This window comes from Somniosus microcephalus, chromosome 4 (genome assembly GCF_052327205.1).
Source record: "Somniosus microcephalus isolate GS21.2 chromosome 4, FLI_Smic_1.0, whole genome shotgun sequence".
In the NCBI taxonomy this organism is placed as follows: domain Eukaryota; kingdom Metazoa; phylum Chordata; class Chondrichthyes; order Squaliformes; family Somniosidae; genus Somniosus; species Somniosus microcephalus.
The window spans coordinates 305,749,257-305,821,345 of record NC_140990.1 but is presented as its reverse complement, the minus strand read 5'-3'; positions in this window follow the sequence as shown (position 1 = coordinate 305,821,345).

Genomic DNA, 72,089 nt, shown 5'->3' with positions numbered 1-72,089 from the left:
CCAGCCTACCGAAGAAGGCTGATGGGCATATACCAGGAAATGCTAGATGCACCGGTGATCGATACCTCTCCTCCTCTTCTTCATGCTGCCCGTGCTGCAATTCTCATTGCCCAGGTGGTGGTAAGGGCTGGTTCCTTCTTAATGGCAAAGTGGGGAGCATGCAGCAGACGACCACAAATCTGGATGCACACTAAGGGATGTACTGCAAAGTTCCTCTAGAACGGTCTGGGCAGCGGAAATGTTGCTTGAGCAAGCCGATTACTTGCTTGATGATTTTTCTGATGGTGGTAAGGAGCTTGTTGTCAGCCAGCTCTGCAGCTGTGCCCAGGTTCCTGACAGGAGTCATGAGCTATGTCCGAATGGCATATCCCTTGTTGCCAAGTAGCCAGCCTGCAACTTGACGGCCTGGTTGGAATTAAGGTGGCACAGAGGACTGGAGCAGAATGAAAGAGTCATGACTGCTGTCAGGATAGCGGGCATAGATCAGCATGATGTGCTGCCTGTGGTCGCAAACCAGCTGTACGTTGATAGAGTGGAATCCCTTATGATTGATAAAGGTGCCTGGCTGGTGATTGGGGGCACGCAAGGCAATGTGGATGCCGTCTATGGTTCTTTGCACCCTGGAGAAGCCTGCCATGCAGGCAAAGCCTAGTGCTCTCTCATGACATGCAACAGGGCTAAGGATTGCTACAATGAGGCACGTGCCAAAATCAGGATGCTTATTGTGCAGTAATTTGGAGTCTTGAAGACATGATTCCATTGCCTGGATCACTCAAAGGATACCTTATGCACCAGAGAAGGTGTGCAAGATGCTGTATGTCTGATTAAATAGCAATTGAGAGAAACATCAGCAAGCATGACTGTGATCAGATACAGCCTCCAGGGAATGACCAGAATGGAGAGAAACCCACGGTTGTGGTTGCTGTGGATGAGGCTTCACTATCAGTCACCCAGCAACATCAGGACATAATTGCCACATTCTTCAGCTGAGTCCTGACACACATTATTGAAATGTCTGGGAGGCAATGTTGAATATCTATTCTGCTCCTTTGTAGTGCTGATGCTGTCCTGCAGCTTACACTAAAGGGATGATCCTTCACGTCAGCTGAAGACTGCTGGATGTTTTCAAATATTCAAAGGCAATATTTACTATGGTGTTGCACTAATTTCATGGTCTCCTGCTTGTTTCTAGGATGCCAACCATCTTAACTCTTACTGTGTGCAGTGGTCAAAATGTGTCAAACTCACTCTCCCTGAAACCAAGACTCCGAATATTACACATGGTGACTATATAGCAAGTGTAGGTACTTGTGTGCTAAGGGGAACGCCAAAAGGAGAATTCTTTGTAACGTTCACGGAGGAGATGGAGTTGGAGCATAGCAGGAATTGCACCCTCTGGAATTACCCTTTCCCATTCCCTCAATGTCCATTGAGCTAATGATCTCCAAGGTGACTTCTTTGAATGCTCTCAATTGTTTCATACTACTGGCCTTACTCCAGTCCACTTATGTTGCAGCAGATGCATGCCAAAGTGCATATACCAAGGCACCTGCTTCAGCAGAGCACTGGTGACATTGTGGATGCATTGCTGCAGCTAACTCTTGTCAAATCCACCATGGCAACTTGTAAGGAGCCAAAAGCATAAAAAAGTAGGTCCGTGATCACTTCAAGAGCCACAGGCAGAGCTGTTCTTACTGTGGATTGTCCCTGGGAGCCATGTGCCAAAAGATGACAGGATACAATGAAAACTTTGCTTGTTACGCACAGGCATGGCATGCTGCGCTTGGCAGTCATATGGAAATAGCTGGTCCTGAGATGGTAGGTGCACTTCTGTGGGTGACTAATGCCAGGCGCTGTGAGAGTTCTATGTTTTCAGCCCATGACTTTTGGATCTAAAAAGCAAAAAATTGCAATGCTGGTCATGCTGAAAACTGCCTGGTGTTTGCACAAATTCCTGCTCAAAACAGGTGGAAATAATGAGTGGAGTATTTAAGTAAAACTTAGTTGAGGGCAGTCCTGGTGCAAATAATGCTGCACGCAGGCCTTAATAAGCTTATTAGTGTGAAAAAACCCCAAAATTCTTGTCAAAGATTTTAGCTTGACTTTGAAACTGCTTGAGGTCTACAGTGCTATTTGCCACCACTTCATTTTCCGTGTTTGCTGCTAGCCTTAGAATCTATGGCAGTGAGCCCTGGTCAAAAAATCCAGTGAAAAACGTAGCCTCTGAGAGCATGTCTGTGATCAGCTACTACTAGACCAGTTGAAAAATGTTTCTTTAATAAATCTTATATAGTTGCCATTGATACTTTGTGCCCCTTAAGGACATTGTACTAATCAGGGCACCTTTAACAACATACCATTGCACACTATAAGATGTGGTGTGGTAAACAATACACTGGCTCAGTAAAGTTCTGCTGGAAGTGATCTAAATAAAGATTTTATCTGAGCATTTTGTCCAAAGGCCGCCTCAATTTTACTAAATTCAATTGGATTATCTCTCTAAAGCCTTTGACAATATTCCCCAGAATACAATCTGTGTAAATCTCTTTCAAAAGGATTACATTATGAGATTAGCAATCCATATAAAAATTGGCAAACTCCATTAGTATCAATCAGTTCCATCTACTGTCCTTCTTTACAATTTTTGCATTTGGATACCCTTATCTAAGTTGTTGTTGTTTGCACCTTTCATAAAAGATGCCCCATATAAATGAGGCAGCCATTTTGTGACTCACATTGACATTCTTGTCCTACATCTATCCTGTGCTCCTTCTTGTTTTCCAAAGCAGCTGAAAACACTACACTAGACTTTATTTTGGGTGGCAACTGCCAAACAAGTTTATTAAAAGTGATGGAACACATGAAGAATAGGAACATATATTTTTCGAAAGAAGAAAGAACTTGCATTTATATAGTGCCTTTCACACCCTCATCCCAAAGTGCTTCAAAGCCAATTAAGTACTTTTGAGGAGTAGTCACTGTTGTTATGTAGACAAATGCAGCAGCCAATTTTCACACAGCAAGGTTCCACAAACATCAATGAGATAGATGAACATTTCATTTGTTTTGGTGGTGTTGATTGAAAGATAAATGTTGGTCAGGACACTGGGTGAACTTCAGCTGTGTGGGATCTTTTATGTCTACATGAACAGGCAGTGGTTTAACATCTCAACTGAAAGACAACCCCTCTGACAATGCAGCACTCCCTCAGTAGCACAATGAAGTATCAGCCTAGGTTATGTGCTCAAGTCCTGGAGTGGGCCTTGAACCCACGACTGTCTGGCTCAGAGGTGAGTGTGCTACCACTGAACCAAGCTGACAAGTTTACAGTAGTTGCTAAACTTTTCTAGCTGCTGATATAATAGAAAAAAATAAAGTCTGCAACCCTGCGCTAAAACTATGTTGTAATTAATTTTCTTACATAGTGGTTTTTATTTTCTTTTTCATCAATTATGGGAGTTGCTATCTCAATTAAACCTCTTCAGGAGTTGCACACAATTTTGTGTCTAGACTGGGTATTCTCTTAGGTTTAGTGGCACTGGTCACTCATGCAAGTGGGCCCGTCTCCCTTATGAGCAGGCGTTTACCTTCATGAATCACAGAATCACAGAAACCTCACAGTGCAGATAGAGGCCATTTCGGCCCATCGAGCCTGCACCGACACATATCCCACCCGATCCCCGTAACCCCTACACCAACACATATCCCACCCTATCCCCGTAACCCCACGTATTTAATCCCCCTAACACTAAGGGTCAATTTTATCACTCTAGACATATGATATTATCAATTGGGAATAATGGAAAAGCCTTTATGTGAGCTGGATACTTTAATCTCGCACATGCTGCTATGTTCACCTCCTATTTTCTGAAAGACAGATTGATGACTACGTTAGTGAGCTAAGGCCATTTGTAAACCAACGGGCTGATTTATTTTATAAACAGTATGTGAATGTACAGAAAAATGTTTATAATGAATATAAAAAAAATAAAGCACATTACATTGCCCCTGTTAGTGAGCTAAATGCTTTTTTTTGGTCAAGTAATTTCTCCAAAACTGGTCGGGACTAAGCTTAAGGGGAGAACTTTCTGTAGCCTTGACTAACTACCAGCTCCTACAGACTGTCATGTTTTCAGTGTGTGCTTTGTTAGCTGGACATGTCGCTAAAAGCTTGACCTCTGACCCTCTCAGATTTCATGCACAGGTTTGGCTGGTTGAGTTGTTAATCAAACTGGCTACTGCCCTTCTAGGTGTGAGCTTCCCTGGAAGCAATCGCTGCTGGGGTCACAAAGAAAACCATATCAGCCTATCACCCAATCTCATTGTCTCAAACTGATGTGGTATGTGAGAAATATTATCCCAGATAAATATTTTGATTGCCTCTAATTCCTTAATATGCTGAATCCTAATCCGAATCCCCAGATGCTCTACTGAACTAAATTGAACTTAAATGCAATATCTAACTGTGACAGAGAAAGTAACCACAGCTTTTTTATTCTGTAATGCAAGTGAGTGCCAGACACCCAGAAAGCTGACTGGATGGGTTAATTATGCTGCTGCCTTGGTTACTCACTCACTTTCATCAACCTAGAGTGCGCTCTGAGAGAAGATATACAAACACCCATGCCTCTAGAAGGACCATCATAGAGAACATAATTAGCATTCTAAAACAGTACTTCCAGTGTTTGGATAGGTCAGAGGACATGCTGCAGTACAGCATGCAAAGTCTTCAGCACCATCATTGCTTGTTGTATCCTTTCCATCGAAAGAGAAATCTATCTTGAGGACCAACAACAGGATGACAAAGCTCAGAAAAAAGCAAAATATTGCTGTTGCTGGAAATCTGAAATAAAAGCAGAAAATGCTGGAAGGACTCAGCAGCTCAGGCTGCATGTGTGGAGAGAGAGAGAGAGAGACAGAGGCCGGAATTTTTCAGGGTCCGTGCGCGTGTGATCGGAGGTGGGTTGGGTGGGAAAGTTGACATTTCTTGGAGCGGGTTGGGAACCTGCCGTCATCCCACCTCCACATGCCTTTCCCTTGGGTGCATCTGTCAGCATGGCAGCGACCTGACTGGCAGAGGTGGCCAATCCAATTTAAAGGATTATTAGATTGTTGTCAGACCCTTAGGAGTCTTTTTAACCTTATCTTTCCAATTTCACTGGATGCCCACGGGACTCATGCAGCTCAGGAACCACGTCTGTCAACCTGAGGTGGGAGTTCAGTGGCCATTGATCCAGCTGATCAGTTGACAGCATCAAATGTAGTATTAACGCTCCCATCACACAGCTGATCACTTTCCTCAGGCAGAAGCTGTTGCTGACTGCATTCCCAGCACAGCTTTCTGCAGGCTGCAAGTCTTTCCAGCAAAGTCCCCATCCAGTGTCACCCCATTGGAAGAATTCTCTCACCATTGACAGATTGCTTCTGTCATCTCTACTTGACCTGCCATCTATTCCATCAGCATGGGTGCCGTTTATACTGTCTCACCTTGGTCCTCAGAATCGGACCACGATGAGCCCCAACATCAGCAACACCAGACACACCAGCAGCACCAACAACAACTCCACCAACCTTCTCTGATTCAACAGGACAGAGGGCATCAGTGCAGGGCTGCACCACGCTGGAGGCGATACCTGCAACACGGGATACAGGCATAGGATGAGCTTCCTCAACATGACTGAGCAGCAGTGCCAAAGGAGCTCGGGCTATCATGTCAGGTCATCGCAGACATTTGCACATTGCTGGAGCAAAACCTGCAGCCCAGTGGAGCAGGTGGAGACAACTTATCAGTGGCTGTCAAAATCACCAGCGCTCTCAACTTCTTTGCCTCAGGCTCTTTCCAGGAAGCTGTAGCAGACATTTGCAGTGTCTCGCAGTGGGCTACCCACAGATGCATCACACAGGTCACCGATGCCATGTTTGACATGTCAGCCAATTATATCAACTTTGCCACTGATGAAGCCAGTGTTACTGAGTGAGTGCTCGGCTTTATCACTCCGGCTGATTTCCCATGGGTGCAGGGTGTCATCGACTGCACACATGTGGTCATCAGGGCACCCCATCATTACCCATGAGTGTTTGTGAACTGCAAGGGCTTCCACTCCCTCAATGTGCAGCTGGTGTGCAACCATAGGAAGATTATCATGCATGGGTGTGCCAAATTCCCTGGCAGCTGCCACGACTCTTTTGTCCTTCACTAATCCACCCTCCCTCAGCTCTTCGCTCCTCCAAACAGACTTTCCGCTGGCTGCTTGGAGACAAGGGCTATCCACTGACGACGTGGCTCATGACACCCTTGAAGAAGCCAAGTACTGAGGCTGAGGAGAGATATAATGAAAGCCACTTCTCCACCAGATGTGTCATAGTGCAGACAATAGGCATGCTCAAAATGCACTTCAGGTGCCTTGACATAACTGGAGGAGTCTTTCAGTATGACCAGCCAGGGTCTCCAGAATCGTTGTGGTCTGCTGCGCCCTGCACAAGATTGCGCAGCAGCGAGGATTAGTGCTGAATGAGGAGCAAGACTCTGAGCGCACAGCCTCTTCAGCGGAGGAGGAGCAGGAGGAGGAGGAAGAGCATCAGCTGGAAGATGAGGGGGAGCAGGAGCTGGTGCAGATGGCACCAGCACTTGAGCACATTGCTGCCCGGGAGGCCAGGGATGGCCTCACCATGGCCAGATTTACTTAACTTTACACAGTGCACCAATATGGCTGCCACATGCTTCTCCAGGTTGGCAACACCCCACAGCCACACCATGACCAATCCATTCCTTTCACAGTCACCATCATTGCTGGAGGTAATGTTATGTCTGACCCTTCACTCTAACTAACTATGCTACTTCCAAAGGTGCACACAAATCTGTCCAAGACTGGAAAGCTTTGAAAATAAAGAAATGTATGCTTCACATGACAGTAACTGAAAGTTCACATTAACATTGCATAAAACACCCAAGTGGCTACCCTTGTGAATCTACTTGTGTGTCATCTTTCTCTTCTGCATGCTTCTACATGGTGCTACCCTTGTGGCTTCACCAGAGGTAGAGGCAGCCTGCTGCGACTGCTTAGACACTTTTGGCAGATGTCCTCTGGGGTTTGGAGCCTCTGATGGCCCCGCCAAAGTCAGCTCCTCCTGTGACTGTGCAGGGGCAGACTTGGCCATCGCTGTCCAGGAAGGCATCTGGGGCTCTGACTGAGGGGGTGGCAATGGGGGAGAAGTTTTGAGAGGAGCCCCAACTTCCATGTCCCCTCTCACCATCATCCCTCTCATGGGCCACCCGCACTTAGCAAGGAGTTGGAGAGCACCTTGCTGCACATCAGTGGGGCCATGAGGACCCACTTCTACACTGACATCCCTCCTAGAGGGGAGGTCTATGAGCCTCTGCCATCTATTCTCCATAGATAGCCATCAACCCTCCATAGATAGCCACCTATGCTCCATAGAGACCACATGCTCCTGTGAGTGGCGCATTAGCTGCTCCATGTAGGTGGCCATCCTATCCATGGAGGAACCTACAGTCAACATCGCCTACGACACAGTGGTGCTCATGTTGGAGGTGGACTCCTCCATTCTCTGAACAGTGGCAGCCATCGCGCTCGCAAAACCTGTCAGAGCCTCCTGCACTTCTTCCTGCAGCTCCAGGATTGCCCTCTTTCTGCATGGCCCCCGAGGCTCAGCATCTGCATGCAGCTGAGCAGAGCTGGGAGAGTCCTACGCCCTCTGACGAGGACTCTCCACTGCTGTCCCTGTCTCCACCATCTGCTCTTGCTCGGTTGTGATTTGTGAGAAACCAGTCGACAACACTATATCTTGCGTGGGACCCACCGAGGTGTGCGTCACTGCGCTGGTGCTGGGTGCGTTTATGTCTGGTGACGGTGCGCCCTCAGAGGCTGGAGGCTCATTTGAGGAGTCATCTTCCTCTTGCTCCTGGAGGGATGCCTCTTGATGGACCTGTGGGAGAGTAAAGAGATGAATTAGATATGTCATATGTAGATTGGGTACACATACCATTATGCACATGATGACCATTCAATGGCTGCTGACATCAGTCCCCATATGAGTGACTGATGTATGCCATGTAGCTGTATAATATGTAATTCTGTCACCAGGTTGCTGAGATGTTCCCCTGTCTCTGTCTCCCACCTCCAGGTGCTTGGCGACTACCGACAGCTCTAATGCGGCCTCCTCTGCTGGTGTTGTTGAGTCTGTGTTTCCAAATGTAGTTATGCTGAATAACTGGACACAGACTACAGAAATAATTAAACAGGTCTTTAGTAATTGAGGGTCAGGGCTGAACTGGAATACACTTTGCTCCACAGGGTTTATATACCGGTGTGGTCACCACCGGTACTACAATGTACAGGAGCCATCAAAAAGTAGTCCATCACCTTAAGGTATCCTCTTAAGGTGGTACAGGTTACACACACTACAATTCCTCCCCTTTTAGCTTAACAGTGTACACCCCAATTTAAACATTACATGGATAACATATATACAACTTTCACACAAAACTGTTCAAAGATTCAGTCTCTGAGGAGGCCTCCTGATCCGGGCCGGATAACGCCTTTCAGGGGTCTCTGGTTCTCGTTGCTGGGGTGACTCATCCATTTGATCTCCTATGGATTGAACATCATCATGTACGTTCGAGTCTGAGGTAGATGCTACAGGCTCAGTAACTTCTTCAACTGGTGTCTCTGCCGTAGACATGGGGTCGACCCTTGTTCTCGATTCCACAAGTTGGTCAGCATGACGTCGTATTACGTTCTCTCCAACGTCTACCGTGTACATCAAGGGTCCTTGTCGGGCACGAATTGTTCCGGATTGCCATTTATCATTCCTATAGTCCCTGGCCAACACTGGTTGTCCTATTTCGAAACTCCGAGTGGCCTTGTTATTTACGTGCTGGAATTGCTTGTTTTCGACTTCCCTACGCACATTGGGTTTTAACAAATCCAACCGGGACCGCAACCTCCTGTTATAGAACATTATGGCAGGGCTTTGATTTGTCACTGCATGCGTGGCGTTTCGATATGCCATCAGGAAATTGTCCACCTTGTGTTGTAGTGGAATATGGTCTTCGCTCATGGCCTTTATCGCCTTTTTGAACATTTGTACAAATCTCTCGGCCAACCCATTTGTAGCCGGATGATATGGGGCAGATGTATAGTGTTTCACCCCATTCTTTTTCATGAATTTCTGGAATTCTTCTGACACGAACTGTGGTCCGTTGTCTGAACATATTTGTTCCGGCAACCCATTCCTTGCAAATATGGTTCTTAGAACTGCGATCGTCTTTTCAGAGGTAGTGGTCGACATCTTAATCACTTCTGGCCATTTAGAATGTGCGTCTACTGCTATCAAAAACATGGAATCCATGAATGGACCTGCAAAGTCGATATGCACACGTTGCCATGGGGTTGAAGGCCATTCCCACGGATGCAGCGGTGCAATTGGAGGTGCGTTTTGAACTTTTTGGCACCCTGAGCAGCTTTTAGTCAGATCCTCTATTTGTTTGTCGATGCCTGGCCACCACACATAAGCCCTAGCAAGGCTTTTCATCTTGACTCCCCCCAGATGACCTTCATGCAATTCCTTCAGAACTCTCTCCCTTAATTTAGGAGGAATAATCACCCTTGTTCCATACATCAATGTTCCTTGACAGACGGACAGCTGTTCTCGTATGGCTGAGAATGCTGGTAACAGTGGGTCGCCATGTGCTGGCCATCCCTTCACTGTCAAATCGTAGACCCGAGACAGTGTCGGGTCGTTTCGGGTCTCTCTCTCAATACCCGCATTGGTGACTGGTAACCATTCGATGATGGTCGAGTGAAATATCTCGACAGGGTCAACTGCCGGTGCCTCTTCTGCTGTAGGTAGTGGCAGGCGCGACAGCCCATCAGCATTACCATGTTGCTTTGTACCTTTGAGTTCGATATCATATTGATGTGCCCCTAGGAAAAGGGACCATCTCTGAAGCCTCTGCGCCGTCATAACCGGAACACCCTTCTTAGGGTTAAAAATGGAAACCAACGGCTGGTGATCTGTCAGCAGCGTAAACTTTTGGCCTTGCAGGTAATGGTTAAATTTCTTAACTCCCCACACGAAGCTGAGAGCCTCCCTATCTATCTGAGCATAGTTGCGCTCTGCGGAGGTCAATGATCTGGATGCGAACGCGACTGGCCTTTCCAAGCCATTTGGAAACTTATGTGAGAGCACTGCCCCGATACCATATGGAGAAGCATCACAAGCTAAGCGAATAGGCAGCGTTGGGTTAAAGTGAGCCAACACTTCCTTAGAGGTGATCAGTGCCTTGCTTTTTTGAAAAGCCCGCTTACAATCATCACTCCACTTCCATGGTATTCCCATTTGCAAAAGAGTGTTCAGCGGGTGTAACACCGTGGATAAATTTGGAAGAAACTTGTGGTAATAGTTAACCAACCCAAGGAACGACCTCAACTGGGATACATTTTCCGGAGCGGGAGCTTTCACAACAGCTTCGATCTTGTCAGGTGACTTATGGAGCCCCTCCTGGTCAATGACGTGGCCACAGTACGAGATTCGCTTTTGAAAGAACTCACATTTCTGGTGATTAACTCTGAGCCCATATTCTTTCAATCTGGTGAGCACCTGCTCCAAATTCGCGAGGTGATCCTTATCATCAGCTCCTGTAATCAGAATGTCGTCCAGGTAGCATTGTGTGCCTGGAATTCCCTGCAATACCTGCTCCATGGCCCTTTGCCAAATCGCTGGAGCCGATGCCACTCCCAAAACCAGTCTATTATACCGAAATAAGCCCTTATGTGTGTTGATCGTGAGATACTGGCGTGACGCTTCATCAACTTCCATCTGTAGGTACACCTGCGCCAGGTCTATCTTGGTGAAGTGTTTCCCGCCAGACAGCGAAGCGAAGATATCTTCAATCCGCGGAAGCGGATATTGCACCGTGTGAAGAACCGGATTAACAGTGATCTTGAAATCACCACAGATGCGAACCTTCCCAGGTTCCCCCGGCTTGTTGCTCAACGAACGCTTCATGACAGGAACAATGGGTGTGGCCCATTCGCTCCAGTCCACCTTTGACAGTACTCCTGAACGTTCTAGCCCTTCCAGCTCTGCTTCCACAGCAGGTCGTATCGCATAAGGTACCGGTCTGGCTTTGAAAAATTTTGGGTTTGCATGTTCTTCAACCTTGATGTTTGCCGTAATTCCTTTCAGTGTTCCCAGTCCCTGTTGGAACACCTCCTTAGCATCGTCCAATATTTTGGACAGTCGTTTAGGTTTGACGTCGTCCTCTTTACAGGAATCTACAGTCAGTGCTTGTATGGAATGCCAGTCCACATTTATTCTCCGGATCCATTCCCATCCCAGTAGTGGCGGACCTCCATCAGGTAACACATACAAGTCCATTTCCTGACTTTCTTTACCATTGTAGACCACATTTACTTTTATCTTTCCGATGGGGTATACTATTTGCCCCGTGTATGTTTTCAATACAATCTCCGTATCCCTCAGGGGAATGTGCGAGAATAACCTTTTGTAATCTTGCTTATTCATGACCGTCAATGCCGATCCAGTGTCCAATTCCATCTTCACTTGGACTCCTGCTATCCGAAGCATGACCCAGATAGTTTGGTGGTCTGCTGTGTTACCCACATTATGTATTTTTAGACAACCCAGTTCCTTACTGCTGGAGTCTGAATCCATCTTCTGTTCATCCGAACTGTTCTCCGTCACCTTGTGTACTTTTTTGTACTTCTCCTGCGGCGACTTTTTGCTGCTGGTCTTCTTTCCTGACCGGCATACTCTCGCTATGTGACCAAGTTTGCCACATTGCCTGCATTCTTTATCTTTGAACCAGCACTGGTTCTGGTCATGCGTTGTCCTTCCGCAACGATAGCACTTTACTGCGCCTAATGCCATTTCATTGGTGCTGAATTCCAATGGCCTTTGCTGTATCTCTGCAGCGCCTCGTGCTGCTGCCTCGTGCGATGCTGCAATGCTGAAAGCTTTGTTCAGCGTAAGATCCTTTTCCTCTAGCAGTCGCTTCTGGGTTCCTTCCCTTAGGAGCCCACACACAAACTTATCTCTCAGTGCGTCTGCTAGTCCTGTACCGAACTGACAGTACTTTGATAACTTGCGCAGTTCGATTAAGAATTCAGCGTTGCTTTCCTCTTTAAGTTGAATTCTTTTGTAGAATTTAAATCGTTCCGCTATCAGCAGCGGCGTGGGGTTTAAATGCTCTTGCAGGATAGTAACAATATCCGCGAAACTCTTTCCTACCAGTTTATCTGGTGTTACAAGGTTCCTTAATAACCCGTACGTCTTCACACCCATCGAGTTTAATAGGGTTCGTGCTTTCTTATCCTCCGGTACCTCATTCGTTGTACAGTAAACTTCGACGTGTTCCACATAAGTGGCCCAATCTTCCACATCGCTATCAAAAGCAGTGATGTTACCCGTTTTTGGCATCCTTGTTGAGTTTCCTTTCCTTCGGATATGATTATTGTTTTATTTTATTTTTTTCAAAATGGCGGCTTCCCGCGCTTGGCGGCTTTTCCCGCGCTTGTCTTCTTCCCCCGCCAACTCAAAATGGCGATTACCATGCTGTTGCCGTTCTCGCCTCCCAGCGGTCCTTTGTTTTCCCCTACGCTGCTGCTCTTGTTCCCCGCCGCTCCCGCGGTCCTTGTGGACATAAACGCTTTTCTGGCTGCTGCGCGTCTCTGCCCCGATTGCAGTCCGGCCCCTGACACCGGCTGCAGTCATGTTCTCCGCCCTTTTCGTCGTTTCCCTCCCCTTCTCTTACTGACAACTCGGCCGACTTCCCCCCCCCCGTGCCGCTCGATCGGGCTTACCCGCCGCTGTCGTCGAAGGGATGTTCACTGATGTTTGACTTCGTGGCCAGAAACCAACCCGGGTTCCCGATTGCCTCCCGTGCTATGCAGTGCCCAGCAGGATGTTGAGGGTGGATGTCCTTGATCGACGCCCGTTTCAGAGGTGAAGCTTCCTTTGACGCAACTGCCGCTAGGTAAGATCAGACTCATCGCCACTGCTGAGTCTGTGTTTCCAAATGTAGTTATGCTGAATAACTGGACACAGACTACAGAAATAATTAAACAGGTCTTTAGTAATTGAGGGTCAGGGCTGAACTGGAATACACTTTGCTCCACAGGGTTTATATACCGGTGTGGTCACCACCGGTACTACAATGTACAGGAGCCATCAAATAGTAGTCCATCACCTTAAGGTATCCTCTTAAGGTGGTACAGGTTACATACACTACAGGTGTGAGGGTAGCCATTGATGGGGTTCCACCACCAGTTCTATCCCCCACCCTCTTATTGTGCATTCTCTTTTCCTGCAAGGAGGGAAAGAAGAGAAGGTTGAGTTAGAATGATGGAATGAGTGTAAGGAATGGACGGGTTACATCTGTAGAGGGTGACTATGATGGAGTGGGGTGGCAATTCCAAGTGGCATCCTTGTGTGTTGTTAGTTGGTATGATTGCATTAGGATGAGGGTGAGTGTGAGGGGTGGCTAGTCAGATGGGCATGTGATAATGTAGATAGAGAGAGAGAGGGATGGGCGGAAGTGCAGAGTATGTTGGTGTGAGTTAGGAAGTGCAGGAGTAGCGTTGGAAAGGCAGAGTGATGGGGATGTGATGAGAGACACAGCAGGATGAAGGTGAGTGTAGCTTTGGACACACCTTTCCTGATCTAACACGATCATTGAAACATTTGTGGCACTGCACCCAGGTCCTCCTGATGACATCCCTGCTACTGAGCTCCTCTGCAATTTAGAGCCATGCTGTCTTGGTTTGCTGAGGAGGTCTAATCTGGCATTCAGCAAGGAAGAGGACCTCCTGCGTGCTCTGACTCTCTCCACAAGCATATGGAGGGAGTCATCGGAGAACCTGGGTGCAGCCCTCTGCCTCTGTGCAGTCATGTTTGCTGGTCTGGGCAGCAGTGGAATTGTGCAGTGCACTGACTGCACTTTCCTAGATCAACCTTCAACTGCAATGTGGCCATGGCTCCTTTAAATATCCCGGCTGAAAACGCATCGTTGATGGCGTCACCAGACCTGTACCATTTAATTGGTCCAGGTAACGCACAAAGGGTGGGCTTCAGAGGCCCTATAGACGTAAAGTTATTTTGTGGAGCGGGATGGAACCAGCAATGGGCTCGCGATCCGCCATGGTGAATGCCCGCACCGGACCCGTCCAATTAGGGAAAATTCCAGCCAGAGTTAACATTTTTGGTCTATGACCCTTTGTCAGAACCAGTTAAATGTACACCTGAAACGCTAACCCTACCTTCCCATCTCCGCAGGTGATGCCTGACCTGCTGAGTGTTTCCAGCGTCTTCTGACCGTGAGATATAGCCTACACTACAGCTGTCATTTTCACGAGTTCCTAGGCCGGCACTCAATGCTGCATGCTACGTGCACATGGTCAGTAGCCAATGCAAATCACGTGGGCCAGCAAGGTGTTGTGATCCTGCAGTGCTTCCCAATTAAATGTACATCTGATGTGCAATGCTGTTGTTGCACTTCGTTGCACCCTCCCCAGAAAATCAGCCCTATGATGTAATCCCCATATCTTAATGATTATTAGTTAGATCTGCTTATTTCTCTTTGAAGCTGTGATGTTTTATTGTCCTTTAGTAATAACCTATTAACTTTGTTTTTGTATGCTGTAGTCTTTATAAAGAAATAACTGTAGAGGAAAAATGGTATGTGCTTTTTTGGTAGTAAAGGCCCACTAATGCATTTGTCTCGGCTGGTCAAATGTCTCGCCCAGAACTGATTTATTGTAGCGGTTCGTGTAGATCGCCACTAAATAAGAGAGTTTGACTTCGACGAACTATTAACAAGTTGTTTATTTACAGGAACAGGCTAATTACATCAGGTAAGATAGCAGGTAAGATGGCTGACTGTAGGAGCACCGTGGTGTAGGTCTTGTCCCAGCGGGGACTCCACGAGGACTGAGTTCGCAGTCCTGTGGGGAGCGTGATGACGTCATCACGTTTGTGTTGTGAAGTCATCACGTTGCTCGCGTTTCCCGCACTTAGGGCATCACGTGATTTGCGTCGCTGGCCGTTGAGGCCGAAGTCAGGAGGCCGGGCTGTGCCGGTGCTTGCCGCGGGAGCGGAAGATTGCATCGCTCCTGTCGGCTGGCCGTTGAGGCCGAAGACGCTAGGCCGGGCTGTGCCGGCGCACGCACATCACGTCGTACGTGACGTGACGTCAGCGCGCTAGGGCGCGCCTTAAAGGGGCAATGGCCCCAACAGGTAAGTTAAAAGGGCAACGGCCCCAAAAGGTAAGTTAAAGGGAATTATGTGTCTCAATGTAAGGGACAACCAGTGGTACCGCCACATAGGCCCCCCCAGAATTCGCTTTAACGAAAGTCCAAGGATGAGATGGTCTGACGAGCTGGTGGTCTCGGCGGTCGTGCTGTCTCAGCTTGGTAGGCGAGGTATGAAGATGCTGCTCGTGAGCGGATCCTTACGCGCGTCGTGGTGAATAAAACGTATCCGCCAGGCGAAGGACCGTGGAGACGTGCGAAACAGCAGGCCTTGTCAGAGTGACAGGCAGGTTGGGCGGACGCGGGCGATGTCTCCGTTGGCTGGTGAGCGAAATCTTCGGGAGGCTGGAACGCACGGAACGGTGCGTGCCATAGTGCTACGACGTGAACACAACGGAGGGTGAAGAGTTGCTGCGTTGATCAGTGATCGGTGAGGCTAGCAACTTTCACGTGGCTGATCACGGCCGCAGGATGCCCGTTGGACCCGTCCTTGATGTGTGCAGCTTCAGTCGACGTTTGCGCTCTGCCTGGAGGGCGGCAACACTTGTAACAGTTGTAGATTTAGGAGAAAACAGCAGGGAGGGCGGCACGCCTTTTGTTCACGCCGAATCGTGCAGTAGGTAACACAACCAGCAGGCTGAAGGGCTGGTGCGTCGTCGGCAGGGAAAGAGTCATCGGTGTTCACGAGGGATGGGTTCTCGTGGTTCGCGAGGGATGGATCCTCGTGCGCGAGGAGTGCGTCCTCGTGTTTTGCGGGGGTGAGTCCTCGTGGTATCCCCGCGGGGCGCGCTCTGATCTTGTGGGCTCGAACATGCTGTACCCCGCGCTTGGAGAGATGTATACTTGCTGTTGCTTTGGATGTAGAGGCGGACGATCCGTGTGGCAGTAGAAGAGTCGAATACGGAGACCGTGAGCACGTGCGTGGTCTGTGCCGCATCGATGTTCTCGGCGAACAGGGCTTCTACCTGCATAAAGCACGAGGGAGACCGTGGCTCCCTGGATTGCGGTAGCGACAGCAGAACGGCTGATGCTTCCATAGCGTGCTTTGTTTGTGAAAGACGTTCACAAACCCACCAACTGTAGCGCTGGTGGATGACGGTTGCCGTTGGTCGTGCTCTACCTCTGTGACATCGTTCGTGAAAAACGGGCTCACCTCCAAGCTGCGCTTCCATTGCGAAGACGTTCGCAAAGACGGGGTCGCTTGTGGTGGAATCGGCGTTAGGCGGTTGCTGTTCCATGGTTGTTCGTCGGTTGTGCGTTGGTCGTCTTGTGGGAAGACGAGGGTCAGGCTGCGTTGCTACCGTGAAAATCGTTCACGGATACGGGTTCACCAATTGTAGCGTTGGAATTGATGAGCTCCCGTACTCACGTCGTGGGGTCACCAATGTAGCGGTTCGTGTAGATCGGCACTAAATAAGAGAGTTTGACTTCGACGAACTATTAACAAGTTGTTTATTTACAGGAACAGGCTAATTACATCAGGTAAGATAGCAGGTAAGGTGGCTGACTGTAGGAGCACCGTGGTGTAGGTCTTGTCCCAGCGGGGACTCCACGAGGACTGAGTTCGCAGTCCTGTGGGGAGCGTGATGACGTCATCGCGTTTGTGTTGTGACGTCATCACGTTGCTCGCGTTTCCCGCGCTTAGGGCATCACGTGATTTGCGTCGCTGGCCGTTGAGGCCGAAGTCGGGAGGCCGGGCTGTGCCGGTGCTTGCCGCGGGAGCGGAAGATTGCGTCGCTCCTGTCGGCTGGCCGTTGAGGCCGAAGACGCTAGGCCGGGCTGTGCCGGCGCACGCACATCACGTCGTACGTGACGTGACGTCAGCGCGCTAGGGCGCGCCTTAAAGGGGCAATGGCCCCAACAGGCAAGTTAAAAGGGCAACGGCCCCAAAAGGTAAGTTAAAGGGAATTATGTGTCTCAATGTAAGGGACAACCAGTGGTACCGCCACATTATCATCAAAAAATAGCATGCGGTGAAAATCTTCCAATGTTTGTGCTGTCTTTTGTATTATTTCTATTGTATTATTTTAATCATTGCTTTTATGTATTGGTTCCATGTGTACTTCAAAGTATATCTTATACAAAAACTCTTTAGCTAGACCAAAATAAATATAGAAATAAATAAACTCTCTTGTGGCTTTTCCAAAACCTAAGAACGCACTATGTGACATTGAGTGATATTTGTTTCTTAAATTCTGTTCTGCAAAAGTTTGCCCTGGGTGCTAATTATGTGTGTACTCCCTGCTCTGCACACCAAGTACTGATCTATTGAATTTCCACAGAAACATCTAGTTAGTTACATATTTCACACACATTCCTCCCTTTAGGGAACTTCCAAATTATCACCGTGTTGCATCCTACTAAACAGCACAAACTGTTTATTCTTTATGAATGCACTGTAATTCCATCAAACAAAATCTCCATGCAAACAATGTTGATATAGTATGAGTAACTTAGTAGAAGAGAAAAATATAATCAGACAGCCATTATGTTCACATATTGATGTCTGTCCACTGCTTGATACCTATCTTTTCAAATGATTGTTTTGTTGTATTCCCTAAACTTTTACACAAGGCTGTGCCAATTATATGCTAGGACACCTCAATACTTTTGTACTTGAGTGTACTAGTAGCACCTTATTCCCTTTTACAGAGTAACTAGCTTTAACCTCATAATGACAGGGGTTAGAACAGGTGGAAGAGAAGGTTACCAACATTTGTACAGCTTGCATTTATCACAAATTCTGGTTGAATAATCTTCTATTTTGAATATACTGTAGTGAATCAAACAATCACTCATTCTTTACTTATGCGCAGCTGATATATATGGCATTTATTATAAATGAAATAATTAAAGCATGGCAAGTAAATGACTGCCTGATGTGGTATTGAGCCACATGGTTGATAGTTTGTGTGTGTGAGCAGAGTACAGGATCAGATTTGGCTGTCAACATTCCTGTCTGGTCTGATGCATGAAGAATGCCCCTTCGAATCAAATACACTAGTAAGAGTCAGGGCGAGAGAACCCTTGTAACGTGCTTACTTATTTGCTAGAACCCTGTGTTTAACCAAAGCTGGTTACAGGCATTCTAGCCCATCAGCTGTGCTGGAAAAAAACAATTAATTTGCTTTCTTGTAAATATGCTGAAATGTACCTTTAAGTAAAGCAGCACATACTTACATGAATATAAAGTATTTTTCTGTTCAGTGAATAGATACTAAAAGCTGTAACCAGTTTTGTGTCTTGTGCTTGTTGCATCAATTGTTGCTATCAGTTCTGTTAACGATCAATTTCTATTAGGACCATTGCCAAGATTATACAGTCGGCAGCTCAAATGACACATTCACTTTCTACAACATGCCCTTGTTATGATAATATATGTTTGCTTATCAGCCTGGGCATAGAAAGCTAAACATTGTATTTTATAAGTAGTGTAGATGACTTGCATTTAAAGTTAAGATGCACGGCTCTCTGCCAAAATGCACAAGAATTTGCTGCATTGGCTTTTATCTGCATTGGGTAATATATTGAAGATATGCCAATAGAGTTGAAATTATCATACTGGTGAAACATTATTTATCTTTATTGGGTATTTCAGAGGTCAATTACTTTTATTGACAAATGCCACTGAATGTTTTGAAGCAGATGAATAAAAGAAAGACTTGCATTTATATAGCGCCATTCACGACCAACGGATGTCTCAAAGCACTTTAAAGCCAATGAAGTAGAATGGGTTGATTAGGTCTACATTCTCTGGAGTTTAGAAGAATGAGAGGTGATCTCATTGAAACATACCAGATTCTGAAGGGGATTGACAGGGTAGATGCTGAGAGGTTGTTTTCCCCTGGCTGGAGTGTCTAGAACTAGGGGGCACAGTCTCAGGATAAGGGGTCGGCCATTTAAGGCTGAGATGAGGAGGAATTTCTTCACTCAGAGGGTTGTGAATCTTTAGAATTCTCTGCCCCAGAGGGCTGTGAATGCTGAGTCTTTGAGTATATCCAAGGCTGAGATAGATAGATTTTTGAACTCTAGGGGAATCAAGGAATATGGAGATCGGGCGGGAAAGTGGAGTTGAGGCCGATGATCAGCCATGATCTTATTGAATGGTAAAGCAGGCTCGAGGGGCCGTATGGCCTACTCCTGCTCCTATTTCTTATGTTCTAAGTACTTTTTGAAGTGTAGTCACTGTTGTAATGTAGTTTAAATATTAACAGGAAAACTGTTTCAATAACCATGCAAAAAGGACAATGTTCAACATACCGTATCTTTTTAATGTTTGTAGAAAAGGTATGTCAAGGTTTTATTTTCATTTAATAGGGCATGAGAGACATGACCGGAAAGCCCTGCAGCGGGTAGTCAAAACTGCCCAACGCATTACCGGCACCCGGCTACCGACCATAGAACATATATATCAGAAACGCTGCCTACGGAGGGCACGGACCATCGTCAAAGACCCTACCCACCCCAGCCACAGTCTGTTCGCCCTACTACCATCTGGAAGACGCTACAGATGCATTCGCACCCGTACGACCAGATTTAGGAACAGCTTCTTTCCCAGGGCTGTCATCCTACTGAACTCCACAAATAAACACTAAAGCCTGCACATCTGCCGATGCACTTTATTCACTTTATTATGGTCATATTTATGCTAATATATATGTACAAATGTATGTTGAAATGTTTAAGTGTCCTAATCCAAATTGTACACTCTCGGGAGCCGCAAGCCTACATTTCGTTGTACTGCACTTGTGCACTAACAATGACAATAAAAGTTGATTTGATTTGATTTGATTGATTTGATTGAATCTTTCTCCCTTTACTACATTGTTCCACCAGTTCAAGCCAAATATGGTTCAGGAACTCATCCTGCATAGGCATAGTTGGTTGGCTTTTATGTCAGGGATGGTCTATGTCTGCACCTAACCCTGTACAAGTCACTGAACCCATCGTGTCTAAAGGTAGTGAGCCCTCCGTGAATTGACCAAAGAAGCACCCTCCCATCCATACAGGTTCATCGGACAAAGTCGCAGATGAAAGTCGCTATCTAGTTGCTTGAACAGTCACCCACCACTTCTACTCCCTTAGCTATGGGAGCACAGAGCAGTGGGCATCAAATCCGTCGACTTGTCACCAAGAAGCACATTGTCTGAAAAATGAAAAATGCAGCAGAAAAATACATTGAATATTTAGAAGACATACACACAAACACCATACACACTCACAAACTGCAGAGGTGATTCTGCGCTCCCAAGCTGGGAAGCCCTGCTCCTGGGGAGTGCCGGTGAGAGATCGGAATACAACATTGTAGCCCCAATTCATTGTCCCGTGATCCCTGCAGCAATTCTCCTTGCTGCAAACCCAGTAACATGGAATTACCCTTTACATTTACTGGACTACAATGAAAAAAAATTGCTTTCTAGCTAAGTTTTGGCTTTTCATTCTTTTATGGTGCAAGAAAATAGTTATTTGCCAGAGGAGTAAAGCAAACTAAATGCATTTGGTTCACTTTTGAGATGAAGCAGAAAAATAAACTGTCAGCTCAGCTGCTATATTGCCCAACTACACAGCTCACTGAACATGGGCAAAGTACCAAGCAATAACATCCTCATGCATCTGTCTCCCTGGCTACTGTGCCTAATCTATTCCTGCTGCCTGCTGCACACCATCGTCCTCCTGCTGTTTCACGGACCGCTGCTCTTCTCCATGGCTACGGTATAGAGCTGTAAGCGGTTTTGATCCTAGCCCAATTGCTAGACGGAGGGTTCAAATCGCCCCCGCCTTACGAAAGTTCTATACCCGGGAATTATTATTCAGAGTGTAAATGGAATAAGCCACGGACAGGAATGCTTTGGTGAAAAATCATACTTATATTTATTTGGTCTAACATACACTGGCTAAAACATGCACTACTAAACGAAATCACTATCTCTGTGGAGAATAAGATCCAGGTTACAAACAACATACATACAGTACGCAACTGGGGACTATAACATGCAGTAATTCCCTTGTTGCTATGGTGGACTCTAACTCCACTCTTACCAACGAATTACCCAGTCGCATAAGCCCCTTCACCTGGCTGAACCAAACGAAGCTTCCACCCCGGAATAGCCCAAAAACTTCACTTCTGAGAAAAACCCTGAGCCCTTACACCTCACCCAGCTCACCTGGGATATCTGGTTACCGGCATGGGACACTCGAGATCGTGCTTACCACCACACACAGCCGGTCTCGATCGCTCCGTACAGCTGTGGAAAGTCACTGCCTGGAGGCCGTTCCCTGTGCGGGGTTTGCAGTTCTCAGTCTCAGCAGCTTCTTCCTCTGGTACTTCTTCTTGTTAGGTCGATCTTGGTGGAGCGAGAGAGAGAGAGAATGGTGGAAAAGGATCTATCTTTATAGGAGTCTTGCTACCCCTATCTTTCCCGCCAATCTTTAAAATCCTTTTGTTTTTAAGCACTCCGGTGCTTAGTCAGTGATGTGCCATCATCAGACCCATGAGTATTCCTTGATTGGACTAATGGTCCTAAGTCTGCGACATCTCTCGGTCTTTGTGTTAGGAAAAACTGGCTCCTCTTTGGCTGGCTAGGCTAGTGGGTTCATGATTCTGCTTCTCTTCTGAGATGGAGGTGAGAAGTGCTTTTGCATATTAGAGTGGCTTTCTAATAGGTTCAAGTTTAACGGGTGCCTCAGGGTCCTCAGCCCCTTCGTCAATGGGCCCCTCTCCTTTTTCTAGGGCTGTCGGGCGAACCCATACATTCTGGATGACTGACAGTTCTTTTGTCACAGCCAACTGCCATGCGTTCTCTGGAGTTTTAACAAACCAGTTTTTCACGTATCTGCACAGGGCGATCCCATCACAGGGAAAATACCCTCAGAAAAATCCTATAAAGTCCACAAAATATTCTCGACTGAGTCCATTCTTCAAACAGAGACTTTGCGATCTCTTCAACAGCATAATATTGCAATTATCTCTGGTGCATGTAGTAAGACTGCCTCTGAGCTGTCCAAGCATGTTTTTTTAAAGAATCCCAAATATCTTTTTGATGGAGGCCCTGGTTTGTGCATGATATCTGCTTATGTAAGGGATGTGAAAAGTTATCATCAGCCATGTGTGCACACACTGACCCATATCTTTTTGAAGCCATCCTTCCTTCCTTCTCTCTCAAACATCTATGTGATTTCCTCAGAATGAAACCATTATATGGACTCCTTGGAAGTTGTGCATTAGTTTCTGAAGGAAATTGCATAGACTTTGTAAATTAATATTAGGGGAAATTCACATAAGGCTCTGTCTGCTCCAGGAGAGCAGCCTTGATCAATTTACCTCAATATCCCTTCAATGAAAGTGGGCTTCAGTTGCCTGCTTAATCTAGCAGTGGATGACATAGTGAATGATTCTGGTGGTACCTCCCCTGCACCACCCCCCCACCCCCACTGCCCCGTGCCTGGAAAGTTTCTGTGGTATGAAAGATCGTGCAGTACTAATGTTTGGTTGTGTCTGCAGGTCTTTGTGCGCATCTCAGTCACTTTGGAGCCAGAGCCTCATCATATACTGCTCCTCTGTCTTACCCATGTGACTGAGTTCATTGACTTAGACCGTCTTACTGGGGCAGATGGTTCTGCCTGTTGCCTCTCACCTATGCTATCTGTTGTCTTAGGTCATTCTGTCCTAAAGTTAATGCTGAACTCTAATAGAGCTGACAATGGGAGTAAAAAAAAAATCAATTTATTTTCTCTTATTTCACCCCTGAGGGGAATTATGTTGGGGTGGGGGTGGGGGGGGGGGATGAATTTCAGTGGGGTTCTCCCGCTCCTCCACCATAACCTCGGCAGAAGAACCATGAAACCCCAGAAAACAGCATAAGTGGTGTTTATGCCTTTTATTTCTGGGTTTTTGCAGTCCTTCCGCCAAAGTTTCAGCAGACAAGTGGCAGAACCACTGTGGAAATTCATCCCCGCAATTTGCTTCATAACGCAGCCTTCAATGAACTCGTAACACTCACCACCAAGCCCTTGAAAAGCTTTTATTCACATCTCTTCTTAATCTTGTTGCACCTATTTTAGACTGTGAGCAAACATGGCTGATCGTGGAAGACAATTCTGTCACTGATTTTGCTGATGGGGAGAGTGAGAAATTCCTCTGACCACTGTGTGCCAGTGACATTATGAGCGTTGTGGGATTTCCTCTGATCACCATTACTAACAAAGTCATAAACGTGTTCTTTTGGAATACTTTTAAAATATAACTAGAAATAGAGACCATAGGACATTGTCCCAATAGGTTAACAATGTCGCTGATACATAATGACCTGTGAAAATCTTCCATGCAGTTTAGTCACATCTACATTTTTTAACAGTAACACTCAAACCAAAATTTAGCCTCTGGTGACTGAGCATTACACAGAATTAAATAGAAATGACAACAATCAGTACTGTATCAGACATCTAGGAAATTAATAAAACAGCAAAAAATAGGTTGGTGCTGTGATGGCAATAGTTTTCCCTTATTCTTTTTGCCTAACAAAAATCTATCAATCTCAGTTTTGAAATTTTCAATTGTCCTAGCTCAACAGCTTTTTGGGATAGAGATTTCTAGATTTCCACTACCCTTTGTGTGAAGAATGGGCAGAAGCATGGCAGATGGAGTTCAATGTGGAGAAGTGTGAGGGCTAAAATGGAAAGACAGTGTACTATAAATGGCACGTTTTTGAAAAGTGTAGATGAGCAGAGAGACCTTGGTGTCTATATACACAAATCCTTAAAGGTGGCAGGGCAAATTGATAAGGTGGTCAAAAAACAATATGGGTTACTTGGTTTTATAAATAGAGGAATAGAATCTAAAAGCAAAAAGATCATGCTAGAACTTTATAAATCACTGATTAGGCCTCGGCTGGTGTATTGTGGACAATTCTGGGCCCCATGCTTCAGGAAAGAAGTAAAGGCCTAGAAATTCAGTATAGCCACTTTTGGGGCGGTAAAGTCGGGCGGCCGCTAAAGTTTGCGCCCGGCACAAAGTCGAGCCCCCTGCGCCGATATTCAGTCGCATCGCCCTAAGAGGTTGCTGCTGCGCTAAAACAGGCGATGCACGACTATCATTAGGCGCTAAGCCGGCGGGCCGGGGCGAAACCCCGGAAGTCGGGCGCAGGGCAGGTGCGACAAGCTGCTGATTGACGGCAGACACTCTGCCGCCGGTCAGCTCTTAAAGGGGGAGGGTGCATTTGTGTTTCTGAAAGGCCGACATTAGTTTGTTATGTGGTATGGGCAGTCCTCCTCCTCCTCCTCCTCCTCCTCCAAACCAGAAGATCCGTCTCCCACAAAGACGGAGTGTTGCAACACGGCTGCCGTTTCTACTGCAGGAGGAGTGCCCTTTAATTTGCGCCCCCCGTGCCCCACATCGGCTGAGCACCGTTCCACTCAACAGTCGCTAGGGGCACCAGGCGCACAATGGGGCGGCGCGACTCAAGTTCCGGATCGGGGCGCACAAAGGGCGTTGCACGAGGAAATTACGTCATGATCTGCGCGCGCAGCTGAGCGCGCGCAAAGACTTTGCGCCGGCGCTAAATCTCTACTGAAGTTGGGGCGAGGCGCAGATCGCACAGCGCCCGGGCGCTAGCCACCTAGCGCTCGACATCTACTCCTCCTAAGGCGCTAACGGCTGGCGCAACCAACTGAATTTCTAGCCCAAAGGCTTTAGAAAGGGTACAGAGGAGGTTTACCAGGATGTTACCAGGGATGAGGGACTTCAGTTATGAGGAGAGGTTGGAAAAGTTAGGACTGTTCTCCTTTGAACAGAGAAGGTTAAGAGGTGACCGAATAGAGGTTTTCAAGATGATGACAGGTTTTAAAGGAGTAAATAGGGGAAAAAATATTCCCTCTGGCGAGTGGGTCAATAACTAGAGGTCACAGATTCAAAATCATTGGCAAAAGATCTAGAGGGGAGATGAGGAGAAATGTTTTCACTCAAAGAGTTGTCAGGATCTGGAACGCTCGACCTGAAAAGATGGTGGAAGCTGATTCCATCAATAATTTTAAAACAGATTTGAATAGGTACTTGAGGATGAGCAACTTACAGGGTTATGGACAAAAAGCGAAGATGTGGGACAAGCACGACTGCTCTTTCAAAGAGCCAGCACAGGAATGATGGACCGAATGGCTTCCTTTGTGCTGTAAGTTTCTATGAATCTATAAGAAGTGCTTCCTGACATCACCCCTGAACGGCCTAGCGGTAATTTTATGGTCATGCCCTCTTGTTCTGGACTCCCCCACCAGAGGAAACAGTTTCTATCTACCCTATCAATTCATTTAATCATCTTAAACACCTCAATTATATCACCCCTCAATCTTCCATACTCGAGGGAATACAAGCCAGGCTATGCAACCTTTCCTCATAATTTAACCCCTTTAGTCCTCATATAATTCTGGTAAATCTGTGCTACACTCCCTTCAAGGCCAATATATCCTTCCTGACATGTGGTGCCCAGAACTGAACACAGTACTCCAGATGTGGTTTAACCAGAGCTTTATGCAGCAGTTTTATGAGGGATTGCTGGTGAGGAGAACCAAGACTACCAGAACTCATAAATTTATGATTCTTATTTATACTTACATTACATTTGTACTATCGCTTTTGTGTCAGTATAAAGTGATTTGGTTGAACATCAATGAAAAAATGGCAGTGTGATTCAAAAGACTACTTAGTGCACTAAAGCCTTAAGGTCTGAGATCTTTTAGAACAAACAGTTGAAGATTGGTTGAAGGTTTACAAAGAGAGCAGTATAATTCCAGCCTCAGGCTGTTAATTTGGATGAATGTAGTTCCAAACAATATGGGCAATAGGTTACATTGTAAATGGTGAATTCAGTCCATTCAGAATCAACGCAAGGTAAAAGTACTCTAATGAACTCACTCTTTCATTCTCAGTTGCTGGTTTTCATGTGAAGATTGTGGAGTGAAGAAATGGTTTGCATCTATGTTGCTCTTCCCATTACTAAACAATGGTTTTTGCATGATCTTCGTAATCTAAACCTAGCAGTGGAGATAAATTTAAGATAAAAAGAGCAGTGAGTGATAGGATTTTAGAGGCAAGAATTAAATGAATAAGCACAGCAAAAGGAAGACATCTGTGCTTGTACATACCATCCTACACCAAGAAGGCAGACAGGTGACCTGCTCTCAGGGTCCTGCTAAAGCTGCTTTTGTTAACTAGCCTTTGAGATGTAAGTGAGAGAGTCCCTGGGTTGATTTACCCTTCAATTTTTCCTTTCTCTTTCTGTTGAGAAGCACAACTCCCACTGTGAAATGGTTGAAATCAGAAACTCACCTGGGGTGGAGAGTGGAAGGTAATCACAGGAAACTGGCAACTAATTGGGCTTCACAGAACAACAGCAAGTAAGGGCTTTAATGTGCTGTGCCACCATGCTGCCCTCAAAACCGTTCATTAAGTATTGGCGGGATCAATTTTAAAATTCTCATCCTTGTTTTCAAATCCCTCCATGGCCTCGCCCCTTCCTTTCTCTGTAATTTCCTCCAGCCCCACAACCCTCCAAGACATCTGCGCTCCTCCAATTCTAGCCTCGTGAGCACCCCCGATTTTAATTGCTGCACCATTGTTAGTCGTGCCTTCAGCTGCCAAGGCCCTAAGCTCTGAAATTCCCTCCCTAAACATCTCTGCCTCTCTACCTCTCTTTCCTCCTTTAAGGCGCTCCTTAAAACCTATAACCCATCTGCCCTAATATCTACTTATGTGGCTCGGTGTCAAATTTTGTTTGATAACGCTCCTGTGAAGCGCCCTGGGACATTTTACTACATTAAAGGTGCTATATAAATACAAGTTGTTGTTGTTGAATGTCTGCTCCCATGCAGATTTGTAGGAGTGCCCAGAAGCAATGACATGACTGGAGCAAGCACTGATGGGGTTGTTTACCTCTCAAGTCAATGCCACATCTCTGTGCAAATGACAGTAGATGACAGTGAAAAGTGGAGAGTACCAGCCAAATGCAGCTGCATTGGGCCTGCCTGAATCAGCTGTAGGCGATCTCATGAACCACAAGGAGGTACAGGGCAAACAGAATTCCAACCAGTTGTTGCTGAGTCCTTGCCAGTCAGTACATTTACTCCTTCTACAGGAGAAGCTCTCAGAAATCATAAGTTAGGCATTAGAAGGCACACAACATAATCCACCAGCACTAACCAGAGGCACAGTGAGAAAGGACAATAACATCATTCACACTTGTCCTAAAGAAGGGTAACAAATTGATTGCACTGTATTTGTCCATGACTTCTCTGTTTGTCATTAGCCAGCATGAAGAGGGTAGTCTTCGCCTCCAAGGAGTCATCCTTCCAGGCTCCCATTATCTTCAAATAAGCCTTGTACAGATAAGTGGTGCAAATTTAAAACATTGTGGCCTAGAAATTGGGTTCTGGTCTTGCCAGGGCTGTAGCGCCAGAAAGTTTGCGCCAGCGGTAATGTGGCAGCGCCCGACGAAAATTCGGGTGCGCCGGGCCCAGACGGCGGCGGGCGCTAAAACCCTCCTTTAGCGCCTCAAAACGGGCGTGAACTTGGGTTTCCCGGCGCTAATCCCCCGCTGCGGCACCCGATGCGGTGCGGCAGGCGGGGGAACTGCAGGCCTCCTCCTCCTGTTAAGGAGGAGCTGCCTGCAGCCGACAACTGTCCGGCGGATTGACCCGACATCTGAGCCCGGCACCTCGGGGAAGTGCCGGGCTTGCATGAGACACTGATCAGGGCCGCGGGGGGGGAATGCAGGAGTCCGGGAAGGGAGGTGCGGGCAGGTGGCCGCCGGGAACGCGGCCGGCCGCTGCTCCACCTTTATGCGCCGGCGCACACTGGGGGAAGACTCTGTTGCCAGAGTCTTAGTTGCGCCTGCCACGGGCGAGGCGGGCGCAACTGAATTTCGGCTTGGGGCCGGGTTACCACGGCAACCGGGACGCTGCGCACACCGATGACGTCATCGGTGCCGGCGCAGCGCTACCGGTCTACCGCCGCGGAAGGGCCCCAGGCAATTTAGGAACCGGCGCCAATTGCAGCGCTAGGCCCTCTAGCGCCGCAAAAATCGGTGCTAAGGGCACTGAATTTCTAGGCCTGTGAGTCCAAAGATGTGCGGGTTAGGTTGATTGGCTATGATAAATTGACCCTTAGTGTTAGGGGGATTAAATGCGTGGGGTTACAGGGATAGGGTGGGATATGTGTTGGTGTAGGGGTTACGGGGATCGGGTGGGACATGTGTCGGTGCAGGCTTGATGGGCCGAAATGGCCTCTATCTGCACTGTGGGGTTTCTGTGATTCTGTGATACTTCTTCTTCTTAGGCAGTCCCTCGGAACCGAGGATGATTTGCTTCCACATTAAAAATGAGTTCTCAGGTGACTGATGAGTCCAATGCGGGACCTACAGTCCCGGGCGAGCCCCGCCGCATTTATGGGGGGAAAGCAGGGACCGGGTACTGAATTTGGATGATCAGCCATGATCGAATTGAATGGTGGAGCAGGCTCGAGGGGCCGAATGGCCTACTCCTGCTCCTATCTTCTATGTTTCTATGTTTCTGTCACAGGTGGGGCAGATGGTAGTTGAAGGGGCGGGTGGGTGGGGTGCTTGGGTTGACGTGCGCCCCTTGCGCTTGGCTTCCGCTTGCTCCTGGTGAAGAGACTTGAGGTGTTCGGCGCCTTCTCGGATGCTTCTTCTCCACTTTGTGCGGTCTTGGGCCAGGGATTCCCAGGTGCCAGTGGGGATGTTGCACTTTTTCAAGGAGGCTTTGAGGGTGTTCTTGAAGCGTTTCCTCTGCCCACCTGGCGCTCTCTTGCCAGGCATTGACATCCATGATTTGGTGTTGGTGGTCCTTGATCAGCTGCACATTGATGGAGTAGAACCACTTTCTGTTCATATAGCCCATTACATTATGGCCACCTGGGTGCCATCAATCATCCCATGTAGTTTAGGTAAACCACCAATCTGGTGGAATTGTTACTATTGCTGTTCAGTGGGAAAGGCGATAAAGCAGTTGGGCCTTCTAAATAAAGGATCTATCATCTGTTTAATGCATATATGTATAGCAAACCGACTGTTTACATCTATGCTCCTGCACTAGTCTGGATGGAGCAAGAGGCAGAAAAAGTGATGGCCATGGTCACCTTGAAGGTGTCCCCTTTTTCATCCTGAAGCAGGTAGCAGCGCTCTGTAATCGCCTCCCTGCTAAACATGAGTTTCTAGAGTTAGTGCTCTGCAGGCATTGTCAGGTAACTGTTCTTGGGCCTTCCGATACACTGATGGCATAATGATGGGGCTGGACATCTCTGGCAGCCCTTCTCTACTTCTGCTCAACCTTTTTTTCCTAAACTGTGACAAAAAGGCACTCTGAAAACAATCCCCATGGTAATGAATTTTCCGTGTGCACAAAACTAATTGAAACTGTAGCAGTTCCCTTCTGAATCCTGGCAGGTGAATACCCACCTCAGCTGCAACATCCATTCATATGGGCAGAATTAGTGCATCTCACGTGTGATGTGTGAAGATTGTAATTTTCTGGGCTCCCTCTTAAGAAACAATAATCTTGTTAATAGTGAGTACAACACTACTAATGCTACAGTGCACAGGCAACAATTTTAGGACCCAAAGGGAATCGCAGGTAACGACACACTCCCCAAATTGCTGTCACGTAATAATTTTATGTCACCAGCAATTTCTGGGCTAATGCATTAAGTCAAAAAATGCTACAAGAAACCATGCACTAATACTTGCATTTAAATAGCACATCAAAACATCTAAAGCTTTTCAAACAGTGAGGTGCAGCAACTATTGCTGTGTAGGTAAATGTGACAGCCATTCTATGTCATGAAATCCCACAAACAGCACTGAGATGAATGACCAAGTGATCTGTCTTTTGGTAGTATTGTTTGAAGGAGAAATCTTGACAGGACACAGGGAATAGTGCCATGGGATGTGTAACATCCATCTGAACCATAGAGCTAAACCTACGTTTAAGGTCCAACGTGAAGTACAGCAGCTCCAACAATACAGCATTCCCTCAACACTGTTCTGGAGTATCAGCCTCTTTTATGAACTTTAGTCCTTATTATAGGACTCAAACCCACAACCATTTGAGCCAACTTAACCCATGCAATATAGGTGTACAGAATATAGAAGAAAGAAAGAACTTGCATTTATATAGCATCTTTCACAACCTCAGGATATCCCAAAGCACTTCACAATGAAGTACTTTTGAAGTGTTGTCACTGTTGTAATGTAGAGAAACATGGGAGCCAATTTGCGTATAACAAGGTCCCACAAACAGTAATGACCTATTTTAGTGATGTTTGAGGGATAAATATTGGTCGGGACACTAGGAGACTTCCCCGCTTTTACATCTACCTGAGAGGGTGGATCAGGCCTCGTTTTAGCATCTTAACCGAAAGATGGCACCTCTGACAGTGCAGCACTTCCTCAGTACTGTACGGATAACTGTAGCTGTTGTAAAGACAGCGGGGTTTGATTGACAGCTGGTTGACGGCTGACATCATATCCGGGGGCGGGATCTGACGCCATCTTGGCCATGCTTGAGGTACTATACTAGGAGACACAGAGTCAGGACTGAATAAATGGCACTCCACTACAACTGCTTGGGAGACTCGTAATTACGTTATTAAGATAACATTACATGGTACCAGGATTTATAGAATTCACGATAAGGACATACTACAACAATGGAAGGAATAAAATCTCCGGCTAGCCTGCAACTAGAAGGAAATGTGGATGAAAATTGGTGTGTCTTCAAGCAACGCTTTCTTCTCTACCTCACAGCGATTGACGCTTCGACTAGCTCTGGAACATGTAAAGTAGCTTTGTTGCTAACAGTGGCTGGCTCGCAGGCAATCGAGCTGTTTAATACATTTACGTTTGCAGCCAAAGATGATAAAAATGATCTGGACAAGGTGATAGAATGGTTCGACGAATACTGCACTCCAAAAAAGAATGAAATGTATGAGAGATTCGTGTTTTGCTCCCGCGTGCAAAAGCAAGGAGAATCCTTTGATGTTTTTTTGATGGATTTGAAAATAAAAGCACAAACATGCAACTTTAGGGACCTGAAGGAATCGATGATACGCGATCAAGTCATTTTTGGAATACTCGACAAGAAGGTGAGGGAGAGAATGCTTAGAGACAATGACCTAAATTTGGATGCAGCAGTGAAAATATGTCATGCTAGTGAACTCACAGCCATGCACACGAAAACTTTCGAAGGGAGCAGCACAGCAGTAGGCGGGAGTGCCCTGGGGCTGAAAAACCTGCCGGTGGATGTGGTACACAAAAGGGACACAAGAGGGCCCACGGAGTTCAAGACGATGATACCTTACGAATGCAGACGGTGTGGTAATAAACACGTAGCCAGACAGTGTCCTGCTTATGGGAAGAACTGTGCAAAATGTAAAGGCAGGAATCACTTTGCCAAGATGTGTTTTTGGGAAGAGAAAACTGAAGGTAAAAAGACAGTGCATGCTATTGAGACTGAAGAGACAGGAGCAGAGACTTTGTTTGTTGGAATGGTGCAAAATGAGTCAAAACAGGGCAAAAATGCTAATGAAGTGCATTCTGTAGGACCAAAGACTGAAGTTTGGATAGCTCCCTTGCTGGTAAATGGCTTCATTGTTCCCTTTACGCTAGATACAGGTGATAAGGCAAACCTCATAAGTTGGAGTGATGCATGGAATCTCAAAGTGCGACCTAAAATACTGAACAAGACAGTGTCTTTGAAGGCACACAATGGACAAAGCATTGAAACAAAAGGAACGTGTAGGCTGAATGTTAAGGTAAAAAATCACATTCACCCTTTGACCTTTGTTATAGTGCCTGAAGGACATGAGTCACTGTTGGGGGATAAGGCCTGTGTGGATTTGGGCTTGGTAAAACGAGTCTATACTATCAATGAACTGAACTGTGTGCAGAATGCCCCCCAAGATAGTACAAATCTGACTCATGAGACTATAGCACACAAATATGCAGATGTATTTCAGGGTTTCGGAGCACTGCCCTTTACATACTCCATCAAACTGAGAGAGGATGCACAACCTGTGATTCACGCACCCAGGAGAGTTCCAGTGGCTCTCCGTGAAAAACTGAGGAAAGAGCTAGACCACATGGAGGGACTAGCTGTCATAAAGAAGATTGAGCAACCGACTGACTGGGTAAATTCCATGGTCTGCGTCAATTCAAAGAAAACTGATAAATTGTGTGTCTGCATGGATCCCAAGGACCTTAACGCCAATATCAAAAGAGAGCACTACCAAATTCCAAAGAGAGGGGAAATAGTCAGCGAAATGACAGAAGTGAAAGTCTTCTCCAAGATGGGCGCCTCGCATGGTTTCTGGCAGTTGAAACTTGATGAAGAAAGTGCTAAGCTGTGCACTTTTAACACCCTGTTTGGTCGATACTCCTACCAGCGTCTGCCCTTTGGTATTAGCTCTGCCCCAGAAATCTTTCACAGAGCAATGGAGCAAATCATCGAGGGCCTGGAGGGAGTGCGGGTGTACGTGGATGATCTGGTAGTATGGGGCTCCACTCAGGGGGAGCATGACACCAGACTGGAGAAAACACTTCAGAGAATACAGCAGTATGGACTCAAACTAAATAAAGACAAATGTCAGTTCAGTGTCAATGAAATCACATTCCTCGGAGACAAGATCTCTACAGAGGGGATTCAGCCAGACAAGTCAAAGGTAAAGGCCATACATGACATGGAGAAACCAAAGGACAAGAAAGGGGTTCAGTGGGCCCTTGGCATGGTTAACTACCTAGGAAAATTCATTCCAAATCTAGCAGTGAAAACTGTTCATCTGAGAAAACTGCTGCACCAAGAGACAGAGTTCCAATGGGGACATGAACATGAGAGAGAATGGAAGGGGCTGCTACACATTCTAGCAAGTGAACCCCTACTGAAGTTTTTCTGCCCTAAAAGGAGGACAAAAGTGTTCACAGATGCCTCTAAGAATGGATTAGGGGCTGTCCTTCTACAGGAAGATGAAGGAGAATGGCGACCAGTGGCGTATGCGTCACGCTCCATGACGGCTACAGAGTGCCGGTATGCGCAAATCGAGAAGGAGTGCCTTGGCTTGGCATTTGGGTGTGAAAAATTTCATACCTACATCTATGGTCTTCCCAAGGTTATCCTAAAAATGGACCATAAGCCACTGCTAGGGATCGCAAAGAAGAATCTGTGTAACATGTCACCACGGATACAACGCCTAATGATGAGACTTCAACATTACGATTTTGAGCTAACATATGTGCCAGGGACACAAATGTTCATTGCAGACACACTATCCAGGGCTGTGCCTTACGTCACACAAAACAGTGAATCAGAAGAGGATGTGGCTCTTCATCTGGATATGGTCTACGCAGCATTGCCCGCCACACAGGAACAACTATCAGTGATAGTCACAGAGACATCAAAGGAACCAGTCCTGAGTAAAGTAATGAGAAATCTTCAAGAGGGCTGGAAGAAAGGGTCATGTAAACAATATTATCACATTCAGTCTGAGCTCTCTGTGGTCAATGGACTACTGCTTAAGTGTGACAGGATAGTAGTGCCCACCTCTGCGACGAGAAATGCTCAACAGGATGCATGAAGGGCACCTGGGTGCAGAAAAGTCAAAAAGGAGAGCACGTGAGGCACTCTACTGGCCAAACATGAACTCTGATATTGACCTGTTGATCAGCGAGTGTGCTACATGTCAGGAGTATCACTACAAGCAACCAAAAGAGCCCCTCATTACCACAGAGCTCCCATCACAACCTTGAAAAAAGGTCGGAACTGATATATTTCACTATGAAGGAAAAGACTATTTGTTAGTTATTGATTATTATTCCAATTATCCGGAGATGGCTCTCTTGTCCAGTACCACATCAAGAGCTGTGATAACTCACCTGAAGTCAATCTTTGCCAGGAAAGGCATCCCTCTAACCCTGGTCTCTGATAATGGCCCTCCCTATGCCAGTCATGAGTTTCAGTCATTTGCTTCAGAGTATGAGTTTAATCATGTAACCTCCAGTCCGCTCTATCCTCAGGCTAATGGAAAAGCAGAGAAGGGGGTATAGATTGTGAAAAGACTATTAAAGAAAGCAGCACACAGCAACACTGACCCATATCTGGCCCTGATGTCGTACAGGGCCCGCTAGCAAGTGGCAAGTCTCCAGCTGAGCTCTTACTGGGTCGGAAAATCCGTACACGACTTCCCAGTTATGTCACACCTGACCACAGAGACGAGGTGTGGGCAGACAAGGCTCGGAAACTACAACAGAAACAAAAAGCACTTCATGACCGCACAGCCACTACACTAGTGCCTCTACAGGAGAAGGATATAGTTTGCATTGAAGGGCCTGAGTCATGGCCTAAAAGAGCCACTGTTCTACAACAGGTCGCCCCCAGGACATACAGTGTCATGACAGAGAATGGCAATGTGTTTCGCAGAAACAGGAGGCACCTACTGAAAACCACAGAGACCTTTCAGCCTCAGGAGGACAGAGAGGATGACGAGATGAGGGAAATGCCACAAAGAGACGAGATGAGGGAAATGCCACAAAGTGACGAAGGACACAGTAGTGATAATGTGACACCATTCACACCTTTGATCGCTGTGATTATCTCTCTGCCGAGGTGTGATAAATGGCAGTTAGAAAGATTACCTGTAATCATCTGGCATTATTCTCTGACTATATAAGCTGTGTCTTTATGCATCTCTCCACTTCACCTGACGAAGGAGCAGCGCTCCGAAAGCTTGTGATTTCAAATAAAACTGTTGGACTATAACCTGGTGTTGTGTGACTCCTTACATAATGTGACAAGGGACCTGTGTGGTACAGACATGAACTTAAGGGATACAACTGGGGTGGTTCAGAAAACACCTGTTCAGCCACGCAGGTCACAGCGCACCAGAAAGCCTGTAGTTAAACTTGACCTGTAGACAGGGATTGATAAGACTGTAAACAGTTAATGGACTCCTGGGTGTGGGTAAGGTTTATACCTACCTGCAATTAGTTCAATGGTGTAGTTACACTGACTGTTTCTATATGATGTTAACAAGTGTTCTATGTTATGTTATGTTATGTTGTTACTGTGTTATGTCTTCATTGAAGGGGGAAGATGTACGGATAACCGTAGCTGTCGTAAAGACAGTGGGGTTTGATTGACAGCTGGTTGACGGCTGACATCATATCTGGGGGCGGGATCCGACGCCATCTTGGCCATGCTTGAGGTACTGTACTAGGAGACACAGAGTCAGGACTGAATTAATGGCACTCCACTACAACTGCTTGGGAGACTTGTAATTACGTTATTAAGATAACATTACAAGTACTACACCTATGTTATGTGCTTAAGTCTCCAGAGTGGGGCTTTAATCCACAACCTTCTTACTTGGAGGCGAGAGTGCTACCACTGAGCTGAATATTATAATTTAAGCAAATGTATATTTCAATGTCTTATGCAGCAAACTTCAAAAACATTTGTTCAGATGACGCAGAGTCCAAAGTCAAATATTCTTTAATCTTGCTTTCATATCTACATGCATGATTCATCTGCAGTACAAACTATGGCTTATTTATTTAAAGAAAATATGGAGATTTAGAGAAGAGTGATTGCGGTAAGAATGTGGATCTAGAGAGGAGAGGCTGCTGTGCAGCTGCAAACCAAGAAAGAAACAAGGAAAGAATGAAAGAAATTTGCTTTGATACATTGGGCAGGATTTTCATTCAGCTGCGGGTTGGTGTCGTGTAATCCGCATTTCGTGTTATCCACACGAATCTAATTCGATGTGGGAGATTGATGCTATTTTAACTAAATTGCCCAATTGAGTTCCAGCATGTGGGAACCCATGGCAAATGAGTTTCTCCAGTCTGAAGGTCGCCTCCGATGATGTTATCATTGCGGCTGCATTTAAGGTCTGCAAGCTGCCAACCTTTTGGCATTAGCTGATACACTGAGCTGGAAGCAGAATGGCAAGAGAAAGACCGAGGTCTGCACCCGTTTCGACGACGTTGCCCTGCAGGCTTTAGTGGAGGGAGCAAGAGCTCACAAGGAGGTGCTCTTCCCTTCATCAGGGAGGAAGAAGCCTCCCCAGCAGACAAAGGCTGCGTGGCTGCAAGTGGCAGAGGAGGTCAACTCCTTATCGGCTACCCGCAGAACCTGGATACAGCGCAGGAAGAGATTTCATGACCTTCAGTGCACTGGAAAAGTGAGTATGAATTTCCCATCACTCTCAATCTGATCCTCATTGCCTTTCCTCACCAGCACTCAGCTTTAGCAATCTCTTCCTTCACATCCCACTTGACACTGACATCCATGCACCCTTACCCATTCCCTCTCTCACTATGGTCACATTCACCTAACTATTCGACTATGGAGCCCTTACACTCCCTATCACTCTGATGCTATGAAAACAACTGACAACACACAGGGAGGGCCCTTGGTCTTGCCACCTCACTCCATCTTTGTCTCCTTCTAAGCATCTATGCTATGGATTCTCTACACTCACTCCTTTATTCTCACTCAACCTCCACTTGTCTCCCTCATTGCAGGAAAAGAGAGCTCACAATAAAAGAGAATGAGCGAGGACAGGAGGAGGGCCACCATCAGTAGCCCACCTCACCCCCTGGGAAGAGGTGGTCCTGGAGATCGTAGGAGTGGAGGATGACGCGCAAGTGGGGGACGGACAGACGGGTGCATCACAGCAAGCTGGTGACAGAATAGTTTTCCATCTCTCTCATTGACATTGCATGAGTCGCTGATAATGTTTCGGAAGCTCTAACAGATGGACTAATGATCATCTGCAATATGCAATGTGCATGTAACCTTGGCATCACATCTCTGACTCTTTCCTTTACTCCCCCACAGGACCATCGCAAGCACCCGTCCCCACTAGCCAGAAGGAACAGGCTGAGCCTCCAGACTCCTCAGAGGAAGCTGCAACCTCTGAGGGCGCAGCGTCAGCAGAATTATGTGCACCCAGTACCAGCGCAGACACTCACACCTCGGTGGGACCTTCGGGACATAGAGTAGTGCTGTCACCTGGTGTATCACAGCTCACAGGTGAGCATCAGCAGATTGTGGAGACAGGGACAGCAGTGGAGAGTCCTAGTCAGAGGGCGCAGGACTCTGCCAGCTTGGCTCAGCTGCATGTCGACCCTCTGCCTCTGGGTCCATCCACAGTATCAGCGGTGATGGCACTCCAGGAAAAGATGCAGGAGTCTCTGGCAGATTTTGTCTCCAGGGTCGCTGCGAGTGTGGAGTGAATGGAGGAGTCCCTCGCTAACATGAGCAGAGCCTTTGTGGAGTCATTGGCGCATGAACGCATCACCACGGAAAGGATGGCAACCTCCGTGGAAAGGATGGCTACAGTAGACAAGAGGATGGCTATGGCCATGGAGGAGCTAAGTCGCCAGAGTGTTGAAAACATGGTGAATGTTCAGAATAGACTGACATCTCTGGAGGAGCAATGGTCAGCTATTGAACAGAGAAACCAGACCTTCATGGCAGTCCCTCTGAGTAGGACTGCCAGTGCAGATACGGGTCCCCATGGCCCCCCTGATGTGCAGCAAGGTGCTCTCAAGCCACTTGCAAGCGCTGAGAGGGACCTGACCCATGAGAGGGAAGTTGGTGGCAGACATCAAGGAAGTGGGGGCTCCTCTCCAAGCGCTCACACTTCCATGCCACTGCAGAGCCCTCGGTCAGAGCCCCACCAGAGTCCACACCCAACTGAGATCGGCATCTCAACCCCTGCACAGCCGCAGGAGCAGCAGACTGTTGACGAGCCCTCACAGGTTCGCAACCCCAGAGGACACCCGCCAAAGGTGTCGAGATAGAAGCAGCAAGAAACTGAGCAAGGGGCCTCCACATCTGCTGAAGCCACAGGGGAAGCACCACGTAGGAGCACATGTAAGAGAAAGATACTGCACAAATAGTCACAAGGGTAGTCACTTGGGTGAAATTTGATGTTTTATGTGCAAAAGCCATCATATGAATCATGTACATAAAAAATCTGATGGCTACTGCTGTAGTTGTGACGTGTGTCATTTCGCGAATGGGACTTCCACATTGAGGGCTTAGGATTACTTGCAATTGTCAGTATGGTGGTCAAATTGCTAGGAATCAGCAGGTTCGTGGCCATTGTCGATGCTCAGGTAAGAAGATGCAAGGCAAAAGTGCTTGAGTGGCTAGGCTAAGCAAATCTGGCCAAGATGAGTGCGTTCCTTGCATCCCGGGCAGCTATGTTCTCGCGTACTGCTGCCGCTGGTTGATGGGCCTCTGCAGGATGTTCATTTTTGCTCTCCTCCTCCTCCTCCTCCTCATCTGAGGAGGATATGTGAGGAGCCACTTGGTCCTCAGGAATTAGCAAGCCATGTTGTGAAGTGCACAGCAAACCATGACGATTCTGGAGACCCTGGCTGCTGAGTACTGCAGAGCTCCACCTGATCTATCCAGGCATCTGAAGCGCATCTTCAGCAAACTGATGGTTTGCTCATTTATGGCTCTGATGGACATGTGGCTGGAGTTGTAGCTCTCCTCAGCTTCGTTGGATGGTCTCCTCAACGGCGTCATTAGCCATGTCCTCAGGGGATAGCCCTTGTCTCCAAGTAGCCATCTGTTAAGTTGGTCTGGCGGACTGAAGAGCGGAGGCACACTAGACTGGCGCAGTATGAAGGAGTCATTGCAACTGCCAGGGTACTTGGCACAAACATGCAAAATTTCCTTCTTGTGGTCACACACCAGCTGAACGTTAAGGGAGTGGAAGCCCTTGCGATTGACAAAAATACCTGGATTGAGATAGGGTGCCTTAAGGGCCACATGTGTGCAGTCAACGACGCCCTGCACCCTTGGAAAGCCTGCCAGATGAGCTAATCCAACCGCCCGCGCTGTGACACTTGCTCGACCCTTGGTGAAATGGATGTGATTGTGCGCGAGGGCAAAGAGGGCATCAGTTACCTGCATGATGCAGGTGTGTGCGGCCACCTGGGAGATGCCGCTGATGTCTGCTGTTGATCCCTGGAATGAGCCTGAGGCAAAAAAGTTGAGTGCGGTGGTGACTTTGATGGCCACTGGTAAGGGTTGTCCACCTGGTCCTCTGGGCTGCAGGTCTTGTTGCACCATTGCGCAGATGTCAGTCACTACCTCTCGCTAAACTCAGAGCCGCCTTTGGCACTGCTGCTCAGACATGTTGAGATTGCTGACCCTGTGTCTGTAGACCCTGTTTGGGGGGTATCTCCTGTGCCGACGAGCTTCCATGCGCTGGCCCCTTCTGGCCTGTGCATCTTCAGGTGGGTGAGCAGCAGCTTGGTGTGCCTGTTGTTGCTGCTGCTGTTGGGGCTGCTGTTGTTGTTGCTGCTGCTGTTGGGGCTGCTGTTGTTGTTGCTGCTGTTGTTCGGCCTCATCTAATATCCAGAAGGGAAGGAAATAATGTCTCCCATGCTTCTGGTAGATGCCTCAGTTGAGGAAGCGCTCAGTGAAGGTGGCAAGAGGGGTTTCCCAGGAGGTCACACTGGAGATGGGTGTCAGGCTCCAAACTTCCACAGCTGTGGTTATGCCTTCTAAAAGTTCCCCAGACCTGAGACTACAAAGTCCTGCCACCTGCAAATGATGGCTGATCAAATCTCCTCTTTAATGGTTGACCTGCAGCTGATAGTCAGCAATCCAATTGTGCTCCCGCCAGGTTTCACCGTCGTGTTTCAGAACAGGCGTGTTTCATGTGGGAAAAGGGTTAAAATTGCAATGGCCATTCAAAATGGCATTATAGAGGCTTGTTAAGGGCCTTAATGGCCTATCCCGCCTCTTGAAGGCGCGACGGAGATGGGACCATCAGACACGAATTTTTGAAAATTGTGTGGAGGCGGGATGGAGGCGGGGCCGGGCCCGCCTGCCAGTTTTTGCACTTTTAACCACCCGCACGCCTCCAATCCCGCCTCCACGGCCCAATGAAAATCCTGCCCATTGCCTTTATCAAGTCTCTCAGAAATGTCCCAAAGCACTTCACAAAGAATGAATTACACTGTGCAACTACTGTTGTTATGTGGGTAAAATTCTCATCCTTGTTTTAAAATCCCTCCATGGCCTCACCCCTCCCTATCTCGATAGTCTCCTCCAGTCCTACAACCCTCCAAGACATCTGCACTCCTCTAATTCTGGCATCTTGAGCATCCCTGATTATAATTGCTCCACCATTGGTGGCCGTGCCTTCAGCTGCTAAGGCCCTAAGCTCTGGAATTCCCTCCCTAAACCTCTCCACCTCTCTGCCTCTCTTTCCTCCTTCAAGACACTCTTTAAAAACTACCTCTTTGACCAAGCTTTTGGTTACCTGCCCTAATATCTGCTTATGTGCCTTGGTGTCAAATTTATTGTGAAGCGCCTTGGGGTGTTAAAGGCGCTATATAAGTTGTTGTTGTTGTTGTTGTTAATGCAGCTGTGATTTTTCACACAGCAAGTTGTTGCTTTGAGAGCTGCAGAGGAGGAGAAGAGGAGTTGTGAGAACCCTGGAGTGCAGGAGGTGTGAGGGAGGTAGAAATGCAGAGGCATATCAGCTATGTGGGATGTTTATCTGGATAAGAACAACTGTTGTATTAAAGTGTTTTATATTTTTTGTTAGTAATACTTTAGTACCATTTTTGTTGCAAATTTATATTGAGCAGTAATGGGCATATATGCCTTTATGTATGTGAATTTTGCATCTGAGTGCATGAAAAAACATGGGGTAAACTCATCTAGCCAGATGTGTGAGAAGTTATGGCTACTTTCTAATTTATGGCGCTAAGGAGCAGTGAATGACAATTATTCTGACTGTCTCAGACTGCAGCTATGTCACTATTGTTTCAGAATGGTTACACTAAATCATACACGATAGTTCCACTGAAGCAAGTAGAATCAATTGAATCCAAATAGAAAAGTCAACAGAAACCAAGCAAACTTACAGTGCGCTATTGTTAGAGTTGTATCCTTTGCATTTCTCAGAGTCTGAGCTAAATTAATGAAATTTTCCCAATTATTGGTGTTCTTTATTGACACTGTTAGATCTTTTTTCCATGTAATGCTCGGCTATAATTCTGTTACTGTCTTGCACTGGGAATGTTAATGGTCAGATTGAACCACATAAGGTGCAATATTTCATACAGTTATACTCTTGAATTTGAACAGAAGCAAAGTTTAACGAAAATATCTGTCAGAAAAGTACTATTATGACATTTAATAAAACCATTTGCAGACATCATGCATATAGGTAACAAGAATTTGTTAATTTAACCCTTGTCTATCAGTAAGGGAGTGTGGAAGGTAAGATAATGTCAGAATTGGTCCTTAATACAATTATCCAAGGTGACCATGCTATTTTACATTACTTACTGTACATTCTTGCTTGGTCAAATCAGAAATAAGAACATAAGAAATAAGGAATAGGCCGTATGGCCCCTCAAGCCTGCTCTGCCATTCAATAAGATCATGGCTGATCTTCGACCGCAACTCTACTTTCCTGCCCTATCCTCATATCCCTTAATTCCGCTAGAGTCCAAAAATCTCTCTATCTCCCTATCTCAGCCATGAATATAATCAATGACTGAGAATCCACAGCACTTTGGGGTAGAAAATTCCAAAGATTCACCATCCTCTGAGTGAAGAAATTCCTCCTCGTCTCAGCCTTAAATGGCCAACCCCTTATCCTGAGACTATGCCCCCTAGCTCGAGACACTCCAGCCAGGGGAAACAATCTCTCAGCATCTACCCTGTCAATCCCCCTTAGAATCTTATATGTTTCAATGAGATCACCTCTCATTCTTCTAAACTCCAGAGAGTATGGGCCCAATCTGCTTGATCTCTCCTCATAGGACAACCCTCTCATCCCAGGGATCAATCCAGTGAACCTTTGTTGCACCGCCTCTAAGGCAAGTATATCCATCCTTAAATTAGAAGACCAAAACTGTGCACAGTACTCCAAGTGTGGTCTCACCAGAGCCCTGTGCAATTGTAGCAAGACTTCCTTACTCTTGTACTCCAACCCCCTTACAATAAAGGCCAACATGCCATTTGCCTTCCTAATTGCTTGTTGTACCTGCACGCTAACTCTCTGTGTTTCTTGAACTAGGACACCCAAATCTCTCTGAACACTAACATTTAATAGTTTCTCACCATTTAAAAAAGATTCTGTTTTTCTATTCTTCCTACAAAGTGAATAACCTCACGTTTCCTCACATTATACACCATCTGCCACCTCATCGCCCACTCACTTAACTTGTCTACATCCCTTTGCAGGCTCTTTGCATCCTCCTCACATCTTACTTTTCCACCTAGCATTGTATCATCAGCAAACTTGAATACATTGCACTCAGTTGCTTCATCTAAGTCATTAATATAGATTAGAAATAGCTGAGGTCCAAGCATTGATCCTTGTGGCACCCCACTAGTTACAGCCTACCAATCTGAAAATGACCCGTTTATCCCTACTCTCTGTTTTCTGTCTGTTAACCAATCCTTTAGTCATGCTAATACCTTACCCCCAACCCCATGTGCCCTTATCTTGCTTAACAACCTTTTATGTGGCCCCTTATCGAATGCCTTTTGGAAATCCAAATATACTACATCCATTGGTTTCCCTTTACCTACCCTACTAGTTACATCCTCAAAAACTCTAATAAATTTGTCAAACACAATTTACCTTTCATAAAACCATGTTGACTCTGCCTAATCATATTATGATTTTCTACGTATCCTGTTACCACTTCCTTAATAATGGATTCCAGCATTTTTCCGATGACTGATGTCAGACTAACTGGCCAGTAGTTCCCGGTTTTCTCTCTCCCTCCTTTCTTGAATAGTGGGGTTACATTTGCTACCTTCCAATCCGCTGGGATCTTTCCTGAATCTAGGGAATTTTAGAAGATCACAATCAATGCATCCACTATCTCCTCTTTTAGGACCCTAGGATGTAGGCCATCAGGTCCAGGGGATTTGTCGGCTTTTAGTCCCATTAGCTTCTCTAGTACTTTTTCTCTATTGATAATAATTACTTGATGTTCCTCGCTCTCATTAGCCCCTTGGTTCCCCACTATTTTTGGTATACTTCTTGTGTCTTCTACTGTGAAAACAGATACAAAATATTTGTTTAAAGCCTCTGCCATTTCCATGTTCCCCAATATAATTTCTCTTGCCTCAGCCTTTAAGGGACCAATGCTTCCTTTTTACATACTTGTAGAAGCTGTTACAATCTGTTTTTATATTTCTTGCTAATTTACTCTCATTCTATTTTCTCCCTTTTTATCAGTTTTTTGGTCATCCTTTGCTGGTTTCTAAAGCTCTCCCAATCCTCAGGCTTTCTACTATTCTTTGCAATGTTATAAGCCTCTTCTTTTAATCTAATACTATCCTTAACTTCTTTAGTTAGCCACGGATAGATCACTTTTCCCGTGGAGTTTTTATTTCTCAATGGAATGTATAATCGTTGAGAATTTTGGAAGATTTTTTTAAGTGATTGCCACTGCTTATCTACTGTCATACCTTTTAATCTAATTTCCCAATCTACCTTAGCCAACTTGCCCCTCATACCTACATAATTGGCTTTGTTTAAGTTGAAGACTCTAGTGTCAGACTTAAGAATGTCACTTTCAAACTCAATGTGAAATTCTACCATATTATGATCACTCTTTCCTGGAGGATCCTTTACTGTAAGTTTACTAATTAACCCTGTCTCATTACACATAACAAGATCTAAAATAACCTGTTCCCTGGTTGGTTCCATGATGTATTGTTCTAGGAAACTATTTTGAATACATTCCATGAACTCATCTTCCAGGCTAACCTTGCCAATTTGATTTGCCCAGTCTATATGAAGATTAAAGTCCCCCACGATTATTGTATTACCTTTGTTACAAGCTCCTTTTATTTCTTGATTAATACTCTGTCTAACAGTATAGCTACTGTTAGGGGGCCTATAAACTACTCCCACCACTGTTTTCTGCCCCTTGTTATTTCTTATCTCCACCCATACGGATTCTACTTCCTGATCTTCTGAGCCAAGATCCTTTCTCACTACTGTTAGATCCATGACTCTGAGGGTATTCTGTTTTTCAATAACCACACGGATGCTGTAACTTAACAATAAAACAGGCATTTACTGGAGGAGGGTAGTCTCAAGACAGGGGGAACAGAGGCATGCGCAAAGCTTATATACAGGTGTGGCCACTGCCGGTACTACAGTATACAGGAGCTGTAAAAGTAGTTTTGTCTTAAAGGCACATACACTACAATTCCTCCCCTTTTAGATTAGTAGTACCCCTAATATTCAAATAACAATTAACACTTTAACATGTACATTAAACAACAATAGTCCATTTATAGATTCAGTCTTTGGGGCGGCTTCCTGACCCTTTCGGGATAGCGCCTTTCTTGAGGTTCTTGTTCTTGGTGCAGAGGCAATTCTGACCCCTTTTCATCGGGTAGTTCATCGGGTTCCACTGCTACTGGTTCTGAGGTAGATGCTACCGGTATGTCGGGTTCATCCCCAGGTACTCGAGACATGAGGTTGACGCGTTCCTGTGACGCTAAGATCTGATCGACGTGGCGTCTCACAATGTTCTCCCCGACATCCACTGTGTACATTAATGGCCCCTGCCTTGTGCATATCGTTCCGGGTTGCCATTTCTCTGTTCGATAGTCACGGGCCAAGACTGGTTGCCCTACATTGAAGCTCCTTGTCGGCTTCTCATTGATGTACTGGAATTGTTTGTCCTCAACATTTCTTCGCACATTTGGTCTGAGCAAGTCCAGAGGAGATCTCAACCTTCGGTTAAAGAACATCATGGCCAGGGTCTGGTTGGTAACTGCATGTGTCGCGTTTCGGTAGGCTAATAAGAAATTGTCCATCTTATGCTGTAGTGGAATTTTATCGTCGCACATGGCATTTATCACCTTCTTAAAGGTTTGTACGAACCTCTCAGCCAATCCATTTGTGGCTGGATGATACGGGGCGGATGTGTAATGCCTTACCCCATTCCTTCTCATAAATTTTTGAAACTCTTCGGACACAAACTGTCGTCCATTATCAGAGCAAATCTGCTCTGGCAACCCGTTTCTGGCAAATATGGTCCGTAGGACTGCAATCATTTTCTCTGTAGTGGTTGAAGACATTTTTATCACCTCAGGCCACTTTGAATGAGCATCCACTGCTATTAAGAACATTGAGTACATGAATGGACCAGCAAAATCAATATGCACCCGTTGCCATGGAGAGGTGAGCCACTCCCCTGGGTGTAGAGGGGCATGTGGTGGTGAATTTTGGACCTTCTGGCATCCTAAGCAGCTCTTAGTTAGGTCTTCGATTTGTTGATCAATTCCCGGCCACCACACATAAGCCCGAGCAAGGCTTTTCATTTTCACTCCCCCCAGATGACCTTCATGTAGCTCATTTAGCACTCTCTCCCTTAACTTGGGTGGAATCACCACTCTGGATCCACACATCACTGTCCCCTGGCATACTGACAGCTGTTCTCTTCTTGATGAGAATGCTGGCAACGGTGAGTCGCCATGTGTTGGCCATCCCCTCACTGTCAAATCATATACCCGAGACAGCGTTGGATCATTGCGGGTCTCCTTCTTTATATCCGCGTTCGTTACTGGCAATCGTTCAATTATTGACGAATAAAATATCTCGATAGGGTCCACTGCTGGTGCTTCCTCCACAGTAGGCAGTGGCAGGCGCGATAGCCCATCAGCGTTCCCATGCTTTTTCGTGCCTTTATATTCTATTTCATATTGATTCGCCCCTAGAAATAGGGACCATCTTTGTAACCGTTGTGCAGTCGTCACTGGAACGCCCTTCTTAGGATTAAAGATGGAGACAAGTGATTGGTGGTCAGTCAGCAAGGTGAACTTCTGCCCATGCAGATAGTGGTTGAATTTTTTTACTCCCCATACTAGGCTGAGGGCCTCCCTGTCAATCTGGGCGTAGATGCGCTCGGCTGAGGTTAGTGACCGAGACGCAAAGGCTACTGGCCTCTCCAACCCGTCTGGGAATTTGTGCGACAGCACTGCTCCAATACCATAGGGTGATGCATTACATGCCAAACGAATTGGTAGTGCTGGGTTGAAATGGGCCAACACCTCTTTTGATGTGATCAATTCTTTACACTTCTGGAAAGCTCGTCTACGTTCGTCATCCCACTTCCATGGTACCCCTGTTTGCAGTAGGGTGTTCAGTGGGTGTAATACCGTGGACAAATTTGGTAAGAACTTGTGGTAGTAGTTTACCAGCCCGAGGAACGACCTCAGTTGTGACACATTTTCCAGTGCTGGAGCCTTAACTACTGCCTCAATCTTTTCAGGGGACTTATGTAACCCCTCTTCATCGATGACATGGCCACAATACGAGATCTGTTTCTGGAAAAACTCGCACTTGTGGCGATTAGCTCATAGCCCATACTCCTTTAATCTGGTGAGCACCTTCTCCAAGTTGGCGAGGTGATCACTGTCATTTTCGCCCGTGACCAAGATGTCGTCCAAATAACACTGGGTCCCTGGAATCCCTTGCAGGACCTGATCCATCGCCCTTTGCCAGATAGCCGGAGCCGAGGCTACTCCGAACACCAGCCGGTTGTATTGAAAGAGACCTTTATGAGTGTTAATCGTAAGGTATTGTTTTGAAGCTTCTTCTACCTCCATTTGCAAGTACGCCTGGGCTAGATCAATTTTGGTGAAGCGTTTACCTCCAGATAGCGAGGCGAAAATATCCTCAATTCGTGGAAGCGGATATTGTACCGTGTGAAGGACTGGGTTCACTGTCACCTTAAAATCCCCACAGATGCGGACCTTCTTTGGTTCCCCAGGCGTATTACTCAACGACCTCTTCATTACAGGAACGATGGGTGTAGCCCACTCGCTCCAGTCCACTTTGGACAGTACTCCTGAACGTTCCAACCCTTCCAGCTCTGCTTTAACAGCTGGTCTGATCGCATAAGGCACTGGTCTGGCCTTCAGAAACTTTGGGCTTGCATTTTCCTCTATTTTAATCGTTGCTGTTATGCCTCATGGAACACTTCTTTTGCGTCAGTTAGCATTTTTGACAGTCGTCCAGGTGTGATGTCGTCATCCTTTTTGGTCTCAACCTTCAGTGCCTATATGGAATGCCAATCTAATTGTATCTTCCGGATCCATTCACGTCCTAGCAGTGGTGGTCCTCCATCTGGCAATACATATATATCCATTTGAGGTATTTCCTGGCCTTTATACAGGTAGACTATCCTTTATCCGAAAGCCTCGGGACCAGCCGTGTTTTGGTTTTCGGAAAATTTCGGATTTCGGAAGGTGGGTCGGCAGGGGTCCGCGGGAGGGTTGGCGGGGGTCGGGGTCGGCGGGGGTCCGCGCGGGGGTCGAGGTCGGCGGGGGTCCGCGGGGGGGTTGGCGTCCGCGGGGGTCCGCGGGGGGGTCCACAGTCGTGGCTTGTCCGTCGCTGCTAGCCTGGAATGCAATGAAGTTCCGCATTTCCACCAACAGGTCGTCGTGCTCGGTCGGAACAGGGGCCGGCACCGCCGCGGGCTCAGAGCTCTCGTTGCTTTCGAGCCTTTGGAAGAGAGTCAGGTGGTTCCGCGGGGGGGTCGGCGGGGGGTCGTGCGCACGACTTACGCTGACCCTCTGCTCAGTGTAAGTCGGCGGGGGTCGGGGTCGGCGGGGGTCCGCGGGGGGGTCGGCGGGGGTTGGGGTCGGGGGGGGTCCGTGGGGGGGTCGGCGGGGGGGTCGGCGGGGGTCCGCGGGGGGTCGTGCGCACGACTTACGCTGACCCTCTGCTCAGCGTAAGTCGGCGGGGGTCGGGGTCGGCGGGGGTCCGTGGGGGGGTCGGCGGGGCTCGGGGTCTGGTGGTGTCCGCGGGGGGGTCAGCAGGGGTCGGGGTCGGCGAGGGGGTCGGCGGGGGTCCGCGGGGGGTCGTGCGCACGACTTACGCTGACCCTCTGCTCAGCGTAAGTCGTGCGCCACTCTGGTCATGTCGTGCGCACGACTTACGCTGACTGAAAAAACCTTCGGTTTTTAGAGAGTTTCGGTTTTCGGAAGTTCGGATAAAGGGTAGTCTACCTGTATATCACTTTCACCCTTATTTTTCCTTTGGGGTAGACTTTTTGCCCCGTATACGTCTTCAAGACAATCTCTGTAGCTTTCAAGGGTATATGTGAAAATAGCTGCTTGTAGTCCCTTTGGTTTATGACTGTTAGGGCTGATCCTGTGTCCAATTCCATTTTCACTTGGACTCCGTCTATCTTGAGTGTAACCCAGATAGTCTGGTGATCCTCCATTTCGGTTACCTTATGCAGTTTCAGACAACCCAGCTCCTTGCTTCCGGAGTCTGTTTCACTTTTCTGTTCGTCTGAACTACTGTCCATCACCTTGTGTACCTTTTTGTACTTCTCCTGTGGAGATTTCTTACTGTTGGTTTTCTTCCCAGACCTGCAGACTCTTGCTATGTGTCCTGCTTTCCCACACTGTCTGCACACTTGGTCCTTGAACTAACAATCCTTCTGATCATGTGTTTTTCTGCCGCAGCGATAGCGCTTCCCTGTTCCATAGGACATTTCATTGGTGCCATATTCTTGCGGTCCCCATTGTATCTCTGCAGCGCCCCTTGCGGCTGCTTCGTGTGATACTGCCATACTGAAAGCCTTGTCCAGCGTAAGATCCTTTTCTGATAGAAGCCGTTTCTGGGTTCCTTCACTTTGTAGCCCACACACAAACTTGTCCCTTAACGTATCTGCTAGTCCCGCTCCAAACTGGCAGTGTTTCGATAGCTTGCGCAGTTCCGTTAGGTACTCAGCATTGCTTTCGTCTTTGTGTTGGTTCCTTTTATGGAACTTAAATTGTTCTGCTATCAGCAGCGGTGTGGGGTTTAAGTGGTCCTGTAGGATTTCTACTATGCTTTCGAAATTCTTGTTCACCAGCTTCTCTGGGGTTATTAGATTTCGCAGTAACCCATAAGTTTTTGCACCCATGGAATTTAACAAAACCAGTGCTTTATTAGCATCTGGCACTTCATTCGCCCTGCAGTACACCTCAATACATTCCACATATGTCGCCCAATCTTCGACTTCATTGTCGAACGTAGAGATACTGCCACTCTTCGGCATCCCTGGGTGTGATTTAACTGTCAAAAATGGCGTCTCCCGCGCTTCCCCTTCTTCTCCGCTGGCACAAAATGGCGTCTCCCGCGCTTTCCTTCCTTCCCGCGCTCGCCCTTCTTCTCCGCTGCGGCTTCTAAAAATGGCGTCTCCCGCGCTCTTCCTTCTTCTCCGCGGCTCAATGGCGTCTCCCGCGCTGTCCCTTCTTCTCCCCGTCGACCCTGTTCAGCCCGTGAGCCCTGGCTGTGCTCTGCGCGTTCTTCTTTTTATTTTTATTTATTTATTTATTTCTCGACGCCGCTTGGTCTTGAACCCGGCTGTTTCTTTACCCTCTCTCTCTCCGCTTTTTTTTTGTGTCGACGCCTCTCGGTTTTCAACCCCTGGCTGCGCCCTGTGCAGTTCACTCTCTGTCTTACCCCGTCGACGCTGCTCGACTTTCTCTCTGCCGTCGGTCGGCTCCAGCCGCCGCTGCCCGGGAAGGGTCTGCGCTGGACCTGTCGTCAGTCTCTTGCTGATCGTCGTGGCTGGGGAACCAAGCCCGGCTCTCCACAGCCTCCCCTGCGCTGTTCACTCTCTGCCTGACGACTGGGCGGTTGCTCGTGGTCGACGCCCGTGTTCCTGGCCTCGACTTTTTTTTTTAGTTGCAGGTAGATTCAAATCGACACTCGTCGCCACTGTTAGATCCGTGATTCTGAGGGTATGCTGTTTTTCAATAACCACACGGATGCTGTAACTTAACAATAAAACAGGTATTTACTGGAGGAGGGTAGTCTCAAGACTGGGGGTACAGAGGCATGCGCAAAGCTTATATACAAGTGTGGCCACTGCCGGTACTACAGTATACAGGAGCTGTAAAAGTAGTTCTGTCTTAAAGGCACATACACTACAACTACTGTCCTTATGTCATCCTTAATTATCAGGGCTACCTGCACCCCCACCCCCTCCTGTTCCAGTCTGCCTTTTCGATAAGTCAAGTACCCTGCAATATTTAGTTCCTAAACTTGGTCACCTTGCAACCATATCTTTGTAATGGCTATTTGATCATATCCATTTATTACTATTTGTGCCACTAATTTGTTTACCTTGTTACGAATGCTTCATGCATACAGGTAAAGAGCCTTTAGTTTTAACCTTTTACCATTATTTCCTGCTTTCATCTTATTTGATGATAAGAACATAAGAAATAGAAGCAGGAATAGGCCACTTGGCCCCTCGCGCCTGCTCCGCCATTCAATAAAATCATGGCTGATCTTGGGCTCAAAGCCACTTCCGTGCCTGCTCCCCATAACCCTTCACTCCTTTATCTTGTAAAAATCTGTCTCTCTCCACCTTAAATGTATTTAATGACCCAGCCTCCATGGCTCTCTGGGGCCATTTACGACCCTCTGAGAGAAGAAATTCCTCTTCATCTCAGTTCTAAAAGGGCGACCCTTTATTCTGAAACTATGCCCCCGAGTTCTAGATTTCCCCACGAGGGGAAACATCCTCTCTGCATCTATCTTGTCGAGCCCCCTCAGTATCTTATATGTCTCAATAAGATGACCTCTCATTCTTCTAAATTCCAATGAGTATAGGCCCAACCTGCTCAACCTTTCTTCATTAGTCAACCCCCTCATCTCAGGAACCAACTGTGTGAATCGTCTTTGAACTGCCTCCAATGCAAGTATATCCTTCCTTAAATAAGGAGGCCAAAACTGTACACAGTACTCAAGGTGTGGTCTCACTCATACCCTGTACAGTTGTAGCAGGACTTCCCTGCTTTTATACTCCAACCCTCTTACAATAAAGGTCAACATTCCATTTGCCTTTTAGATTACTTGCTGTGCCTGCATGCTAACTTTTTGTGTTTCATGTACAAGGACCCCCAGGTCCCTCTGAACTGTAGCATTTTGTAATCTCTCTCCATTTAAATAATAATTTGCTTTTTTATTTTTCCTGCCAAAGTGGAAAATCTCGCACTTTCCCACATTATACTCCATCTGCCAAATGTTTGTCCACTCACCTAGCCTGTCTATATCCCTTTGCAGATTTTTTGAGTCCTCTGCACAACTTGCTTTCCCACCCATCTTTGTATCATCCGCAAACATGGCTACATTATACTCGGTCCCTTCATCCAAGTCATTAATGTAGATTGTAAATAGTTGAGGCCCCAGCACCGATTCCTGTGGCACCCCATGAGTTACCGTTTGCCAACCGTAAAATTACCCATTTATCTTATGCATGATTACCTTTAAACTCTCTGTCCCTTCCTGTCACACGCTACTTATCTTTACCCAAATTGCTGCATTGCTCCATTGCCTTAACTTTTCTCTTTAGATTTCTAAATTTCCCCTCACCTGACATGCCCCCCCTGCCTTTTTAGTTTAAAGCCCTATCTACAGCCCTAGTTATTCGATTCGCTAGGACGCTGGTCCCAGCCCGGTTTAAGTGGAGACCGTCCCAACGGAACAACTCCCTCTTTCCCCAGTACTGGTGCCAGTGCACCATAAATCAAAACCCTTTCCTCCCATGCCACTCTTTGAGCCATGCATTTAACTCTCTGATCTGCTTGTCCCTATGCCAATTTGTGTGTGGCTCAGGTAACAATCCAGAGATTATTACCTTTGAGGTTCTGCTTTTTAATTTGGACCCTAGACCCTTAAACTCTCTCAGCAGAACCTCATTCCTAGTTCTACCTATGTTGTTGGTTCCTACATGGACCACAACAACTGGATCCTCCCCCTCCCACTCCATGTTCTTCTCCAGCCACGAGGAGATATTCTTAACCCTGGCACCGGGCAGGCAACACAGCCACTGGAACTCCCGGTTGCAGCTGCAGAGAACTGTATCTATCCCCTTGGCTATACTGTCCCCTACCACAACTACAGTCCTTTTCACTCCCCTCATGGTGCCGTGGTCAGTTTACTCATCCACCCTGCAGACTTTGCCCTCATCCACACAGGCAGCAAGAACCTCATACCTGTTGGATAAAGGCAAAGGCTGAGACTCCTCCAGCATTGCACCTGGGTTCCCCTTGCCTGCCTGAGTTGCAGTCACACCCTCCTGTCCCTGACCACTAACCAGACCTGTACTACTACCTAACCTAAGGGGTGTGATTGCCTCCTGGATCAAAGTGTCCAGATAACTCTCCCCATTCCCGATGCCCTGCAATGTCTGCACCTCGGGCTCCAGCTCAACAACTCTGAGCTGAAGTTCCTCGAGTTGCACACATTTACTGCAGACGTAGTTGCCTGGGATCGCAATGCTCGCCACAAACTCCCACATGCTGCAGTTGCGGCACACCACCTGCACTGCCATCCCTTTATAACCTTGTTTTAAGTATTTAGTTAATTAAAGCTTATGGGGTAGAAATTCGGTATCGCCCCGTTTGGGGCGCAATTATCAGCCGGGCACAAAGTTTAGCGCCTGGCGCTAATTATTGCCTCCGACTGCAAACTTGGCTTCTATCGCCCCAGGAGGTGATTGGAGCGCTAAATCAGGCGCTATACACCTCTCTTAAGGTGCTAATGCCGAGGAGCGAGGCGCTAACTCAGAGCGCTGGCAAAGCTCATGTGATGTCAGTCAGCAATGGAACATAGACACACTGGCGCCGGCCAGTTCTTAAAGGGGAGGGTCAAACTTGCTCTCCATCCAAACCCTACTCATTACAGCCTTGAATCTCAGCCTGGAGAGACCTGTACATCAAATCTACTGGAAAGAACAATGGAGAAGCCCAGGGAAAGAGCTCCGAGTGCAAGCCCCAAAGTCTCTTCTAAATCGATGCAAGGAAGATCAAATCAAAATGAACCTGCAAGGTGCTGCTCAGTACCCAAAACTCCTCAACACAGCTTTGAATATCTCCAGAAGTCTCTCTCTCTCACTCAGAATGCGTGGTGCAAAAATGTCGCCGACAAAAAAAGGCAGGAAGCGGTCGCCTTTAAATAGCGCTCCCCCAGCCCCTTCCCAACTGCAAAATGCTCCCCTCAACCTGTCGTTGCTAGCGGCAGGCGGTAAGGCAAGGGGCGCCACGCAATATCCGGTCCGGGTTGCTACCGGGGCGTTGCACGCTCGATTGACGTCATGATCTGCGGGCGCAGGAGATCGTGGCGGTAGTGTTTAACGCCGCCTCAAAATGTCTGGTCAATTTCGCGAGCGGCGCAAACATCGCTGCACCCAGGCGCTAGGTGCTTTCTGCCCCATTAGCGCCCTCTTAAGGCGCCAATGGGAGGCGCAAACCAACCGAATTTTTTCCCCATATGTATTTAATTAACTTAGCTTATAGTTTAGTTTTTAACTAATTACTAGATCTAGTTTAAGTTCTAGGTAGATGAAATTAAATATTTACCTCTAACACAAAGCACTACAAGTATTGGAGGCAAAAAGCAACACCTCCTTCCCCCTCTGCTCCAAATTCCCACTTGTTGCGGCCGTGTATAATAAGACACAGACTGCAGGAGAACGGTAAAACAGGTGTTTACTCAACGTGGCTCAAACGGGAACTGATCTGTACAGATTACTACTCAACATAATATACGGTGTGGTCACTGCCGGTACTACAGTGTACATGAGCTGTAAAAAGTAGTTCCCCCCCTTAAAGGTATATACATTACAATTCCTCCCCTTTTAGATTAACAGTACCATAACACTCATTTAACAATTAAATATCAAACTAATTACAATTAACACTTTTAACATGCAACATTAGCTGAAAATAGTCTATTTATAAATTCAGTCTTTGGGGAGGCTTCCTGATCCTTTCTGGAGAGTGCCTTTCCCGAGTGTCTTGCCCTTGGTGCGGAGGCGATTCTGGCCCCCTGTTGTCGGTTGGTTCATCAGCTTCCGATGCTACTGTTTCTGGGGTAGATGCGACCTGTACGTCGGGTTCATCACCAGGTACGTATGGGCGAGGCATGGGGTTGACTTGTTCCTGTGACTCTAGGATCTGGTCAGCATGGCGTCTCACGATGCTCTCCCCAACGTCCACTGTGTACATTAGTGGGCCCTGCGTGTGCATATCGTTCCTGGCTGCCATTTTTCTGTTCGGTAGTCGCGGGCCAAAACTGGTTGCCCTACATTGAAGCTCCTTGTTGGCTTCTCATGGATGTGCTGGAATTGCTTACTCTCAACATCTCTTCATACGTTTGGTCTGAGCAAATCCAGGCGAGATCTTAACCTTCGGTTAAAGAACATCATGGCTGGGGCCTGGTTGGTGACTGCATGTGTCGCATTCCGGTAGGCGAACAGGAAATTGTCCACCTTGTGCTGCAGCGGAATGTTGTCATTGTACATAGCCTTTATTGCCTTCTTAAAGGTTTGTACGAACCTCTCAGCCAATCCATTTGTGGCTGGATGATACGGGGCGGATGTGTAATGCCTTACCCCATTCTTTTTCAAGAACCTCCGGAACTCTTCGGACACAAACTGTGGTCCATTGTCGGAGCAAATCTGTTCTGGCAAGCCATTCCTGGCAAAAATGGTCCGTAGGACTGCAATAGTTTTCTCCGTGGTGGTGGAGGACATTTTGATGACCTCAGGCCATTTCGAGTGCGCATCCACGGCTATTAAAAACATTGAGTCCATGAATGGACCAGCAAAATCAATATGCACCCGTTGCCATGGAGATGAGGGCCACTCCCATGGGTGTAGAGGGGCCTGTGGTAGTGCATTTTGGACTTTCTGGCATCCTGAGCAGTTCTTGGTCAGGTCCTCGATTTGTTTATCGATTCCCGGCCACCACACATAAGCCCCGGCTAGGCTTTTCATTTTTACCCCTCCCAGATGACCCTCATGAAGCTCATTGAGCACTCTATCCCTTAACTTGGGTGGAATTACCACTTGGGATCCACACATCAATGTCCCCCGGCACACTGACAGCTGTTCTCTCCTTGTCAAGAATGCTGGCAACAGTGAGTCGCCATGTGCTGGCCATCCCTTCACCGTCAAATCATATACCTGAGACAGTGTCGGGTCATTTCGGGTTTCCTTTTCGATACAAGCGTTAGTTACCGGTAGGTATTCAACTATAGTCGAATGGAATATTTCGACAGGATCCACTGCTGGTGCTTCCTCCGCAGTAGGCAGTGGCAGGCGTGATAGCCCATCAGCATTTCCATGCTGTCTCGTGCCCTTATATTCAATCTCATAGTGGTGCGCCCCTAGAAAAAGTGACCATCTTTGTAGTCGTTGCGCAGTCATCATCGGAACGCCCTTCTTCGGATTAAAAATGGAGACAAGAGGCTGGTGATCAGTCAGCAAGGTGAATTTCTGCTCGTGCAGATAGTGATTGAACTTTTTCACTCCTCACACTAGGCTGAGGGCCTCCCTGTCAATCTGGGCGTAGTTACGCTCGGCTGAGGTTAGTGATCGTGACGCAAAGGCTATTGGCCTCTCTGAGCCGTCCGAGAATTTGTGCGACAGCACCGCTCCAATGCCGTAGGGTGACGCATCACATGCCAACCGAATTGGTAATGCCGGGTTGTAATGGGCCAATACCTCTTTCGATGTGATTAGTGTTTTGCTCTTCTGGAAAGCTCGTCTACATTCGTCACTCCACTTCCATGGCACCCCAGTTTGCAGTAGGGTGTTCAGTGGGTGTAGTATTGTAGACAAATTTGGCAAGAACTTATGGTAGTAGTTTACCAGCCCGAGGAACGACCTCAGTTGTGACACATTTTCCGGTGCTGGAGCCTTGACTACTGCCTCAATCTTCTCTGGGGACTTATGTAACCCCTCTTTATCGATAACGTGGCCACAATATGAGATCTGTTTTCTAAAAAACTCGCATTTGGGGCGGTTAGCTCGGAGCCCATATTCCTGCAATCTAGTGAGCACCTGCTCCAGGTTGGCAAGGTGATCACTGTCATTTTCGCCCGTGACCAGGATGTCGTCCAAATAACACTGGGTCCCTGGGATCCCTTGCAGGACTTGTTCCATTGCCCTCTGCCAAATAGCCAGAGCTGATGCTACTCCGAATACCAGCCGGTTGTATTGGTAGAGACCTTTATGGGTGTTGATTGTGAGGTATTTTTTTGATGCTTCTTCTACCTCCATTTGCAGATACGCCTGGGCCAGATCAATCTTAGTGAAACGTTTCCCTCCAGATAGCGAGGCGAAAATATCTTCAATCCGCGGAAGTGGATATTGTACGGTGTGAAGGACCGGGTTCACGGTTACCTCAAAGTCCCCACAGATGCGAACCTTCCTTGGTTCCCCAGGCGTGCTGCTCAATGACTTTTTCATCACAGGGATGATGGGTGTAGCCCACTCGCTCCAGTCTACCTTGGACAGTACACCTGAACGTTCCAGACTCTCCAGCTCTGCTTCAACGGCTGGGCGGATCGCATAAGGTACCGGTCTGGCCTTAAAAAATTTTGGGCTTGCGTTTTCTTCAATTTTAATCATCGCTGTCATGCCTTTCAGTGTTCCGAGTCCTTGCTGGAACACTTCTTTCGCGTCAGTTAGGATCTTTGACAGTCGCCCAGGTGTGACGTCGTCATCCTTTTTGTCAGCCACAGTCAGTGCCTGTATGGAATGCCAATCCAGTTGTATTTTCCGGATCCATTCACGTCCCAGTAATGGTGGTCCTCCATCTTGCAATACATACAGGTCTAATTTTGGTGTTTCCTTACCGTTATATATAACGGTCACCCTTATTTTTCCTTTGGGGTAGACTTTTTGCCCCGTGTACGTCTTCAAAATAATTTTTGTGTTTCTCAAGGATATGTGTGAGAATAGCCGCTCGTAGTCCCGTTGGTTTATGACTGTTTGGGCTGATCCTGTGTCCAATTCCATCTGTACCTGAACTCCTGCTATCTTGAGAGTGACCCAAATGGTTCGGTGATCCTCCATTGTGATCACATTATGTAGTTTCAGACAACTCAGTTCCCTGCTTTCGGAGTTGTTATCACTCTTTTGTTCGTCTGAACTATTCTCCGTCATCTTATGTACCTTCTGGTACTTTCCTTTGGTAGGTTTCTTATTGCTGGTTTTCTTTCCTGACCTGCAGACTCGTGCTATGTGTCCTACTTTTCCACACTGTCTGCACACTTTGTCTTTGAACCAGCAATCATTCTGGTCGTGTGTTGTTCTGCCGCAGCGATAGCACTTCTCTGTTCCATATGACATTTCGTTTGTGCCATATTCTTGTGGTCTCTGTTGTATCTCTGCAGCGCCCCGTGCTGCTGCTTCATATGATACCGCAATGCTGAAAACCTTTTCTAGCGTAAGGTCCTTTTCAGATAAAAGCCGTTTCTGGGTTCCTTCACTTTGAAGCCCACACACAAACTTGTCCCTTAAGGTATCTGCCAGTCCCGCTCCAAACTGGCAGTGTTTCGATAGTTTGTGCAGTTCTGTTAAATAATCAGCATTGCTTTCACCCTTATGCTGGTTCCGTTTGTGAAACTTGAATCTCTCTGCTATCAGCAGCGGTGTGGGGTTTAAATGTTCCTGTAGTATTGTTACTATGTCTTCAAAACTCTTTTCCATTGGCTTCGTTGGGGTTACTAGATTTTGTAATAAACCATACGTCTTTGCACCCATTAAATTTAACAATACCGATGCTTTCTTGTCATCTGACACCTCATTTGCCTTGCAGTACACCTCTATTCGTTTGACATATGTAGTCCAATCTTTGACTTCATTGTCAAATGCGGTGATACTGCCACTCTTCGGCATTTTGGGTGTGGTTTAAAATGGCGTCTCCCAATGGCTTAAAATGGCGTCTCTCGCGCTTTCCTTCCTCCCCCGCTGCTGCCAACGCCGCTCCCGGTGATTCTCGTGGCAATGGCGGCGCCCTGTAGGTTTCGCGTGCTTCTCTCTCCCTCTCTCCGACGCTGCTCGGCCCCTGAACACCGGCTGCGCTCTGTGCGCTCTGCCCTCTCTCTCTCTCCGCCGTCGACGCTGCTCGGCCCTTTGCTGTGCCGCTCGGTCGGGCTCTAGCCCGCCGCTGTCCGGCAAGGGTCTGCGCACTACCTGTTGCCAGCCCGTTTTGCTGGACCACCTCGACTGGAAAGCCAAGCCTGGCTCTCGACAGCCTCCCCCGCAATACTCGAGTCTCTGCTGGATGACTGGGCGGTTGCCCGTGGTCGACGCCCGAGTCTCTGGCCTTGACCTCCAATCCACTGATCTCCAGGAACGAATCCCCGGGAGGTGATGCAGAGTTGCAGGTAGGTTTGAACTTGCCTGGTCGCCAATGTTGCGTCCGTGTATAATAAGACACAGACTGCAGGAGAACGGTAAAACAGGTGTTTACTCAACGTTGGTCAAACGGGAACTGAGCTGTACAGATTACTACTCAGCGTTATATACGGTGTGGTCACTGCCGGTACTACAGTATACATGAGCTGTAAAAAGTAGTTCCCCCCCTTAAAGGTATATACATTACACCACTCTCTCCAAATTCCCAAGTTTCAACACCCTGTTTAAGTGCACGCCATTTAAGACACTTTGTGCTGACCACTCTTTTAGTTATATTGTTTGTTTTTAGAGTTTCCTGCTTCTATTGTGTACTAACATGTGTAATATAATTATGGTTATCATTGCATTAAGCCATAACTACTAGTGAATCATGCTGTCAGGACAGCTATAGTACTTTAAATGGGACTTGGGCTGTTCACTCTCTAAAACCTCTGAAATGAGTAGAGACAGGTCATTTTAACTTTTATTTAACTTTAAAAGAGAATTTCACGGTGTACTACAAATACAACGATGGGGGAAAAAACTGGAAGAGTGGTCTTAATCTTCAACCTTTGTGGAAAATGGCAAAGTCAATTCATCATGGATGAACACAGTCAAGAGGCACAGTTCAGTTTTAATACGATAACACTGGAATGTAAATGACAAATGCAAATTCAAGAAAAGTCTATGGATATTGATATGGACATTCAGAAAGCATTTGATAACGTTCGTTGATTGGCGGAATGTGACAAGTATTGATCCTCAGGGATCTGTATTGTGGCCTCAGCTTTTCGCCATATACATTAATGACTGGAATGAAGGAATTGAGAGATGTATATACAAGTTTGCAGATGGCACTAAATTAGGAGGCACAGTAAGTTGTGTAGATGGGAGCAGGAAGTTACAACGGGACATAGACAGACTAAGTGAGTGGGCAAAACTATGGCAGATGGAGTTCAATGTGGGGAAGTGTGAGGCCATCCAAGTCGGATGAGTGAAAGAGAAATCAGAATAATTTCATAATGGTGGGAGACTAGGAATTGAGAGAAGGGGCAAAGGGATTTGGCTGTCTATGTGCACAGATCACTGAACGAAAGTGCATAGGTGCAAAAAGTAAACAAGAAGGATAATGGTATGTTGGACTTTATCTCAAGAGGGTTCCAATTCAAAAGTGAGGAAGTGATGCTTCAGTTGTACAGAGCCTTGGTCAGACCGCATCTGGAGTACTGCCATCAGAATTGGACACCACATCGCAGGAAAAATATATTGGCCTTGGCGACTCAGTGTAGTGCAGGTTCACTAAAATGTAACCAGGGCTTAAAGGGTTAAGTTATGAGGACAGATTGCATTAGCTTGGTTCTATTTCTTTGAGTTTAGATGGTTGAGGGGTAATGTAATCAAGGTCCTTAAAATGGTAAAAGGATTTGATAGGGCAGGTACAGAGAAATTATTTCCTCTGGTGGGAGAATCCAGAACGGCGTGGGGGGGGGTGGGGGGGGGCGGGGGGGCGGGGTGGAGGATGTGGCATAATCTTAAAATTAAAATTAGGTCATGTAGGAGTGAAATCATGAAGCACTTTTTCACACAAAAGGTAATGGAAACCTGGAACTCTCCCCCCCAAAAAGCTGTGGATGCTGGGTCAATTGAAATTTTCAAGACTGAGATCGACAGATTTTTGTTAGGTAAGGATATTAAGGGATATGGAGCAAAGGTGGGTAAATTAAGTTGAGGTACAGATCAGCCATGGTCTGATTGAATGGCAGAACAAGCTTCAGGGGCTGAATGACCTACTCCCGTTCCTTGTTCCTATGAGTGCATTAAAATGCCTGAAACTTTGCTGCACAGGTAATTTATTTTTAATGTAGAGGGAAATTGTGTTGTTAAAAGTAATACAACTATAAGAATACAAAGTCAAATATTCTGTATTTTCAATTGTGCACATTGCACTACAAAATTAATGCTAAATATATTCTAAGAAGAAAGACTTGCATTTATATAATGCCTTTCACGACCACCGGACATCTCAAAGCGCTTTACAGCCAATTAAGTACTTTTGAAGTGGAGTCACTGTTGCAATGTGGGAAATGCGGCAGCCAATTTGCGCACAGCAAGGTCCCACAAACAGCAATGTGATAATGACCAGATAATCTGTTTTTGTTATGTTGATTGGGTGATCAGTATTGGCCAGGACACCTGGGATAACTCCTCTGCTCTTCTTCGAAACGGTGCCATGGGATCTTTTACGTCCACCTGAGAGAGCAGACGGGGCCTCGGTTTGATGTCACATCTGAAAGACGGCACCTCCGACAGTGCAGCACAACTAAAGTAAAATAGTTTTGTCTAAGAACCACATTATACACATGAAAATTAGTTGATGGAAAATACAAAACTTATAGTTTGAACAGCATTTAGTGTATAAATTACTTTTTAAAAAATAAAATAAAGAAAGGTAATTTATACCTTTCGTTGTTTCTCTGCCACACTTCCTGGCCAAGAGGAACAGGCAGCCTGCTTCCTGTTTTTTATTTATGTAGGACTACAACAAACCACAAGAAGATATGAAAATGTGGCATGTGGTAACAATATTCTGGTTTTGTCATACCTCCTTGCACCATTTCTACGCTCGGCACCTCCCCATATAAACTCAGCATACAAAGCAATCATCTAGGTGAACCAAAATTGTAACCACTCATTGGCAATAAACCAATTAACTGAGCTACAGGGCTTTGCTAAAAATAACCTGTTAGGTTTAGGAAAAAGATAGCAAGGATATTAATTTTTTCATCAGTGTTGACTCCCCAACTAATTTATTACGCTATATTAAAGTCCATATTCAATGAGAAAGGTGGGCTCGGCAAACAAAAATTAATTCTTGACGAACAGACCTCTTTCAAATTGGCAGTAAAATAAAAATAAATAAATTGCTATATGTTTTTTGCATTGTACAGAAGCAAATTGCCAAGCACGTATGCATCAGAAAAAAATGATGTTGCCGGAGACAAAGTCAAGTATCCATTCAAATGCTAAAGTAGGGCATGTTAACTCAAAACCTCATAAGCGTTTCATTTTCTACACCGGATAACATTTTCTTGCCCACCTAATTCCTAGAAATCTTAGAATTGCAAAAATGTCAAGGACTGCGGTGCATTTTGACAATGAAGCCACATCTCAAAAGTACCAAAGCTTCATCTTTTGAGCTTTATTGTTTGAACTGGAATCTTTTAAGCAGGATATGCCGTGGATAAATCAAGATTTTCTGAAAGCAGGAGTGAGTGATGTGATGGAAGAAGTAGTTCAGAGGCTGACATGCCAACAAACCATGAAAATATTCTTTTGTTATGAGAAAAAAAACCTCATCTTTTTGAACCATTCCTAAATGTAAAGCAAATTGAAATCTTGAAATCTGTCCTTTTGAGATGAAGTTGCAGGTAAATAAGATAAATACTTTGGGTTGGAAGAAGGCAGATGATATAACTTAGAATGTTGATGAAGACTTCTAAATGATTCACTGAGAGAGGGAGTACAGAGAATCATAGACTCATAGAATGGTTACAGTACGGAAGAAGGCCATTCGGCCCGTCGAACCCGTGCCGGCTCCCCGCAAGAGCACTTCAGCTAGTCCCACTCCCCCGCCCTTTTCCCGTAGCCCTGCAAATTTTTTTCTTTCAGGTACTTATCTAACTCCCTTTTGAAAGCAGTGATTGAGTCTGCCTCCACCACCCTTTCAAGCAGTGCATTCCAGATCCTAACCACTCGCTGCGTAAAAAAGCTTTTCCTCATGTCGCCTTTGGATCTTTTGCCAATCACCTTAAATCTGTGTCCTCTGGTTCTCGACCCTTCTGCCAATGGGAACAGTTTCTCTCTATCTACTCTGTCCAGACCCCTCATGATTTTGAACACCTCTATCAAATCTCCTCTTAATCTTCTCTGCTCTAAGGAGAACATAAGAACATAAGAAATAGGAGCAGGAGTAGGCCATTTGGCCCCTCGAGCCTGCGCCGCCATTCAATAGGATCATGGCTGATTTGATCTTGGTCTCAAGTACACTTTCCCGCCTGCTCCCCATAACCCTTGAACAACTCCAGCTTCTCCAGTCTTACACGTAACTGAAGTCCCTCATCCCTGGAATCATTCTCATAAATCTTTTCGGCACCCTCTCTAAGGCCTTCACATCCTTCCTAAAGTGCAGTGCCCAGAATTGGACACAATACTCCAGTTGAGGCCGAACCAGTGTTTTATACAGGTTCATCATAATTTTGTACTCTATGGGCAGGATTTTCATTGGGCCGTGGAGAGGGGATTGGAGGCGTGCGGGGGGTTAAAATCCCGAAATCAGGGGTCCTGACCCCATCCCACACCCAAACCCGCCTCCATGCCAGTTTCAAAGGAGGCGGGTACCTGCCCCACACTGGGACCCGCCTACCCGAGACGGGAAGGGATTAGTGCCAACTAACTGCCTGTTAACAGGAAGTTAACAGGCAGTTTTTAGCCTAATCCCTATTTTTAAGGTTGAAGTGTGGGATTCCCGATGGCTCCAAACCACGCCAAGTTAGAGGAGGCAGGCCGTCGGGTTGAAGGACTTGGAGGGGTCGAGATGTCGGTGTTCAGGTGAGTGATGTGTGCATGAGTGCAAAGATAAGTGTGTTTGGTGTGTCTAAAGTGATTAAATAAGTTTTACATACCTTTTCTTACCTTTTCAGCCTTCCTTTAGGTCTCGGGAGTCCCTCATCTCACCGGCACAGAAAGCAGAATGGCTGCGAACTGTCAAAAGTGACAGCCTGCAGCTTTCTGTGCAGGAGAGATTTCTAACTGAGTCTGTGGAGAAGGACTCATGTTAGAAGTAAGACTGTCAGTGTTTGACAGCTTCAAATAGCTGTGAAACGCTGATATTTCATCTCTTGACAGATGAAATTTCAGCCTGTGACAGCACCTGTTGCCAGGTGGCCCTTAATTGGCCTGCTGAGCCCGCTGGGTGGGCTCAACAAGGTCAATCAAGTTAAAATGGCGTGGATTGGCTGTATCTCGATGGAGACGGGACTACAACCCCAAAAGTTGTAGTCCCGCCTCCTACCCGACTCCTGAGTGAAAATCCTACCCTATACCTCTATTCATGAAGCCCAGGATCCCAAAAGCTTTTTTAATTGCTTTCTCAACCTGCCCTGCCACCTTCAATGATTTGTGCACATGTACCCCCCAGGTCTCTCTGTTCATGCACCCCTTTAGGATTGTACCCTTTAGTTTATATGTCCTATCTTCATTCTTTCTACCAAAATGTAACTCTTCACACTTTTCTGCGTTGAATTTCATTTGCCACAAATCTGCCCATTCCACCAGCCTGTCTATGTCCTCTTGAAGTCTATCACTATCGTCCTATCCTCCTCACTGTTCACTATACTTCCAAGTTTTGTGTCATCTGCAAATTTTGAAATTCTGCCCTGTACACCAAGTCCAAGTCATTAATATATATCAAGAAAAGCAGTGGTTCTAGTACTGACCCCTGGGGAACACCACTGTATAACTTCCTCCAGTCCGAAAAACAACCGTTCACCATTACTCTCTGTTTCCTGTCACTTAGCCAATTCTTATCCATGCTGCCACTGTCCCTTTTATTCCATGGGCTTCAACTTTGCTGGCAAGCCTATTATGTGGCACTTTGTCGAATGCCTTTTGGAAATCCATGTACACCACGTCACTCAGAAGACACATTCTGGTTATTAAAAAAAGAGGGTAGAAGGAAATGGGAAAAGAGAAGCAAATACCAATACTGATTTATTTGCTGATATTGGTTAATTCAAAATTATTTATAATGGTCAAGGTGGTTCAGAAATAACTTTTACCCTTTAGATTATTTCCAAATGATTTAAATCATTCCTAATATGGTAAATTCATGCAATAGTTAGATATATTGTATGAACAAAGGTACAGATTTCTCTGTACATTTTTGAAATTTACTGAAATGTCTGACATAAGCATCCACGTTCCTATTTGTGCTCTCATTTAGGTCTCTGGCCATGCCATATCTCATTTCCTGATAGAGAAAAACAGGCAGGCCAAATAATTCCCAGCTTCTGCCGATAGAGCTTTGTTGCTGGCCGTCAAATATGTGCATAGGAGCAGCAGAAGCTGACTCACCCATTGTTTTTCCTAAAGCCTTGTCTTTGCTCAGCATTTCTCTCCCCGGTTCGGTTTGTGAATTCACCATGTATGGGATCAGCAGCACTAACATTCATCCAATTGCTCTGAGGTACAACTCACCTGTACACAAGTGAGGGACACCACCAAATAAGACATTGATAGTTACTTCACTAATCTCTAAAGCATTGCTTCGAAGATTATGGCTAACAAGCAATGAATCACAGCACCTACCTTTCCATCTGATAGGGCATTCCCTGTTTTAGGTTTGCTAATTGAAAGAAACAGGTCCCCTCCTATTTCTCATCTACAAGCTGCCACTTACGACATTATAAGAAGACATGGGGCTGAATTTTCCGTGGTGGTAGCGGGCACGATCGGTGGCGGGTCGGGTGGGAAAGTTGTTTTTTTTTGACAGCGGGGCAGGAACCTCTGACAGGTGCGTCTGTCAGCGTGGAGCCGAACCGACCTGCAGCGGCGGGGGATCCAATTGAAATCATTATGAGGTACTTTACCGGCACTTAAGATCCTTTCTTCCCCCTACTTTTTAAATTTTCCCTGCATGGCCACGGGATTCACACAGCTCGGGAACCATGAGGCATGAGTTTCGAGGCCATTGTTCCAGCTGATTAATTGACAGCATGGAAAAGAAACCAAAATAAAAACATGTTGATTACATCAGCTAACAGATTGATGGAGATTCTGTTCTACTTGAAAAGCTACTGGTAAATGTTAATTTTTCACTGGCCATTCTCGGCTGTTGCCTTCCAACTGAACAGTAATTGCAGTGAATTAATCTGCACTATACAAAATGACATATACCATTTAAATAAATTTTTGTGTTGTTTCTGGTCGGGCTTTTCTTACAGTATACTGTGATTGTCCAGTTACACCTTAAATCAAGTCATCATCTGTAACAATTTCATTCTCATCACTCATTTCACTGGTTCAATTTGCTTTCAGTCTCTGAATATGACTAATTTAATTTTTCAGTTTGAGACTAGGGTGAATTTCTGTGGAGGTTCTCTCACTCGGCCATTGTTAACTTCAACGGAAGAGCTGCAGAAATCCCAGAAACACATTGTAAGCAACACTTACACTGTTTGTCAGGGATTCCGCAGCTCTTCCGCTGAACTTGCATAAGGTTGTAAATCCATCCTTTACAATTACATTTAAAATCTGCTTAATTTTATGTATTACTTACACACATACATCTTTTATTTGTACCAGTTACTGATACAAAAGTCTAGGGCTAGAAATTCGTTATAGCTAAGGAATGGGTGGTGTCAGTAGAAAAGTTGGAGAATTAGTGCCAGGCGTAAATGCTTTAGATTGCACGCAAAATTCATCCTCACTGCTCAATAAAATGATTGGAGTTCTAAATCAAGTTTTAAAACCCAAGCTCATTGGCGTTAGACTTAAAGGGTAGACCAACATCGGGTGCAGTCTAATTGCAATGCATCATTGCCACAGGCTTTTTTCACTACTTAAATGGGAGGTTCATTGACACTGCAGCACCTCATTCTCAGCATTGTTGGCTGTGCAGCTGCCTCAGCAAGCAGAAGCAGAACAAGAAGAAAGAACCGGAGGACTGAACCAACTGTGCTCATGGCAGGTCCATGCCCCAGGGAGAGAGCCCGTAGATTCTCCGATGAAGCATTGGAGGCATTGGTTTTTGCTGTGGAGAGATGGAGGGCGGTGCTCTACCCAGCAAGTGGCAGGAGGCCCTCGTCACAAGTCTCCCACACTATATGGAGGGAGATAGCGCAGCACATCTCAGGCAGCACCGTGGACCCCAGGACACACACAGTGCCGGAAGAAATTTAACAACCTCACTTGGGTAGTCAAGGTGAGTGAATGCTTCAACAAATGCTACATACCACCATCTGTACCGCAACCTTCACACACTGCCCAAAGAACCACACCCCCAGCACTCAACCACCAACAATCTCGACCTAGCAACACTCACACCCACATCTCACACATTGCACAAAATGACAGCTATTCAACTATGGCGGGCACAAGGGTCATTAGTTATTAGAATTCATGTGCTATGTGTGATAAGTTTATAGGTAAATTTATTAATGGTCTTTGGAATATTTTGTGGTCTCTCTCATTTCACCTTTGCGCCCAGGAGGATGCTGTGATACGCCATGAGACAGGGATTGTATGATGGGGTTCTGGTGAGCTACGGGGATCTGGGGTATCATTCATGTGAATTGGAGTCTGGTGAGCTGGTCACGGACAGCCTGTCCAGAAGGCCGATTGTCTCGCTGCCTCCTCCCTCCCTCCTGTTCTCCTCCTCATCCTCTTCCTCCTCGTCCTCCTCCCGATCCTCATCCTCCTCTGCCTCATCCTCCTCTTGAGGTGCTCCCACAATCCCTGCTGGCAAGGGCTGCGCCCTCATGATGGCCAAGTTGTGCAGCATGCAGCAGACCACCACGAAACGGGACACCTGCTCAGCCGAGTACTGGAGGGCCTCCTCCCGAGCGGTCAAGGCAGCGGAACCGTTGCTTCAATAAGCCGATGTTCTGCTCAATGATGTTCCTGGTGGCAGCATGGCTCTCATTATATGAGTGCTGAGCACAAGTGTTGGGGTTGCGGAGGGGAGTCATGAGCCAGGTGGAGGGTGGATAGCTCTTGTCTCTGAGCAGTCACCCTCGAGCTTGGCACGGTGGCTGGAAGAGTGCTAGCACACTGGTCTGGCGCAGGATGAAGGCATCGTGGCTGCTGCCAGGATAGTGGGCATTGATACTAAGGATTCGCTGTGTGTGGTCGCACACCAACTGCACATTAAGTGAGTGGTAGTCTTTGCGGTTACAGAAGATCTCAGGATTTTTATGCGGCGCCCGCAAAGCCACATGGGTGCAGTCGATGACCCCCTGCACCCTGGGAAAACCCACTATCCTGGCAAAGCCACATGCATGCTCATCCTGCTTCTCTCTGGTGATCAGGAAGCCAAAGTAATCCCTTCTCCTGCTGTAGAGAGCCTCAGTGACCCCCCCGGATGCAGCGACGGACGGCAAACTGTGAGATGTTAGCTATGTTTCCTGTTGCAGACTGGGAGGATTCGCTGGCAAAGAAATTGAGGGCCACAGTGACCTTGACTGCCACTGGGAGAGCCATGGTCGCCCCGGTCTGAGGCTGGAGGTATGGTTGCAGAAGGTGGCAGAGTTCTGTGACCACCTCCTTGGTGAAGCAAAGCCTTCTAATACACTGCTCCTGGCTTAATTGAAGGTAGGAGAAGTGCTCTTAGAATACCCTCAGTGGGTAGGGCCTCCTGGTGAGAGCCCTGATGGCCCTCCTTCTCCCTCTGCACACATGTTCCCAGATTTCTCGCTGCCTACACTCCCTCCACCATACAGCCCCCATTAATTTTACCAAGTGAAGCAGGTTGAATCTTTGAAGAATAAATGTAACTACTTTTTAGTTGCCAGAAGACTCCTGATATAAAAGAACTTTGAAATTACTGAAAGAAACTGTTGCAGTGGGTGCAACTAACAAAAAAATACTGAAACTGCACTAACTCGACCACTATGAGTTATTACTCATGATCCCTTTAAATAACGTCCCTGGAGCCGGCTTCCTGTTGCTGCACACCAGCTCTTCCTTTCGGTGTTTACTCCAAGCGGTGAGGTGAGTGGCGAGAATCAATTTTGCGAATTGGGCAGTCAGTGAGCGTTGCACATTCAGTGACCGTCACGATCTACCTGGCTTTGATGTTCCCGGCACTACCTCTTACTGGTAGTGCTCCGGGGGGGGGGGGGGTTTGGCGTGCGGCACTGGATTTGCCTTGCCCCAGTGATACTGGTCTTGTGCCCTATTAGCGCCATCTACTGGTGCTAACGGGAGGCGCTAAGGGGACAAATTTCCCCCCCTATAGATTTGTGACTAAAACACCAATAACTTCCCAATTAATGTACTTTTTAAATTATGTTCTTGACCGTATTTGTAGATATATTGTAGAGTCATATTGCTTGATGATAATTTTATTTAAATATTTCTTTGTCACTCATATATAACTTTTATTATATTTGTGGCCAGGGTTCCTTTAAGGATCCCGGCTTAAAACGCTTCATGAGTGACATCACCAGACCCACTCCATCTAAGTGGGCCGGGTAACGTGTTGGGTGGGCTTAATCGGCCCCATTAAGGTAAGTTCATTTTGTACAGTGGGATGGAGTTAGCAGCGGGGTTGGGACCCACCAAGGTAAGGAAAATTCCAGTCATGATGTCAGGTTTCACATATATTCTAACAACATAGGTTGTTGACTGGCGGGTTAGGTTGATTGGCTATGATAAATTGACCCTTAGTGTTAGGGGGATTAAATATGTGGGGTTACGGGGATAGGGTGGGATATGTGTTGGTGTAGGGGTTATGGGGATTGGGTGGGATATATGTCGGTGCAGGCTCGATGGGCCGAAATGGCCTCTATCTGCACTGTGGGGTTTCTGTGATTCTGTGAACATCTAGCTGTACCTCACTACCACATCTTGTAAAGGAAATAGCCATAATTCAGAAAAATACACCATCCTATGAACAGAATTCTGACTATATTAAAACATGATAAACTGGGGTTAAAAATCTAAAAAGCCTCAATGACACAAGCTGTAAACAGAAATACAGGCTTCTGAGATAAGATGAAGTGTTAACACAAGCTATAAACACCACACAAGCTTTTGAAATGGGAATTGACTGTTAATACTAAGACAATGGCCCTATTGAAGCAAAGGGTTGGAGGTTCCTCTATGCCTGAACATTGGAACCAACACAATAGCAATGCCCAAGTAAAGTGTTAAAAACCAACACTTCGAACAGAAATACAGAATATTAAAAAACCATGTGCCTTTGATAAAAGTAACATCAAATGAAAGACAGGAAACATAAGTCTGTAATATAACCAACTAAGATGGCTAGGAAAACAAACACCCTGGTTGAAGTGGTTTTGATTTACATATTGTAAAAAGTACCTACAGAAGACTTTGAAAATATGACTTCAATAGATGACGCCAAGCAATCACATTGTGTTTGTGTTGAACTTAGATCACATAGGAGTCACGACATCTGCTTCCAAACAGCTAGGTGATTTTAGGATTGAATGGAAGACCTTCGATAAAAATGGCATCAAATAGATACATAAGTTATAACCATTTTTTATGATAAGTTTTGAAACATCTATACAGCAGACAGGATTCTGAGAGTTGGCAGCTGAAATGACATTAAGAATAGAAAATAATTCAATAGAGAATGACTAGAGGTAATTAGCTTACATCATCAGAAAACTTCAAAGAATAAACCACTAAAAAAGGTATAAAAATAGAGCTTTTCAGATGGAAAGTCAGAAGTCACTGGAAAGGGCAAGTGATTCTCAACTTCAGAGGCAGGCTCTGTAAGTTTTTAATTCTTTGAGTCTCGGGGATCAAGAGGTAATCTTATTTGATTTTGGTGGATATTCTGGATTAGAAATAATAAGAAATGTAAAAATGTATGAAGTTAAGATTTGAGAATAAGGATCTCTGAGAATAGGAAATGTAAGCTATTTGTATTTTGAACTGTTAAAATCATTATTGACTCACAAGCTGTTAACTGTATGTTGGCTCTGAAATAAATCTATATATTTTTAGAATTGTCTCAAATAGTATTTCTGTATCAAACTCGCGAACTCAATTTCTGTACACTCTTTTTATGAGGAGTTGCAGAATTCTGGGGGGTGGGGTTTTCTGGACCCTCATAATATCCGGAAGGTTACAGTCTAGTTAAACTTATTAAAGTGCTATCTGGAGGACGGTAACATCTTCAAGTCGCTCCTTTCCTTTAGAGAGAGATAGCCTGGACGTTTAGACTCAATTAAGCGTCTTATAGAATTCGTCTATCTCTAACTTTAGTTGAAGGTGAACGTTTGGGGATTACGCCTGATCTGGGATAGCCCAAAAAGGGCTAGGACTAGTAATTATCCCTTCAATCTCACAACCTCTCTAGTTTCTCTGCATTGTCAGACTGCTTGCCAAACATCCAGTCCTAGATGAGCTGCAATTACTCCCAATTAAACCTAGGGGAGACCGAAGCCATTGTCTTTGATTCCTGCCACAAACTCCGTTCCCTCACTATTGATTCCATCCCGCTCCCTGGTCATAGGCTGAACCAAACTGTTCACAATCTCGGCGTCCTATTTGACCCTGCGCTGAGCTTCCAACCCTATATTCTCTCCACCAAAACGCCTGCCTACTTCTACCTCCATAACATTGCCTTCTCCTCCCCTGCCTCAGCTATCTGCTGCTGAAACCCTAGTCAGGGTTAACCATGTTTTTGATACCTCCAGACTCCAATTAACAAATTACTACATATAGCCACATCATAAATATGTTCCAAAAGAGCATTTTACAATATTGCTACACAGAGCAGCCAAAGCAATTCTTCCCCATGTGTGAAAACTTGGGCCGAAGTTTTGCCTACCTGGGCGGAACCGGTGCGGGTGGTGGCCCTGCTGCTGGCTCCATCCCACTGCTGAAAACGACTTTCACTTAATAAGGCCTATTAAGCCCGCCCCACGTGTTACCCGGCCCAATTAAATGGTGCGGGTCTGGTGATGTCAACGATGATGCGTTTTCAGCCGGATCTTTAAAGGGGCCATGGCCACATTGGATTTGAATGTCAATGTAATATAGTGCTGTCAGTGCACTACAGCATAGAGTGCTGCAAACAATGATAATGACTGCACAGAGGCAGAGGGCTTCACCTAGGTTCTCCGATTACTCCCTCCATATGCTTATGGAGGAAGCCAGAGCACGTAGGGAGGTCCTCTTCCCTTCCAATGGGCGGAAGAGAACTCCCCAGGAGACCAAAACAGCCTGGTTGGAGATTGCAGAGGAGGTCAGTAGCAGGGATGTGGTCAGGAGGACCTGGGTGCAGTGCTGTAAATGTTTCACTGATCTCATTAGGTCAGGAAACATAAGTACAAAGCCACACTCACCTTCATCCTGCTGTGCCTCTCATCACATCCCCATCACTCTACCTTCCCAACCTTACCCCTGCACATCCTTACTCTCACCAACATACCTTGTACGTTGACCTATCCCTCTCTCTATCTACATTATCACATCTCCATCTCACTAGCCACCCCTCACACTCACCCTCATCCTAATGCAATCATACCAACTAACAACACACAAGGAGGACACTTGGCTTTGGCACCCCACTCCACCATAGTCTCCCTCTAAAGATCTAACCCATCCATTCCTTACACTCATTCCATCAATCTCACTCAACCTTCTCATCTTTCCCTCATGGAAGAAAAGAGAGCCCAAAATAAGAGGGAGAGGGGAGAACCAGCGGTGGCCCTCCATCATTTGCAAACCCTACATCAGCAGAGGAGGCTGCTTTAGAAAT